At 43.2% G+C, this 72089-nt stretch overlaps 1 protein-coding gene, 3 long non-coding RNA genes, 2 other non-coding genes and 1 pseudogene across 10 annotated transcripts in view; 5 read left to right on the forward strand and 2 right to left on the reverse strand.

Annotated features, from left to right (window-relative positions):
- Positions 1 to 18232: 18232 nt before the first annotated feature.
- Positions 18233 to 22626, reverse strand: LOC124694526 (annotated as a pseudogene).
- A 9080-nt stretch (positions 22627 to 31706) lies between these two features.
- LOC124695161 lies at positions 31707 to 33632 on the forward strand. The gene is made up of 3 exons (XR_007000532.1): positions 31707 to 31818; positions 31920 to 31983; positions 33505 to 33632. It is a non-coding gene; the product is annotated as an uncharacterized LOC124695161 (long non-coding RNA).
- A 1361-nt stretch (positions 33633 to 34993) lies between these two features.
- On the forward strand, positions 34994 to 35089 carry LOC124704918. Its single transcript, XR_007003780.1, has one exon. It is a non-coding gene; the product is annotated as a small nucleolar RNA R64/Z200 family (small nucleolar RNA).
- Positions 35090 to 35559: 470 nt separating this feature from the next.
- LOC124704896 lies at positions 35560 to 35643 on the forward strand. Its single transcript, XR_007003763.1, has one exon. It is a non-coding gene; the product is annotated as a small nucleolar RNA Z199 (small nucleolar RNA).
- Positions 35644 to 36243: 600 nt separating this feature from the next.
- On the forward strand, positions 36244 to 38554 carry LOC124695165. Its single transcript, XR_007000534.1, has 5 exons — positions 36244 to 36414; positions 36596 to 36695; positions 36850 to 36916; positions 37391 to 37461; positions 38193 to 38554. It is a non-coding gene; the product is annotated as an uncharacterized LOC124695165 (long non-coding RNA).
- A 27748-nt stretch (positions 38555 to 66302) lies between these two features.
- Positions 66303 to 70350, reverse strand: LOC124694528 (transcription factor MYBS1-like). The gene is made up of 3 exons (XM_047227504.1): positions 70258 to 70350; positions 67296 to 67459; positions 66303 to 67065 (listed from the first exon to the last, which is right to left on the reverse strand). Exons 1-3 carry the CDS (start codon positions 70348 to 70350, stop codon positions 66672 to 66674), a joined length of 651 nt encoding a protein of 216 aa, XP_047083460.1. The 3' UTR covers positions 66303 to 66671.
- Positions 70351 to 70530: 180 nt separating this feature from the next.
- The window catches only part of LOC124701305, a 15058-nt gene continuing 13499 nt past the window's right edge, over positions 70531 to 72089 (forward strand). For all 5 annotated transcript variants that reach the window (XR_007001983.1, XR_007001986.1, XR_007001987.1 and 2 more), the window contains exons 1-2: positions 70531 to 70619; positions 70701 to 70803. This is a non-coding gene — a long non-coding RNA (uncharacterized LOC124701305). The remainder of the gene's footprint in view (positions 70620 to 70700; positions 70804 to 72089) is intronic.

A 72089-nucleotide genomic window follows, 5' to 3' on the forward strand; every position in this document is an offset into this window, starting at 1 on the left:
TAGGCCGATTCTTACGGTGATACTGCGTATGGAAGCGATACCCATTCACATCGTACTTCTCATACATTGAGATTCTACGGTTGCAACCACAGGAAACACATCTCAGCTCATCCGTCATCTCAACGTTGGGATCACCTCCCTACAAATTCAGTTCAAATTGTTTCTTTGCATTAGTTACGTGTAATAAGAGGGACAAGTCACGGATTGCAAAAGTATTGGCTAAAAGGGACTTGTTAGAAATTACTTTTTCGTAGAACCAATCCGAGGAATTTTTTCTTTCCGGGACGACTCTCTTTCAAAAGAATCTCCATCTCCGCATCAGAGGGATCCGTCGATCTCGTCCAATATTCATCCTTGTATTGGCTAAAAGGGAGAAAAAACGTATTAGACCAAAATCGAGTTACTAATTGCAAAGTAATTTGTTCACCATTTTACCTTATGAATTTGAGCACTTCTTGCATGTTCGTAACCACATAAAACATTATGCAATCTTTCTCTTCCTTTGTCAAGATGCCCTTTTTAGAGGCACCAGCCTTGCCACAGTGACATTTGAAGAGGAGGAGCTTGGGGTCATGCTTGGGCTCGTCGATATTGTACCGAGATATCGGGTTATGCATAGTGGGAACATCATCCGCATAGTACGTTGTCGTGGCGTCTGCCATCTCCCGGAGGATAGTTGCCTCAGCTATGCATGCTTCAATCTTATTTTTGTTGCCACATTTGTTTCGAATATACTTGAACTCTCTCTCAATACAAAAGCGCCAACGATACTTGCACCGGTCCACCCAAGAGTGCCTCGTTCGCAAGATGCACAATGAGATGTAACATCGGAGTAAAGAAACCTGGTGGAAAGATCATCTCTAACTTGCATAACAACTCCGGCACTTGATCATGCAACTTCGCAATCACCGACTCACATATACGCTTAGCACGGACCGTGCGGAAGAAATGGCTCAACTCCGCAAGCACTCGCCGGACATGCTCGGGGAGATACCCTCGAACCATCACCGGCATCGGTCGCTCAATCCATATATGATAGTCGTGACTCTTGAGCCCGTTTACTTTTCTGTTGTAAGATTGACTCCCTTACTCATATTCGAACAATAGCCATGCGGGAACATAACGGCGTATTTCAGCCACATCATTGCCTCCTTCTTCGGAGACTATCAAGCACGTAGTTGGCATGCGGCTTGACCCAATTTTTTCTATTGCCCTCGGGAGGATGCATGTGTAGTCTTTGCTGTCACACAGATTCTCAACATCGACTCTAGCCTTGACATTATCCTTTGTCTTGTCAGGAATGTTCAGGACGGTGTTAAAAACGGACTCCCCCACATTCTTTTCGGTGTGCATCATATCGATGTTATGGGGAAGTTCGAGATCCTTGTAATACTCGAGCTGCGTTAAGCCTGGCACGTGAGTCCGGTTGTGTGTCTCACCATATCCCACATATGTTTTGCGGGTTCTTTACTACGGCTGGAGAGCACGTAGCTCACCATCAACGGTTTCACCATTGAACTTTGGTATCGTTTCTTCTTCACGCACAACTTTGCCCTTTGTGAAGTTCTTTTTGTCTCCTACTGAACCGATGCCCTCTTTTGAGGTACTTTCGATGTTTGTCAAATGCGACATATTTGCGACCCGCATTCAGCCAAATGAACTCCAATCGGTGCACGCACCTTGGGCATGGAAACCTACCAGGCTGTACAATGCCCGCAAAATAGAGCGTACCCGGGTAGGTCGTGCATGGAATATTGGAACCAAACTTTCATGACAAAGTTTGTCTTCGTTGCTCGGTCGTATGTCAAGGTCCCATGGTGCCAAGAGTGGTGCAAATCATCCACAAGCGGTTGCATGAATACACTCAAATTCTTCCCCGGGTAATCGAGGCCACTGGAATGATCATCGACGGGAATATGGTCTTCCTTTGCATAAGGACTCCGGGAGGGAGATTGAGCGGAATAACAAACACGGGCCAACGGCTGTGCGCGGATGCTGACATACCATATGGATTGAATCCATCGGTTGCTATCGCAATTCGACATTCCGAGCATCATTTGCCTTATCGGGGTGTTTTGCATCGAAGTTACGCCATGCTTTACCATCGGATGGGTGCCCCATGTTTAGTCGTCCCTCCTCGTCCTTGAATCTCAACCCGTTCTTATGCCACGTCATCTGTTTGGCTGACTCCTCGGACATGTAAAGCCGTTGGATTCTTTTTATGAACGGGAGATAACGAAGAATCTTCACGGCGACTTTTGTCTGCACCTTCTCACCATTAGCTCTGGTTATCTCATGATACCTAGAGGACCCACACTTGCTACAATATTTGTCATCCGCAAACTCTTTCCAAAACAAAAGACAGTTTTTGGGACAACAATCATACTTCACATAATCCATGCTGAGCGCTTTCAACATTTTCTTTGCTTTGCATACATGGTTTTAGGCGAGACAATGGCCTTCGGGCAACATGTTACCAAGCTGTTACCAGATTTTTTTCAAAGCATGCACGGGTCTTTGTCGAGCTGGGCCTTGTCGGCTAGTACTTGCGCGATGGCATCGAGCTGAGAAATTTTGCACCCTCGTATAGAGGCCTCTTAGCCGCAGCCATCATATCATAGAAGGCCTTTGCGGTAGGCTCGGGTTCCTCCGGTTACGGCGGTTCCTCCGGTTACGGCGGTCCCTCCGGTTACGGCGGTTCCTCCTGTTACAGCGATTACGGCATGTAGGCATCGTGGAGATCATCTAGCAAGTATCTAATCCCATCGTCCTCATTGCCATCGATTCGCTGCCTCATCACCTCACCTCTGTCACGTTCGTGCTGAGCAAAGTCGACACACGTGACGTAATCGGGCATATACCCATTCAACCAAAGATGTTTAGTCATATCATCCTTTCCAGTGACGATGACGCCTCTTGCAACGAGCGCAAGGGCAACTTGGACGAACGCGACTTTGAACCACGCGCTAACTCCTTCACTAATAAATTGGTCTTCCATACCCACTCTTCTGTCATTTCGGTCGAACTAGCACGGCCCTTTGTACATCCACCCATTATCAGCCATCCTGCGCTTGATTGGGAGACAAACAACAAATAGTACCATGAAATTAAATGCATCATATTTTTATTTATTTTACGGGCGAAACGCATGTATCAACCTACATCTCTACTAGGTGGGCTCCTAGCAGCCGCCGGATCCGTAGTTGGCTACGTTCTCCATGCTCTACCCCGGTCCAAGTCAGAATTTCGGCAGCACCTCCCCGCTGCTCTCCCGATACACGTCTCGGCAAAAAACCGAGAGGATGTGCATCCGGAGAACAACGGGGAGCGCCACCGAAATCCGACTCGGACCGGAGTAGAACATGGAAAGCGTAGACAACTACGCATCCGCCCGACTTGTCCCGTAAATGCCGCAAGCGTTACGGTTGAAAATATGCCGACCACTAATGCATATTTATCCGCGTAACGCTCGCGGACGGGAAGTGACACCTAGGTTACGCAACTTTACTTGAAAAATGAATCTAGTGATGTAAAAAAAATGCGGAGAGGGGAGGCGAAGTTTTAGCTCACCCTCGGCGGTGGGAGAGAATCGCCGACGACACGGCGGTCACGACGACACGGCGGTCACGACGACACGGCGGTCACGACGGAGCGGTCGTGGTCACGGCGAGGCGATCACGACGGAGCGGTCACGACGGGGCAATCATGGCGGGGCCTAGTTAAAACAACAACAAAATTAGTTTCCATTTGCTCTATTTCTATTTGCTCTATTTACAACAAAATTATTTGCTCTATTTCTATTTGCTCTATTTACAACAAAATTATTTCTATTTGCTCTATTTACAACTAAATCATCTACAACAAATAGAAATAAAAAAAAGGAAAAAATGGGGGGGGGAAAGGCTTACGGGGGGGAGGGCGGCGGCGGGGACGGGCTCGGGAGGAGGGTGGCAGCGGCGCGGTGGTGGCGGCGGCCGGGGAGGAGGGCTGCCGGGGAGGGCGCCGGGGAGGGGGCTGCCGGGGAGGGGCTGCCGGGGACGAGGCGCCGGGGACGGAGGCGGCCGGGGACGGGGACGGAGGCGGCCGGGGAGGAGGGCTGCCGGGGAGGGCGCCGGGGACGGGGGAGCCGGGGACGAGGCGCGGGCAGGTGGGCGGCGGCGCGGCGCGTGGGCGAGAGGCGTGCGGCTGGCGGCGGCGCGGTGGTGGCGGCGCGCGCGGGCGGTGGCTGGCGGCGGCGAGGGCTGGTGGTGGCGCGGGCGGTGGCGCGCGGCGGCCGCGAGGAGTGGCGCGGGCGGTGGGCGGTGGGGGCGGGGAGTGGCGCGTGCGTATGAGCCGGACTCGGTCCGGCTCGGTCACATAGGGCAGCCCTAGGCGTGCAGGCGGCCTAGCCGTCGGCACGGGTTTTCATTTTTTTTTAATCTTTTCTGATTTTTTTCTCTGCGGGACTACAATCAAGTAAAATATAGAATGCGGAAGCGAAAATCTATAGGCATTTTTTTTATTTTCATTTTTTTCCTTTTAAGCGAAAATAAGGTGGTTTTGTGTTAAAAAATGACTTGCGCTAATTACCGTGCGAGAAAATCTATAGGCATTATATATTGAAACGGAGGGAGTATTATTATAGGGAGACACACACATTTTGGGGCCATTCCGAGCCTTTCAATGCTCGATTTACGACGAAAACCTAATTACTGTTGACCGCGCGATCTACCCCTTTGACTACATCCCACCGGGGCTCCCACAGTGGGCATATGCCTCTATTTGATCTTGGTTACGTCATAGGTACATGTGATAACAACTATCAGCCCATATGACTTCGTTTGCTTCGCCAAGCTGTGCAAAGCGGGGCCGCGGGACATGCGGTATGGTCGTGCCGGGCGCGCGGTTGCACCCGTCTGCCAACGCGCGAAACGGAAAACATTTAGCACATAAAATGACGCGTCATAGACCTAAAACCATTTTTCCCTCCATTTATTGAGCGAAGGAAAGTGTCGCCCCGGTTCAAATCCGGTCGGTTTCCGGCGGATTCGGCGGGGCACCGCGAGGAAGCGGGTGGGATTCCCGGATGGCTTCCGCGCGCATATGGCATGTGATAGGTGGTGCGTAGGAGGTATCCTACCGCTGCGCGGAGGTCCCGCGCGATGCTGAAATGCGCACCATGTAGGCTGCTTCACAAAAAAAGCCCTTCCGGCACCCCGAAAATGGAAAAACCGTCGCCGTGGTTCGGATTGGAAATCCGCGACCGGGGCCTTGCTTCCCATCCTAGGGCCCACGCACGTGCCAAATATGGCCTCGTTCCGAGCAAACTATGTGGTGAAACGGGCCGTTTCCTACTCATTTCCCCTAAAAGCCATAGAACTCCGGACGAGATAGCCACTGTTCGTGAAGGGTTCTCCAAGATAATTGCCGTATCCCGAGTTCCGTCTTTTGCGGTGGTTGCTAGGACACATAAAATGACGCCACGCGGCTCCGCTCGATTTTTGGCTCCGTTTGCTTCGCCAAGCTGCGCAAAACGGGGCCGCGGGACATGCGGTATGGCCGTGCCGGGCGCGCGGTTGCACCCGTCCGCCAACGCGCGAAACGGAAAACATTTAGCACATAAAATGACGCGTCATAGACCTAAAACCATTTTTCCCTCCATTTATTGAGCGAAGGAAAGTGTCGCCCCGGTTCAAATCCGGTCGGTTTCCGGCGGATTCGGCGGGGCACCGCGGAAGCGGGTGGGATTCTCGAGATGGCTTCCGCGCGCATATGGCATGTGATAGGTGGTGCGTAGGAGGTATCCTACCGCTGCGCGGAGGTCCCGCGCGATGCTGAAATGCGCACCATGTAGGCTGCTTCACAAAAAAAAGCCCTTCGGCACCCGAAAATGGAAAAACCGTCGCCGTGGTTCGGATTGGAAATCCGCGGCCGGGGCCTTGCTTCCCATCCTAGGGCCCACGCACGTGCCAAATATGGCCTCGTTCCGAGCAAACTATGTGGTGAAACGGGCCGTTTCCTACTCATTTCCCCTAAAAGCCATAGAACTCCGGACGAGATAGCCCTGTTCGTGAAGGGTTCTCCAAGATAATTGCCGTATCCCGGTTCCGTCTTTTGCGGTGGTTGCTAGGACACATAAAATGACGCCACGCGGCTCCGCTCGATTTTTGGCTCCGTTTGCTTCGCCAAGCTGCGCAAAACGGGGCCGCCGGGACATGCGGTATGGCCGTACGGGCGCGCGGTTGCACCCGTCCGCCAACGCGCGAAACGGAAAACATTTAGCACATAAAATGACGCGTCATAGACCTAAAACCATTTTTCCCTCCATTTATTGAGCGAAGGAAAGTGTCGCCCCGGTTCAAATCCGGTCGGTTTCCGGCGGATTCGGCGGGAGCACCGCGAGAAGCGGGTGGGATTCCCGGATGGCTTCCGCGCGCATATGGCATGTGATAGGTGGTGCGTAGGAGGTATCCTACCGCTGCGCGGAGGTCCCGCGCGATGCTGAAATGCGCACCATGTAGGCTGCTTCACAAAAAAAGCCCTTCGGCACCCCGAAAATGGAAAAACCGTCGCCGTGGTTCGGATTGGAAATCCGCGACCGGGGCCTTGCTTCCCATCCTAGGGCCCACGCACGTGCCAAATATGGCCTCGTTCCGACAAACTATGTGGTGAAACGGGCCGTCTCCTACTCATTTCCCCTAAAAGCCATAGAACTCCGGACGAGACACTTGTGCACATATGCTAGGGACATATGCAAGTTTTTAAGCGGTTCCGACGCTCCGCTGATCTGTATCTTCGGAAACCCTAGGGCGGGGACCCCGCAGATCTACCCCTATAGCTTTCTCCGGTGTGACGGTGTAACAATGGATTTTTTTATTTGCTTTGGTTTGTTTAGGACATATGTACATGGGAAACCATAGGTTGGGCTTACCAGGAGTTTCCACATACAGATCCTGGATTTTACCCCTATAGTCTATAATCTGCCTGAGTTTTGGGACCATTCCCACCCTTCGATGCTCGATTTCTGACGACACATAATAATGATACACTTAAGAACTTGAGACCCACACACGTAACTAGACCCACACACAAACCAAAACACTTAAAGAACTAGACCACACACAAACCAAAGCACTTAAAGAACTACACCCACACACGAAGCAAAGCACTTAAAAACTACACTACTAACACACAAACCAAAACACTTAAAAAACTAAACCCACACACGAACAAAGCACTTAACACTGGGTCGACACATGACCCGTTAGACACATGGAATCGACACACACACATACTAATCAGTTCTCGAAATCTTCGTCCTCGCTAGGGGTGTCCTCTGAAGCGGTACTTGAGAGGTACGAAAACCACCGTTCATCATTTCCCCCCATGTCGACGCCTCTCCTTTGGCGTACTCCGCGTCATATTCGGCCCTCCTCTGCCGCTTTCCCGCCCTCCTCTCTCTCCTGTACGCCTGCTTCTCCTTCCGGAATGCGCGCGTGGCCGCGACGTCTCCGGGATGGTCTCGCGCCCTTGTGCCATGAACTGCTCGTCCGCCTCGGTGGTATCAATCCGCCGCTGGCCATCTCGCGAACCGCTGCGCTTCACCCTCCGAGCGAAGTAGCGGCTCGGTAGAGAGACTCTCGGCTTCCGCCGGAGACCCGACCTCCGGGAAGTTCAATTCGTGGCGCGACCGGCCAAACCTCCAAGCCGCAACGTCGTATGCGCGGGCGGCAGCCTCCTTCGTGTAGAAGGTGCCGAGCCACACACGCACACCACCGGCGGAGATTTCGGACGCGAAATGGCCCGCAGCCCGGCGGCGAACGCCGATGAAGCCCGTGTTGCTACGGCGACGAGGAGCCATCTCGACGGCAGGCTGAGCTCAGAGGATTATGTGGTGTTTTTTGGATGAGAGAGTTGATGAGGAGAGAAATGTTGTTGCTGATGTTAGTGTTGAGAAGACATGGCTATATATAGGACGACGAGGGCTGAAACGGCGGGAATAATTGGCGGGAGAGAATGGGCGCGAGAAGAATGGCGGGAGGGAAGGAGGGGAAAAATGGCGGGAACCTGTGCCGACGGCTCGGCCGTCGGCCTACATAGGAAGTGGCGCGAAAAAATGGCGCGAATAAGGGCGGGAAGAAGGAAAATTTGGCGGGGAAGGCGTGCCGACGGCACGGCCGTCGGCCCACTTCACGCCGTTTGCCACCTGCCGACGCCGTTGTCGGTGGCTGTCTCGTGGCCCCACCATATGACCATGTGCCGACGGCTAGGCTACGTGCCGTCGGCACGGATAGTGTTTGTGCCGACGGCCAAAGTGTGCCGACGGCGGCCGTCGGTCCTCGGTGGTTCCGTGCCGACGGCCAGGCTGTGCCGACGGCTACTTTGCTGGGCTGACGGCGAGCGAGGCTGTGCCGACGGCGACCGTCGGCACAGATTCTGGCCGTCGGCACGTCGGCGGGTTCCCGTAGTGAGGCTCGCCGCTGGAAAACTGGGCCTCCTAGGACGAAATTTACATCTATCCGATGCTATTTAGCGCTAGATTTGGGCATGCGGAGCCCCAACAACTGGAGGTGCTCTAAGCCTAAGGAGAGGAGGCTACAACCGCCGCGTACATCCTCGCTGGCGTCGATTGTTGGCGGGCATCTCGTCATCTAAATCAATCCTGGTTTTCATGTATGCGAGTGGCGAGCTCGAGGAGGGAAACATAAGTAAAATTACAAAGAGACGGACATCGCCTAACAATGGCTGGTTAGGCGGTGCCTTACATTACTAGATTCATCATCACTTCCTACTTATTTTCTTGCTACTAGAAGAAATATTACGATTTTTTTTCCGCTATTTTCATTAGATGGCTAGCATGGGTCACTTGCATTAGACCCTTCACATAAATTCTGAATCATCCGATGATCTACCATTCTACCTAACCGAGTACATCACCCGAGCAGTAGAAAAGATGTGCTCTAAGGAAATCTGAAATGCATGGCGCAAGACGCCCGTGTCATTCTAGTTGCCGGAAGGTTTATAACACACTGTTTTCGTTCTGGTAGTTATTCCGCTCGTTTTTGGTGTTGGCACTTCTCCCACACACACTTTTGTTCTGGTAGTTTTCCCGTCCAATTCTGACACAACTATACTTTTATAGGGTTTCCCAGCTAATATTTTTATGTAGATCAATGGCTTTTTTCGAGAGCCGTGGCGATTCCGGTGGCGTCATATATAGGGGCTCTCAGAAAGTTAGGTTTTTCTAGACTTGTACTTCAATATATTTAGCATTTAGACTTTAGGGGTAGGCTTATGGCGACCTGTCATTTTATGTGTCATGAAATGATAGATACCGCACAAAATGTTAGGGTTTTGAGTTGTCCGAAGTTTTCGTAATTTCCCCGCCCGTTTCACAAGGCTGTAGCACATTGTTGAAACTGAGGCGGCTATCCTGCATGTTTTTTTGAGTCATTGATTTTATGGCCCATTTTTCATTTCAGCACTTTTTCTTCCTATTTATTTAGCACTTTCTAGGTTTTCCTTCCCATTTACATAGGGCATCATTTAGCTACCGTTAATTCCCATCGGAAGTTTATTCAAACAATTTGTTGTTTCTGAAAAGATATACATCCAAAAAATGACCTTAAGGCTGCACCGCCAATATTAAACCACAGGAAGAAACAATGTCAATTGCGGCATAGATTTTGGACTATCCACAACCAAGATGAAACATGTGGAATGATTAGTCATTCCGAAACATTGTGTTGTATTGTGCATGCAAGTACGACATTTGAGATCAAGGTAATTCCAAAGGCATTGGAAAGCTCTCGGGGATGAACATTGCAGCCCGAGCTCGTCTCTGCACTACGCCAACACGCAAGAATCTTCAGCCTGCCATGGATGAGACGCACAGTGCCGAAAGGAAACCGTTAAAGCTCCACCGCGGGCGGCAGCATTATCTGTGTCTACAGCCTCCCTTATTTCCGGGTGAGATGGCAGTTTTGCAACGGTGGTGTTGTAGCTAGTTAAGCTGAAGCCTGATCTTAGATCTTTTGGCTGTACGGACCTCAGGTCCTCTACATACTGTTCATCTTTGTGTGGCTGTTTATTGTTACAGCCTTAGCTTCCATATGATTGTAATAAGTACACTATTTTGAACTTCGTTGTTTTAATAAAAGACATGGCTGTGTGCATCTATTGATGCAGAGGCCGGAGCGATGCTCCCATATCGAGAAAAAAAGGTCCTCTACATACTAGTACTAGTCTATTGCTATACTCGTCGATGAATGGGCCCTCCTGTTAGTTTGCAAGACGCGTCACTTGCTCACCAGCTTGTAAATTAAGACAGAATATGGCAACATAGTTTTTCTACCAATATGTGGGTGTCCCTAACTTATCACTCTTTGTGGTACATTTTAGGCGGTGTAGGTGGTTCCAGTGACGGCGGTGCCCCCTTTTCCTTTCAGTTCTTCAGGGCTCAGAGCGGGGATGCCGGGGTGGCGGCCCTGGACGGTAGGTGCGTCGTCGACCGGAAGGCGGGTGGCGCTTGCTGGTGCTGGTTGGGCATCTTGGTCGTGAGGACGGCGAGGAATCAGCCGAAGTCTTGTCACGGCGGAGCTGGTTACTTTGGATTTCGTGGTGTCCCCATTGTTCTGCTTCTCTACGCCTGATCTGGCTCGGATGGTTCTTAGACTTCCCGAGTTGCGTCCGCGCGAGGCGGCTGGGTGTTTTCCGGGGGAAACCCTTGGCTGGTTCCAGTCACACAAGCAATGACGACGACGTTCGTCGCCGTTCTCCTTGTTGAAGGGCTGGTGAGGGAACTCTCCCACTCTCTTCCCCTGCATACCGGGTGAAAACCTAGGCTTTGGCCGAGCTACGATGGCGCTCCTGTGTCGTGCTCCTCCTTGGAAGCGCAACTTTGGGATTAGGGGACAGAGCGGCCGACGGGGTGGTGTCAACGACGGCGGTGCGGTTTGGGCAGGGAGAAGACGGAGTCTGGAGGCGTGCTTCAAAGGTCAAGTTTTTTGGTGCCCAACCTCTTCTTTCTGTTGCGTTTGCCGGTGGGACGACACCGTCGAGCCTAGGTGGGGAGGGAAGTGTCCCTCCTCCGGCAGCAACACGGCGTGGTGGTCATTGGGCCGGTGCTTCACCCCTCTGACCCTGGGATTCCTCCACTCCATTGGTTGCCCGCGTCTCCTTCCGTATGCGGCTTTTCTTCGTGGCTTGGCAAGATGGTTCTTTGGTGGCGTTGCCGGTTGGAGTTCGGCTCCTGTGCCTATCTGTAGCTTCCTTCACCACAGTCGTCTTGCAGGCGTGGGGAGCAGGTTAATTCCTGCCCATCGACCAAATCTACACTGGGTTTGCAGGGGCAACCCAGGACCTGCTGCTGCTGTTTGGCCCTGCGTGCGGCTCCCGGAGTTTGTAGTTCCACTAGGGCTTTGTCTTTCTTTTATCCTTGCTCAAGTTTGTGTTGTATGAACCATTGTATCTTTGCCGGTTGAGGGTTTTATTAATTTAAAGTCGGACTCTCGAAGCCTTTTATCTAAAAAAACATTTTACTTTCTACATCTCATGAACTATCTCTCTCCTCATCCACCACATCCTCCTCAACTACTCTCCCCCGCCTCTGTCCTCATCAACCTCTTCCTACGGAAACATTCCACTAGAAGCCTACCGTGCCGCACATGTTGAAGCCCATGGCGAAGAAGAGAAGCAATGCTGAGCGGGACGTGCACCATGGCGGTGAAGACCACGGTGAACATGCAACGATGAGAGCGGAGGAAGATGCACATCAGCTAGAGCATGACTACGTCGATGTGGTCGCCTAGCGCCCATGCATTGTATGCTTAGTGGAGGCGGGGATGGCTAGTTATAAAACAAATATGTTGAATGATGAATGCGCATGCGACAACAAAATTATGTCATGTAGAGTTGCGAAGTACTAGTTTTAGCATACCCGAATGTTGTAGATGCAAAAAAGGTGGCGACAGTATATATGTTATGTAAGCTGTCGATTGCATGGATGAACCGTTATTGTCCATGTCAATGGTATAGATTGCCATGTAGAGCCTTGCGGCACCACATACAATCGAGCTAGTCAGAAATACCGTGAGTGCCCATGGCGACAACATGAATCACCATGTAGAGCCACAAGACACCTCAAAATGGAGATCACATGGGGAGACCGTGAAAACCCACAACAACGGTGTAATTCTCCACGCAGAGCTAGGCGCCAACAAACATGTAGACCCTAGCATAAAATAGCCACGGCGAAGATGCAGTTTGCTTGTGCAACTGCTGGAAACTTATCGATTGAATAGTGGGACAATAACGACGGCGATGCAAATAAAGATGTGAAGAAGCCATTAATTTGAGTCCCGAAGAATACAACGTGATAGACAATAGTATGTGATGCTCCAGAGATCAAGTCGTATATATGTACACAACATGTATATGTGAAGATTGTGGTGGTGCACGGAAAGTGACTGTATGTGGGGCTATCATTGCTTTGCATGTCCAGACACAGAGGTTGATTAGGTGAATATGGCCACAAAAATCCAAAAATTGCAACGCCATGATAAAAGTTTAGTCTGGGATCGAGGGCTAAGCCAAGGAGATGAAGGCCAATTTATAAGAAGGATTTTGTGATCTTTTGGATATTACTATTATAATTTTATGATCGTTCAGAGTAGTACTACTAGTTAACAACATGTTACCATACATGGCATTTGGATACGTGGTGAGATGGCTGATTGGTACTGCATGGTGCATGGTTTCACCCTGGTTGCTGATGGTCGGAGTGACCTAATGGTGTAGTATGTCAGTGGCGGACCTAAGATTTTTATGAAGTCTGAACACACTGTAAGGCCGGTCAAAATTTTAACTAAATTTTCATCAAATTTTGATCAAAGTAAGTTGCGCTGCTTGCCAGAAACCTGGGCACGTGGCTGGGCTTAGGAACGATTGGGTCCGCCGATGGTGTATGTGTAGGCTCTGCATGAACATTACACTTGAGAGAATGAATCGGAACTGGGTTGACCACTGACTAGTAATGACATGTGCTTAATCCATCATAATCTAATTAGTGACGGATGGATATATCGATCAATAGATTTGCATTTTTGTTCACGCACGTAAATAGACTAGCTTTCTTGTTTAGAGGTTGTGCAAAGCACAAAGATAAAAGGAGGGACTCATTTCATTTTGATGGATGTTCGACGTGATTTTGTACTTAGAAAACAAAAATCGTGTGACATTTTCATGGCGTATGCAGGTATAAACACATGTCATTTATCAAAGATAAACATTATTTCTCAATGAGATGGGATTAAGGTGGCCGTGCTTTCCTTACTAATCTTCTTGATTAATTAAGCTTCCAGTGGCTCCGCATGCATACACGAAGCTTCACATGCGTCACCGTACATGTACATGTCACATGTATTACTCTAAAATATAAGCCTTTTTGTTTTATGTTTCGGAACAGCTACACAATACTTCGCCTATGAGACATTGGGCGAAGTTACCGTTGTGCGTGGTAACTTAATCCGCTGCCTCCGATGCCTTGTACTAACATGGGATAAATGGGATATCCATAGAGGGGATATCAATAACCACAGGGAGATCCTTAATCACTAGAGTCTTCGTCAACTTGCTTACATAGAAGGCCTAGTGGTGATTATGTGGGGTGTGTTGCATATACTATATGATCACACCCTTGTATGGACCCCTACCTGTTACATATTGTTACATATTGTTTACATTTTATGGATGCTAGTGGTGAATCTACAACTCCGCATGAGCGCCTTAAATCCCATTGCAGTTCTCTCCAACATTATTCGCATGCCTTATTTACTTTCATCATTTAATTTACTTTATTTTACTATTGTTGTTAGTTCAGTATTACTTAAAATCTCCGGTTGGATATAGTAAATCCATAGCCACTTATAGAATAGGCTATTTCCAAGATTTGGGTACAGACGTGGCTCCGTTGACAACGTACTTGCGGCTGTCTGTAGTTCCAAAACGCAGAACTGTTATGGATATACTTTAGGGATATATTTGTTGTTGTTTGTACAACAATTATCCTACTGTTGTGCAGAAAATCGAGTCATCAGGGGTTGCACCTATTTAAAGCTCCACCCGATATTTAGTAGTTGTAATTCATTTATGTTAAGTGCAGAAGAATGGTGAGTATGTCATGTGTTTGTTGTTGTAGTATTAGGAAAAGTAGCCAAGTGACATAAATGGCAACTCTAAGTGACATGAATAACACTCACGCATTTTGGTATACGTGTATCTAGGGATAAAGAGGGAACAAAATACTTGCGTCTAGTGACATAAGTGCACATTAAGGGTATTATCGCTCTCAACCTCATGTTTTGGGACATGTTTCCCATGAGTTTTTGGCATGACAGTTGTGTACGATTCATTTCTGACAAGTACGCCACTGCCAGTGATTGGAGAGATAGATAGAGATAGAGAGATCAGCTGAACTCATGAGCTCAAGAATAAACCTTCAACATATCATCTTGTAGTCTAGATGATTTGATCATCTCTCAGTTTCTTCACATTTACTACTTTGTTGCATTATACTTTCAAGTATCAAGTTAATAAATATCATTGTATCTTTAGTTTTATTTCATAGATAACTAGAATTATGATAAAGAGAGAGTCTATCTTGCTTGGTTAGGGAAGTGGATGCCACCTAGGTTCCATCCTCACAAACACAAATTTGGGTTCTTATTATTTCAAAAATAAATTGATATAGGAGCTTTCTATATCGCATTCCTTTAATGAAAACTAGAATTGTGACTATAGTTTGAGAGAATAAATAGCTTTAGCTTTTTGCTAGTGTGGTTTGATACCTTATACTTCCATATTGAGATATTCTAAAACTTCCATATTGTGATGAGCTCATGAGCAACATCGCTCCATACAACGCGCCCGCTATCCGTTCTCCCTTGACGTTCGCCTATAAATGGGATCGGGCAGCAACTGAGTGGGGAGGGGGAAGAGAGGAGCATGGTGCTGGGACATAGAGCGCGGCCCAAAACTTGTAGATGAAGGTCGCCAATCACTGGCGGTCGAGGATGACGGAGACACGTCGTGGCCGGCAGCTATACGACGCCACACTCTGATGCACATCTAGCTAGAAGGTAGCCGACAGAGCTCTCCGCGACGCCGATGATGTCCACCATGGCCGTCCTGAATGGAGGCCCTCTTTATTCATGGCCATCCGCATCAGAGCACGTGGTGAACAACGTCATCTCCGTCGGTCGATCGACGAGGACGGTGCTGCCCACTTGCGTGAGCCTTGTGATGTCGGTCACAGGTGAGATACAGGCCACTCCACGAAGTTCACACTCTAAATCCAAGAGTCAGGGTGTATGCATAGGTACTACAAATACGATGCTGGTCGCTGGTGTCTTACTGCCTTCGGCTTCAACTAACAATGGGATTCGGTTCCCAGTTTATCCATTTGGTTAACCAAAAAAAATAGCCCAATAGGTCGTGTGGTTAACCGGAGTACATTTTTAGTTATTTAAGTTCACTCCTCTTCTACCAATGGTTATTTAGGTTCGTACCTGCCAGCTACCGTAGACGGCTAGCTAGCTCACATCAGCCTTCTACAACGCAGACGAAGCGACGAGCCATCGCTCGCCTCGGCTGCATGCCGCCGCGTTCATCGCTAGGATCTCAACGCCTACAAGTCAGACATGCCAACAGAGTGACTACATCGACATAGCAGCCTCGACTAACTACTCTAGTCAGGTTACATGACCACCCCATATCAAGCCTCGAAGGGCCCATGCACACCGTACCCTGCATTGCCAAGTTCGTAGACCATCGTCGTCAAGCAATGCTGCCCGACGATGTTCAAGTCTACTTCTACACCTATATGAGCCCTCTTCCCCAACATCATCATAGCACTGATTAGGAGAAGCTGCTCCACCGACGTGTCTTTTCTGATGAATCGAATCATTTCTTGCCGAGCACCGACGAGGCACAGGCAAGCCATCAAATCCAACACCGACGAGGCGGACACCAGCACCGACGAGGCGAAGGCACTAACAAGGCCAAGGCCAGACACATCTTCATCATCAGACGTCGAAAAGCCGAAGAGCACGACTAAGCATTGCCGAGACGATCCCACCATCGTCTACACCAAGTGCAGGAGCTTAATCAGATGTAGTTCGTGACCTTAACTCGTGAACGTAATTGATCGGGAGCCTTCCAAGGCCCCGTGAACCGGAACACACAGCCTCCCAAGTCAAATTGGATTAACATAATTTTGTTTCTCGGTTGAGATATTAATAAAAATGCACGTTCCCTAAGTTTTATTTGTGCACTCTGGTACACTAGCACTCCCATGTATTTATTTTGAGATAAAAATGCACGTTCCCTAAGTTTTATTTTCCCTCGCATGTAGAGAGATAGTATTTCGCTCGTGTTTTTATTTTTTCTCATGTCAAACGATGGAATGTAATGGAAATAGTGCATTTCATGCTAACTCAAATAAAGAAATGGTAAAAAACGGAAATCAACAAAGGGATGACAAAATCCAAACGGGCAGCCCAGATGCATGCGTTGTGACAGCCCGGGAATTATTGCATCTACCCTGATGCATGCATTGTGCTAAACGGCCCAATAATCCGAACGGGTAGCCCATATGGTGTAGTGTGTAGGTTGAAAAGTCCCAAAGTGAAGGCAACTTTAGTCCCACACGGCTTAGCCATGGGGGTGAAGAGCTGCTTATAAGGTCACGTGTTTGTTGTCTTCTAGATAGTAGTACTAGATGAGTTAATACATTCATAGCGCGTGCGCTCGCGTGAATATTCGCGACTTAAGACGCTTGGCGATGGCGCGGCTAGCAAGCCTACCAACAAAATATTTCTTTTTTCATAGAATTTACTCAAAGTAGACCAAGTCCTGCACACTATCATTTTTGGTCAGGTTTAGTGTCTATTAAGGATACTTTCTATAGTTATTGCAAAAGAGTTATTGGCGATGGCAGGAAAACTCGTTTCTGGGAGGACAGTTGGATCGGTCACAAGCCTCCCTGTCAAAGTTTCCCCGCTTATATAATCTTTGTTATAGCCATAATGTCACAGTGAATACTGTGTTAACTAGAGGTCTTTCCTTCTTAAAATTTAGGAGGTTTATAAGGGAAGAAACCAAAGACATGTGGAACAATTTAGTGGCGATTTGCAGTCAAGTTAGTTTGACTGATGAACCAGACAGAGTTTCTTGGTTGTTAACTAAATCGGGTGTTTTCTTCGTAGAATCTATGTATTCCTTCCTAATAGCTAAAAACATGAATTTTCCTCATAAAGCTTTGTGAACCCACAAAATGCCTTTGAGGATCAAAGTTTTTTGCTGGCTGGTGATCAGAAATAGGATTCTGACCAAAGAAAATTTACTAAAAAAGAGGGTGGAAGAAATTAGAACTGTGCGAGTTTTGCGATGGACGTGAGACTCAAGAACATTTGTTCTTTTTGTGCCATCTGTAAATTATTTTTGGAATGTGGTTAGTGTGGCGTTGGGTATCAATTCCATGCCTTCTGGTTTCGGGGATCTTTACCGTGATTGGTTCAATGTTTATTCTGGTAGAGATGTTATGATAGGATCTGGGCTATTTGGAAAACGAGAACTAAATCTTGCTTTCAAAGAATACGGTCCGGGGATCCTAATAATGTTATTCTTTTTGCTTATAATCCTGTTAACAAATGGGCAAAACTGCAGAAAAATGGACTATGTAAGTGTCTACTACAGGGAGCTACGAGAATGGCACAAATAGCACGAGAGATTATCGGATAGCTGCGTGATGTCCTAGGTCCTCTCCCGATGAAAAGTTAAAAATTGCATCTCCTGGAAGTCTACTGTAGTAGATTGTAACCTGTGTATGTATTGTCATCCTGTGTCTTTATAGTGATTTGTATGAGCCTTAAGATTGTCTAGTTACCTGGTTCAGTTTTTCAGAATTTTAGTAAGGTTTCAAAGTCAGTTTATGGAAGTAGCAGAGGTTGTTCTGCTTCTTTGTAAAGGATGGTTCGTTTTTATTTTTGTATAATAACTGACACCCTAGTTTCTTCAATGAAAATGGGAGCCCGTTGGGGCTTCTCTTCTCTAAAAAAAATCCCAAATAACAGCCCGTGCTACTCCAAGACGGATCGACGTCTAATAGCACACCACTGTGAGAAGAAAGGCCAAAAGTGTGATTTACATCCGGCAAATGGAAATCAGTTCCAGTCCGAACTTCGCAAGGGTCAAAGGATCGATACACCGGGGGAGGCTGCTGCTAATTACATTCGCCTTCCTGAACCTTTACCCTGGTCTGTGATCATTCAGGCGCTTGCAACAGTCAGCAAATGCTTACTTACTTACTTACTTACTCGCGGACCTTCGTCCCTCCACTCAGAGTCATCTCTGTTACACAGAGGATCAGGGACGGATGGACGGGTAAACAAAACAAATCAAGAAGATTCGAGAAATAACAAGGGAGAAATGCTTCTATACATCGTTCATTTCAGGCGCTTGATCTGCTTCGTGTAAGTGTGGCATTTGGCGATGCATCTTGGGCTGCGGAGCAGAAGCAACACCAAGCAAGTGGAGTAAGTGTGGCATTGGAAGGTTACTGATGCATCTTCGCCTGGGGAGCCGGGTAGCCAACAGGCATGACGTAGGGCGAGTGCCCCGGCGGGAACATCACCGGCGTTCCCACGGCGGCGGCGGGGACCATGTGGTGACCAGCGACGGGGTGGCCCATGGGCGCCCCGCCGTACATTCCCATCCCGGCTGCGGGGTGCTTCGTGGCCTGGCCTTGCTGCGGGACGCCCTCGCCGGCGTTGATGCTGGTGATGTCGTGGATGCTCGGAGCGGCGCCTGTCCCGGTTCATGGAGTTGAGGCGGATGAAGTACTTCTGCGCGTGGCTCGCCACCTGCGTGGGCGTCCGGGAGATGACGAAGTTGCGCGAGATGCTCCGCCAGTCACCCTTGCCAAACTTGTCCAGCCCCAGCAAAAACAACCTGCACATAACATATATACGCCATGATTGTCCCCTTAAAAACCCACCATCAATGCGAGCGATCGACCACATGAAACTTCCCAATTACACCAAGAAGAATCTAATTAAAACTTGACATGGCAGATGCAATCCTTGGCATGGTCAGCCAATTCGTGGAAATTCGAGACATAGACCAAGAAGAATCTAAAACTTGACATGGTCGTGGAAATTGGAGACATGCAGCATGTGTACCTGTGCTCTTCCTCTGTCCATGGGATGCCCTTGCGCCTCTCCTGCTCCGCCTTGGAGCAGTTGTTCCCCGACTCGTAGCTCTTCCGATCGTCGCGCCGGTGCGCGCGGCGCCGGCACCGTCGGATTCCTCCCCGGCGTAGCGCGGGAGCGGGACGCGTCCTGCGTCGATGGCGACACGCGCGCGCTGATGGTGGCGACACGCGCGCGCTGATGGTGACCGCGTCAAATGAATGAGCCCATCGGCTCGCTGGACGACATGCGAGCGTTTCGCCTTTCCTCGCGTGACGCCAGGCTGGAGAGCCAATCAATTGTCGCTTTCTTCGGGTGCTCCATCAGCTCAGCCAAAACGATCCATCGGAAATTAAACATCGCCTCGCCTCGCCTCCCTTCCCTTTAATTTCCTTCCTTTCCGTACTCGCGCTCTCTTTTTTCCGTACTCGCGCGAGCCATCGCAATATTTTGACATACCACTGTCACGTGAACCAAAAGAAAGAAAGAATCCATCGAAAATTTAACATCACCGGCACAAATAAAATACAAGTCGACTTTTTTTTTTTTTTTTTTTGACCTGAATACAAGTCGACTGCATGAAGCGGTAGATCGGAAAGAGCCGTCCAAAAAAGAAACAAATCCCCATCCATTGCGAATTAGTGCGTACAAAACATTCATTTCCAAGTACCACTGTCGCGTAGCGCAAGTCAAGTAGTACTACTCTCCGTACGTACTAGGAATTTGTTCCGGCCGCTACCTCTTCTCTTTCTTTAATTTCCAAGTGATGATGCGTGCATTTTATGATAGTAGTAGTACAGCTGGATCCATGAACCGGAAAACAAGGGGAATTAATTCCTTTACCAACAAAAGCCGTAATTACGTAACAATTAATAACACCAAACCTCAATTTACCTACTACCGAGTGCTCCAAACTTCCGTCTCACCTTTTCCTCTTTTTTTTTCTTTTTTTTCACGTCACATAAATTAACCAACTAATGACTTCACAAAGCACCAACGGCTCCAAACCCTGTGCATTGGCTAAACCGGCCAGTGAGCCAACTTGGACCGCACCGCTTGCCGATTTTGCAAGGTACGTACCACAAGATGACCATCGTCCACCTCCCCGACATCCTTGACGAGATATCATATGTTGCTCTTCATGAAATTGGCAGTTGTGCTCCTCGCCAACGCCGGTTCACCACACTCCCTGTTGGGCAAGGGTTCTTCTCCCACCGCTAAACATCATCATGTGGACACATCCACCGCCGTCCACCACGTGGTCCTCGAAACACACAAGGCAGTGGCGGACCCAGAAAAATGTACGAGCGGGGGCAAATCAAGGGAGTATGGGCATTTCTGGTATAAATTTGCAAAATTTAATGAAATTTCGGTCAAATATGAACAAACACCAAAGGAATCGAAATATTGAGTGGGGGCGCATGCCCCCACTCAGCTACACTTGGGTTCTCCCTTGACGCAAGGGTCGTGGGTTCAATGAGACCAAAACCGACGTCGTGTTCCCGACCGACTCGTACAACTATGCAATTGGGCTCATCTACACTCCATGCTCTACATAACTGAATGCCATACATGTGGGTTGGGAAAACAGCGGAAGGTCGGTCAGGAACGGGTATTGCCGACCAACCATGTCGGTCACTGAAAAACCAGCCGGCAAAGATGATTCCCGACCGTCTGCATAGCGTTGTCGGCGCCTCCCCTCTAGACATCGGCATACGGTCAACGGCGACGACTACGTGTGGCCATCGGTATTGATCTATCCTTAGTTGACGCTAGTTCACGACTGTCAGAAACTATGCCGACGGCTGTCGGCATAGCCACGCCACTCGTCGGAGACTCTGAAGCTCCATAGAAACCCCACCACGCCACACATCGGACTCTGAAGCTCCAGAGAAACCCTGATCTATTGATCGCACGATCTACAGCTTTTACTCGGACACAATAGTGGACTGATGCCTTCATTTGAGCTTGGTTCGGTCATAGGATCATGTGGTAACAAGGATCGACCAATATGCTCCCAAGATTCCTTCCGTTTCCCGCCACGACGGAGTTCCCCATATACGTTCAAAATCTTCCTACTTGTCGTCATTCCGTATGCGTGAAGTCAATATGGAAAACCAACGCGCAACATCATTTTATGTGACCTAGTTGCGAGGAACATGGACTATGGCCGTATTTCCAAAAAAAAAACCTTCACAAAACTGAGCTAACACGAAGGAAGTTATATGGATTTCAAGCGAAATGAGCTAGGTCATGGCCTTAACCACCGCATAGTTTGTCGAACAGGCCCATATTTTATGCGGGCCGGGGTGGGGATACCGCTAATTGAGCATCACTCCATTTTATTTGTTTAAATAATATAACTATATTCAAATTATTTAGGGAAATAAATAAATAAGAACAGAAGTATGATTAGGTCGACAAAGAACAAAATCTATGCCGACAACATTGATGTCGACATGACGCCATCATGTACTCCCTCAAGATGGATGGTGGGAGAGGCCATTCTCAGCCAACACCGCCGGGCGGTTGTATGCCGATGGCCCGAGAAAAAGCCGTCGGCGTAGGATCCATGCCGTCAGCGTATGTCAATTTTCCTGTAGTGGGTGGTGCCAATGTAGAGTGCGGAGCTAAGGCCATCGAAGGTGCCGGAGGTTAAAGGAGCGAGCCTTTTGTCTACGACGGGACCGCACTCGTTGTGGTTAGGACGATTACACCTGGGCGCTTAGTTTCGAGGTTGGCAACGGCCGAACCAAGAGCGCCATGGTCAGCGCGGCATTCGGAAGCATCGGCGTCTTTTGTGCATCTTGTCATCCTCGCCCAAGTCCCTGCGTGATCTGGGCGCTGACAAGCAGTTTTTTGTATGGGCCGTCTAGGCAGAAGCACAACATGGCGAACCCGGGTTGGCGGCGCGCGGCGACAAACCTAGAACTGAATCGAGTCCAAACCCAAATGGGATATGTCCAATCCATTCTTTACATTTTGGAACATGAACTAGCTAGTTCAAGCAAGCATGATGTGTATTATTACTCGATGGAGTTGATACATACATACATATATAGTTCGTTGGATTGAAATTGCACTACACGAGACTGTTCGCGCATGTATCTAGTAGGAGTATCTCAATCAGTGTCGTAATTCGCGCGGGAAAAGAAAACATAAGTCCACCAAATCCAACAACAAGTGCAACTGGCCCAGCGGCCCAGCGTCGGCTGAAGAAAATATTGAGCGGAAACGGAATCCAAACCAAACCCTACGCATTCATTCATTTCTCCTCCTCCCAACTCGATCCCCTCTCCTACCCAACGAAATCCAGATCGAGCGCCGCCGCCGCCGCCGCCGCTGTTCCTCTTCCATCCCCTCCCTCCGCCTCCTGCACCAGAACGACCGCCGCCGCCATGGCCTCGCCAAGGACAGAGGCGGTGCCCCTAAGTACCACTGCGTCGCGGCGCGGCTCGTTCGCCGGCGCGCGCGTCACCGGTAGGACGGTCTGCGGCTCTCCGTCGAACCTGCTGCCCGCTTCGCGGGCACCGCGTCGCGCGCGCGACCGACCGGGGCTGCTTCGCTCCGGCGAAGTGGACGCCTCCGCCGTTCTGCCCTCCGTCTCTGCCGAGGCCCAGACCGTAGCATTCGCCGCCCCCCCCCCTGCTCCGGGACGCCGACATGCAGGTATGGTATCCACTACCCTGAACCTATTTCTTTGGTTCCCCTGATTCAGTTTTTTTGACTGAAAAAATTGTTTCTTGGCAGAGCAACAGGAGGAGGAGCGAGGATTCGTTGATGTAATGCCGCCGGTCCAGCAGATTCTCCCTCACATCGGTTGCCCCTACCTTGGAGGGGCTAGAGTTTCCAGGTATGGATTCATGGGGGCTGATGGGCTGAAAGTGCGATTTGGTTCAAAACTTGCATACTTTTGGTGGTAACGCTGCCAGTGTACATGTCGTTTTAGTGGATTAGATGACGAGTCTGCTGGATAAGGGAAGTGCAGTCTCTACCTCACGTAATCTCCAAATCTCCACCCCCACTCACGGTAGTATCCATATATATCAAATCGGGATTGCTGCTTTACCCTGGTGTCAATTCATATTGTTTCTTTGCCTGTCTTGAGGAAATCGCTTCAGAATCAACAAGCACTGAAATGGGATCGATCAGTAGTATTGATTTTCATCCCTGGTTTATCTTGAAATAAATAATACAAGTAGTCCTCCAAGTTTGATTCCTCTGTGTGATGTCAAGCAATTATCTTTGGTTTGACTGTATGTGTTGGTTAAAAACTAGAACTTGTAACTGCTCAACTAGTTTATACGTGGATGCATAGCTTTGCTACTGGAGCATCTACTCAGGTTAAGCCAATTAATGAACACTAATTCTTTTGGTTCAACAAGATCTTACTACAGTACTGTAAAAAGAAGGATAACCCTATAGCACACTTGCACAATGCGTTGTCAGGATTCCCGAGCCTTCTTATTTCTTCAGGCTGCATGTACGTCCTCATTTTTGTACCCTGTGGAGTGCTTGTACTTCAGAACGTATGTTAGTTCGTAGTGATTATTTGGACCAGCATGTTCCTCTACTACCGAAGATCAACCTTCGCTTCTTCCTTGTGAACTCTGGCTGGCGTCTGATTGACCCTGTGCTTACCGCGTCCTCATTTAGGTGAAAAGTTCAGATTTTTTGGAGTCCATTTCTGTGTGAGCTAGCTGTACATTCAGATACAATTTTAATTTAGGTTTGCTATAAACATTAACTCATGATATGCAAAATTAACTAGTCCGAGCTGTCAAGATGCATGCATACATGGTGCTATTGCTGCCTTCATTGCAGATTGATAAAACACATTCAAAATACTAAATGTTTATATGAATCTGCCGAATGAGATCAATCTTTGTTGATGGCTAATTCCTTTCTCGACTGATTTGTTTGCTAAAAATGTTTGTGGCATTTGTTATATTTTGGTGGACATGCTAGAATAGTTGGCAGGTGCGCAGGATTTGTTCTGGTGTATTAGAAAACCTGACGAGCTTGTTTGCAGCCTTTGAACATGGAAGAGAAGGTTTCGGAAATTTTCGTGTATTAGAAAACCTGATGCTCTCAAGTCTTTGCATTGATACAAAATCTGAATTTTATGATAAATGCATTTTTTTGCATGCATCAGGTTTCTGTGATATGCATCTCTGTTCATAATAGAGTTGGCTGGTTGTATGCATCAGGTTTTATGAACCATCTATTTGCAGGGTGCCAACAAAAAGATCTGTGTGTGCATCTAGAATTTATAAAAGAAGTTAACTCACCTGTTCACTCATGTATATATAAGTTAGTGCTTAGGTACTGATAGCGATAGGTAATCTAGCCTAGATCAAATGCATGGATAAGAATATGGATCACAAGGGAAAACAACTTTATTTCCAGCCTTGCTCTAAACAATGGCTCGTGCTGTGGAGACTTTGCTAGTCCAAGCTGGGCGAGATGCATCAATACACCGTGTTGCCATTGCTACCCATTTGCTCTTCAGTGCAGATTTATAAAAACAATTCTAAATACTACATTTTTATATGAATCTGCCGAATCAAGTTTGGAGATCAATTTCCACTTATGTCTATTTCATTCCAATTGTGAAAGTTTAGCGCTATTTTAGTGCATGAATTGGTTCAGAATTGTTTTACAGCAGTAACTTTTTTGTCCAAGGATTGTAAGTTCTCTTTATTTAATTCATTTTAGGATATGAATTTCTCTCTTAGTTCTTTTGTGTAGGATTTGATTTGGTTTTGGTTCTAGATTTCTCTCTTGCCTAGTTAAGATTCTGAAATTTTTAGGAAAGTTATGTGAATAGTCAAGTGAATTACATAGCTTCCATCTACTTAGTGAATGTTCATGTCTACTTCTGAATTTAAGGATCGTTCTGGTGCATACTTATATTATAGAGGAAGGACAGTTTTTATTTAAACATATTATAGTGCACTTCACCTAATCTCCACCCCCACTAACGGTAGTATCCATATATATCAAATCGGGATTGCTGCTTTACAACTCTGGTGTCAACTCATATTGTTTCTTTGCCTCTCTTAAGGAAATAGCTTCAGAATCAACAAGAACTAAAATGGGATCAGTAGTATTGATTTTTAACCCTGGTTTGTCTTGAAATAAATAATAGGTTTGGTCATCCAAGTTTGATTCCTCTCTAATTCTTTTGTTTTAGTGTACGCGTTGGTTAAAAACTAGAACGTGTAACCGCTCAACTAGTTTATACGTGGATGCATAACTAATGCTCCTGAGAATCTACTCAGGTTAAGCCAATTCATGAACACTAATTCTTTTGGTTCAGCAAGACCTTACTATAGTACTGTAAAAAGAAGGATAACCCTATAGCACACTTGCACAATGCGTTTTCAGGATTCCCGAGTCTTCTTATTTCTTCAGGCTGCATGTACGTCCTGATTTTTGTACCTTGTGGAGTGCTTGGACTTCAGATCATATGTTAGTTCGTAGTGACTATTCAGACCAGCACATTATGTTTGTGTACAGCCCTCTACTACCGAAGATCAATCTCCGCTTCTTCCTTGTGAACTCTGGCTGGCGTCTGATTGACCCTGTCCACCCCGTGTTAAACAACTAGCAGATAAGTAGAGAACTTTAGGTGAAAAGTTCAGATATTTTGGTGTCCATTTCCGTGTGAGCTAGCTGTACATTCAGATACGATTTTAGTTTAGGTTTGCCCTAAACATTAACTCGTGATGTGCAAGATTAACTAGTCCGAGCTGTTAAGATGCATGCATGCACGGTGCTATTGTTGCCCATTTGCTCTTCATTGTAGATTGATAAAACAAATTCGAAATACAACATGTTTGTATGAATCTGCTGAATGAGATCAATCTCCGCTGATGGCTAATTCTTTTCTCGACTGAATTGTGTGCTACAAATGTTTCTGGCATTTCTTATATTTCGGTGGACATGCTAGAATAGTTGGCAAGTCGGGATTTGTTCTGGTGTATTAGAAAACCTGACGACCTTGTTGCAGCCTGAAAACATGGAAGAGGAGGTTTCGGAAAGTTCTGTGCATTACCAAAACCTGATTCTCTCAAGTCTCAACTTAAATCTGAGTACATTGATATGAAAACTGTTGGTCTGATTTTTTATGATAAATGTATTTTTGCATGCATCAGGTTTGTGTGATATGCATCTCTATTCATAATAATGAGTTGGCTGGTTGTATGCATCAGGTTTTATGAACCATCTATTTGCAGAGTGCCAACAAAAAGATATATGTATGCATCCAGAATTTGTAAGAGAAATATCTTAATAAAAGAAGTTAACTCACCCGTTCACTCATGTATAGAAAAGTTAGTGCTTTGGTACTGATAGTGATAGGTAATCTAGATCAATTGCATGGATAAGAAGATGGATCACAAGGAAAAACAACTTTTCCAGCTTTGCTGTAAACATTGACTCGTGATGTGGAGAATTAGCTAGTCTGAGCTAGGCGAGATGCATGAATACACCATGCTGCTATTGCTGCTGCCCATTTGCTCTTGATTGCAGATTTATAAAACAAATTCAAAATACTATGCAGTACATGTTTTTATGAATCTGCTGAATCATGTTTTGAGATCGATTTCGACTTATGTCTATTTCATTCCAATTGTGAAAGTTTACCGCTATTTTAATGCATGAAGCGGTTCCGAATTGTTTGACAACAGCATTTTTTTTGCCCAAGGATTATAAGTTCTGTTTATTTAATTCAATGTAGGATATGGATTTCTCTGTTAGTTCTTTTTTTGTAGGATTTGAGTTGGTTTTGGTTCTGGACTTCTCTCTTGCTTAGTTAAGATTCTGAAATTTTTAGGAACGCGATGTGAATAGTCAAGTGAATTATTTAGCTTCCATCTACTCAGTGAATGTTCGTGTCTAATTCTGAATTTTAGGATTGTTATGGTGCATGCTTACATTAGTTTTAATTTAAATTGAATATTTAAGACTAGAAATTTAGGATATAATGTTCTCTGTTTAATGGTCATTGCTTTTATTTTAAGACAGAAAGATTGAGTGGCGGGAGGAGCTATGCTCCGTGCTGACGGTTGGCGAACATGTTCCACATGCCTTGCTGCTCAGGCATTCCTACTGCCTGGGACCAAGACGACGACCCAAGCCTGATGTTGTTGCATGTCTTTATTGAGTGCAGTTCTGCACTTTGATCTGCCATAGTGAGGTATGATTGCTGTGAATGAGCCTCCTACACCAAGATTCGTTTTTTACTTACTACTTTGCTGTGATGTGATGGTGTTCGGCATCATTGGTTATTTGTTGCGCTTGATTTCATATGCTGAAATCAATTGAAACATATGCTTTAACCTCTATTGTTGTATTCGTTTAAAATGCGGCATAGCATTGCCCAGTTTGTAAAATGATTATTTTTAAGAGGCATAAAGAAGCTGTTTTTTTACGCGGTTCCTACTGAATATGTTTTGCATCTTAAAATATCAGTGGCCTTTGCTATTATACACCAGTGCACCACCACATACTTTGTATTTAATTGTAGTCCTTTGTATAGTTTTGAAAATAGTTTAGCACAGTAACTGCTACCTATGTCAGAAGTTAACATGTGTCGTCTTAACTCCAAAGTTGTGTGAGTAAGCACTGAACTATTTGTAGACTATGATGTCGTTCTCCAAAGTATGGACTTATTTTTATATTGCTGTTTTGCGAATCTGGTGACAGGCTCATGTCTATGCCAATTTCCAAGTTGTGCAGCACTTTGTGTTTTTTTTGTTTCTAGCCGGTTCTATTCACTTGATGTATATAGACTGGGTTGATTTTCCCAATAATGCAATATCTGTGCCAATTTGGTTATGGTGTAGGTGCTGCGTGTTGTGAAATATTCTACTTCGATTGATTCAACATTTAATCCTGGCATTTCTCTTGTGTTTTGGTTATTTTCTTTTCTTCAAAGCCATGATGTTCAAAATAACTCCACATAGGTGAACATGTAGATGCATGAGTGCTGCTGATTTGCGTGGGTTAAGTCGACCATTCTCTTTTTTACTTTGCCAATTTTACTGTACTAGCTGGTACTACTTTTTTGTTGATATCATTAGTTGCCAATGGTAAGCTTCAGCTGGCTAATGAAAGCCGATTTGGACCTCTGAGACATGTTTATCTGCATGAAATCGCTTGTTGGATGCTACCATATTAACTCTGGAAAATACGCTTACAGGATGATCCTAACTAGTGCCTCGTTTATGCTTGTTAGTAGTGTTAGACCCTCTGGTATCTCGACCTTTTACTATTTCCAGAAAAGAAACATTGATGTTTACAGTTATAATTTTATATATTTGACATGGTGTGAAATATTCGTAACATGTAGATGTCCAAGTGCTGCCATGTTTACAGTAAAAGTTCTGTACGAGTTTCTTGCCCCTTTTCAAATAGGTAGTTGAAATGGTTACATTGGAAAGTTCTACTCCCTCCGTCCATAAAAAGATGCCAAAGATTTGTCCAAATTTAAATGTATCTACACACTAAAGAGTGTCTATATACATCCAAATTTAGTCAAACTTCCGACATCTATTTATGGTCGGAGGTAGTACATTTACGTGCACGAAGGATTATCTATTTTTGCCAGACATCTACGACGGATTCTTTATAGAAGTGTCCTGATAGTAGGATATATTTATCATAGTGCAGGGACTGAGCACACTCGGATAAAGCTTCCCTGTTTACATTTTTGAAATTATTAGCACTTTCGGAAAAGCATAAACTGGTTTCTCTTTGAAAGCAAGATAATAATGTGTGGGCAGCTTTAGCGGCCAGAATTGCAGAAGGTTAAATTTACGACCTGCTCTATTTTTGCGATTCATTTCTCCAGTTATTTATGAGCGTTAATTTCCCTCTTTATTTGGTAACTGATTACGAGCTGCAAAATCTGAATTGTGGTATATAAAAGGAAATATAAAGTTGGATTTGACCAGTGGCACTCCGACTAGGCAAAATATAAAGCTGGTCTATTGCCTAGTAGGTGTCAGCAGCAGTTATGTTTTAATTAATGAAAATCTTCATTGTGTACTGTAGTGTTTCTCACACAGTTATACTAGTATTGCGAAGCTGGCTTGAGAGCTTGAGAGGGTGTGCAGCAGGGGACAGTAAAGATACACCTTCATAGTTTGTAGATTTGTTTTTAAAGCTTAATGTTATTTCTATGTGAAATTAGAAAATCATATATATGTTTGAACCCAATAGAATTTATTTATTTTGCACAAGAAGCAGTAGCATCTAAAACAAGGGACATCACGAGCCAATCAAGCTACCTACCATTTGTTAGAACATAATGTTTTTTTATGAGGACCGAATTATTGGGAGTATGGATTTGATCAGTTTGCGAGGTATGAAAAAGACTTAGTTGTTCTAGAATTGGTGCTTCCTGTGTAGTCCAGGAGAACAATCAGCACAAGTCCAAGTACTACATGACAGGATTGAGTGTCTGGTTTATTTCCAAAAGCATCAAAGTTTGTCTTTTTTTTCTATTTGCCTTGTGTGCATCTGTAAATGGATTGTTTCTTAACACTATAAGCTATGTGAAAGATCACAATTATGGTGTCAGGTCGTCATTTTTGTTTACCCAGCTTGTATCTAGTTTGCTGTTGTGATGCCATTAAGGTAACGCTCTGTTTGGATGTAATGAATTGGAGGGCTGGAATTGAATTGTTCCCAATTCTAAATCAACCTTAGCTCGGCCTCAATGTTGCCTCCCACAGCTGTTCCGCCTCTGGCCGCCATTCCGCCTCCCGCTTCGGGATTTACAGTTAGGTCTGCTGAATAGGAGGGATGAGATTGGGAGGACGAGGGTGTAGACTTCCACCGGAGTACCAAGGAAGTCAGCCGGAGAGCTGAGCTAGGGAGGGAGGGAGGGAGGGAGGGAGGGAGGGAGAGAGGCCTACCTGCACCATGGCACCTCCTCTGAGCTAGCAGTTGAGCTTGTTTCTATTTTCTAGGGACAAAGAGGTGCGTACTGTTTCGGGAGATGGCCAAATTCTGAGCGATACCGAGCAGGAGGCATCCGTATTGCAGGAGGGCACAAACTCACGCATCAGTTTCCAGCTTGGTATTTGCATCAGTTTCCGGCTTTCAATATCGAGTACATCCAAACGGTGGAATTGGACCCCTGAATTCCGAAAGTCCAATTCCTGGCCCGAATGCATACATCCAAACAGGGCATAAGTGATTTGCTTTAGCCCTGAAATCTTTATATTGTATCTGTATGAACAATATTTAACCGTCCTTCAGGAGATCAATCCATTCATAATTCTAATGAAGAAACCAAAGATATGCACGATAAATCATTGTGCCTACTATATCAGTATTTCAGTTTCTCTTACCTTTTCTCGTCACATGAAAAGAATGTTGATGTGTCTCACAAATGCTATTACAGCTCAGGGTGTCTTTGAAGGCGAGGATGGGGTGCAGGAACAACGACGTGCTCCACCTGAACAACGCTACTGATGCTACTGATGACCGGCCACCACTCCGAGCTGCTGCTGGTGAGGTCTCTTTCTACCCCTTTCATGTATTGTTCGCTTCTTTTTTATCTCTGTTGAATATATAGGCAGTACATCAAAGCATATGCATATGTGGATATCAGTTTGTTTCAATCAGTAAAAAAAGTTGTGGTGTGCATATGCAGGGACAAAGACGGCGGGAGGAGCTGAGCCTCTTGCCGGTGGGCTGCGCCCACGGCCATGCTGTTGCTCGCGGTGGCCCCGGACCAAGACCACCGCCGCCGATACACTGTGAAGACCCCTGCCCTGGCCTAGCGGCAGGATGGCCAAAGACTGCTGCTCCTTTTCCTTGGCGAGTTGGTATAAATCCTTCAATCTTAGGTCTTTTTCTAGTGTTGTTCTCTGTGATGATCAATCCAAAATTCAGGGGTCTTCCTGTTAGTGAGATGCATACCATTTTTTTTTGCAAAGCGTCAAGTGAATCAGATCTTGGTTTGTACTGGATGATCATGTCCTGATTCTACCTGGTCACCGTTTAATTGTGTTACCATGTGCAAACACTAGTACAATAGCCATAGCTGGAAGTTTTTGGTTCCTTATTTGGTATGGCACCTAATGGATCCAGTTCTGGACCCAATTCCCTTAAATTTGTATTACATAGGAACAATATTTTTACTCTGAATTATTTTGAAAATTTTGGTTTTAAATCCCAATGCTTCCCTTTCATTGCATTTGTAATTTAGGATCACTTGTCTTTTCTTATGTTTTCATGTGAGCTCACGTGTTCCCTATCTCCTTTTCCTAAAAAATGTTGCTTGTAGCCATTTTGTTTTGGTATCTCTAAAAATACCTTTTTTCACTATTTACCAGAAAAATGAGTTATGCGGGTACTTCAATGCATGTGCTGTTCCACATTATTCACCATGGCTTGACAGGATATTTCTATCTTTTTAATCCTCAACTGAAAACAGAAAGAAATTGCCCTGCTGTGAGTAAGCAGCAGACTCCCCAAGGATTGGGAAATGAGCATGGAACGAGGTGTTGGAACAGATAGGTGATGGAGCATTTGACTCTGGTCTATTAGTGAGGCACGAGGTGGGGAAGAAGTGAGTCTGAAACTCTGAATATTACCGCCCCTTTCACTTACCTACTGAGATCAGTTTTATTTCAGTCTTTTTGGTGGTAAGGACCTCCGTGTCTCGTGCAGGTATTTGCTGAAGAAGATCCAGCTAGCTCCACGAACTGACCGCAGTCACCGGTCTGCCTAGGAGGTAAATCCTCTTCCGCTTCATCTTGACATGCTTCACTTTGTCTTTGGGGCCTAGTTATGGTTATAGCAGGAACCTTTTGTTCGTCGAAACCAGGTTATTTATTTCATTTTGCATACAAAATATGGCATGCTGGTTGTGGCGCTGGTGGCTCCCCTTTGGTGAGCACTTGCCCATGAGCCATGGTGTTGATATGTTGAGGTTTCTTTGTAGCTGGGATTTGGTCACCTAGTTACTTGGTTAGTGCTGTGTAATGTTTTTGCTGGTTTCAGGCAATTTTATTTAGCTTATATAAGCCCAAGTAATTTTTTTATATTGATCCCTTTTTTAAGGATTAGTAATTGAGCGGTTTAATTTCAATTGTAAGTACATGAGGTATAGTTAGTTAAAGGGGTATTGGTTCAAATATGTTAGTTTTGTATGGCGCCTTAGTATTTTTAGCTATAGGTTCAAAGCTGGGTTCATATTTTCTCCAAATTTGAAACTTGCTAAGGCTTTTTTTTAAAAAAAGTGGACATTTGTAATGTGCAATATTATGAGTGAGTTACCTTGCAAAATAAATGGTCAAGTGTTCTAAAGCGCATCTTTTTAGCTAATGTACTCATGTGTTGTTTGTGGTTGCTCAACAAGACTTACTCCATTTTTCTTCTGGATATTCATGTGTTGTTTGTGTTATTGGTGGTTACTCATGTACTTTCTGAATGGATTCTTATACCATCCATACTTGCAGATAGTGTGCATATCAGGAAGCTGTCCAGTAAAATTGGAATAGCATATAATGCCTGGATCTAGCTTAGAGGCAATTGGTTTCAGTTCTAAACGATTTGAAATGTTCCTACAATGAAAACACCTTTGCATAGTCAAGTGAATACCCTACTCCGCCGTCCCAAAATAAGTGAGTCAATTTTTTATAGATACGAATGTATCTAGCTGTAGATACATTCGTATCTATAAAAAATTGACTCACTTATTTTGGGACAGAGGGAAAAGGTTGATATTCAGCAGGCTGGGTAATACTCACGGAGTGTTATATACTCAGAGTGTTTAAATAAATCACTTGGATCTGTTTGAGATAGAAGCAGCAGCAGAGGGAAAATATCCCTCTTTGTTTTAAATGCACACTTTATTGCCGCCTTCAAGTTTAGATTCAGTTGATTTCTACTGTTCACATTCCTGTAGCATTTAACTGGTAGAACATGTTCAGTTGCTTCTTTACTTTTGATCAATTCGCATGCCTGCTGCAATCTTTTACTTCTACAGTTTGTAGAAAAATCTGATTTTTTAGTCCATGGTGTTTTGACATGCTGTTTATTTTGTGAATGTACTTCGATACAATGAGATGCACTTCCTATTCATGTTTTACAAGTTCAAGTCACAATAAAGCTCTAGGCTCCTACTATGTGAAATATAAATTTTCGAAGAACTACCTTCACTCTTTAGGATTTGGTCAGTCCATGGCATCATGTTTTTTTATGTATGCTTGCAGTAAAAAAGTTGTGTAATCTCGCAATCTTGTTATTGCAGGCAGGAGGAGATGGTGGTGGCATCCTTAATCGCCACAAAGTTCCTGTCGGCGGCTGGTGCATCCTCCTTGAGGCCGCTTCGCCACTTGCCGGCGCAACATCTGGTCTCCATCCTTGTGGTCTCCGCTGACGTCCTCGACGGAACCACGCCAGTCGCTGCCGAGCAGCCGGTGAGACATCTCATCCTTCGTATTCAGCGCTTGTTACATGACGCTCCAGGGTGTAGAAAATAAGTTTTCGACGCTGTTTTTACCAATTCATGATTTGATTCTGCTAGTTGTCGTTTGTAGAACCATGTATGTCTACGTGGCTTGGTTCAGATTCTTCTGTGTAGAGGCTTACACAAAATTTGTGTACAAGGTTGGATAGTAGTTCGGATGTGGATGCTTACGTGATGCTAGCGGCTAGATAGTAGCCTGTAGCTTCCTAACATTCCATGGGAAGATTCACAGTAGGTGCATTTATTAGCCTTCTTAAAATAATTAGGCTAGCATTTGGCAAGCAAGTTCTCGCACTTATACGGATTGTAAAATAGTTTGATTTCTCATCCCATGGTGATTTGATGTGATGTTTATTTTGTGAGTGTACTCCGATCCACTGAAATGCACTTCACTTTCATATTTTAACAAGTATCAGTCACAAGAAAGCTCCAGGCTAGCTCCTAGTATCTGAAAATAACTTATACAAGAACTAATTTTGCTGTGTAGGATTTCATGTGCTTATTATGCTGCACTAAGAAAAGTTTTGTAATATTGTAATCTTGCAATTGCAGGCAGGAGAAGATGGTGTCGGTATCCTTCACCGCCACCAAGTTCCTGGCGACGTCAGCCGTGTCATATGTTAGTCTTCTCTGCCGCGGGCCAGCTCCATCCTCGTGGTCTCCGCCGGAAACAAGGCTTCATCCTCCGCCTCCCTGCAGCTGGTGAGACTTCTCATCCCTTATCTTCGGAGCATGTTGCAGGACGGATACACAGGTGTAAGAAAAAAGCGTCTTGGGGCTCCTTTTACTGCTCCACGATTGGATTCTGGTAGTTGTCGTCAGTAGATTCAGGACTGGATGATTTGTTTCAGAATTTGTTTGAGTGAAGGCTTACACAAAATTTGTATGCAAGGTTGGATAGTAGTTCAAAAGTAGATGCTTACCATAAGGTAGCTAGTAGCATTTAGCTTCCTAACGTGCTTTGCTCTGGACAAAGACAGAAGTACTATACTACTGGTTATGCAAATAATCAGGGTTAGCATTTGGCAATAAGGGTTGACATAGTGATAAGGCTGAGTTTTTTTGAAGTCATTACCACTAATAAGTAAATATGGCTAAAAACAGTAGTTTTTTTAGTTCTATTTTTTCTGTTGTAGTGTCCTTGGTGGTTCATTGTTTGTATAGCTTGATCTCGCAAGAGGAATAATGGTTGACTACACATTGGTGTATGTTCTCAAATATATCCCACTCTCCCATTCTACCATTGGTCAGCTTTGTGCCCACAATTGCAAAAATGCTATGATGAGTCATGAAATGTACAACGCATGTCAGACTTCAGAGATGCCACATCATGCATGAGAAGATATTTCATATTCTGAGATATTTTTTTTGGTTTCATTCCTCAGTTTCTACATGCCTGATTCTGTTCATAAACAAAAAGTTATGTTCCTTAGGTGCTAGTGGGAGAATTGCGTAGTTGTTGTCTCAGTTTGTTCAATTGCTATCTACATTTTTGTAATCACTTTTTTTTCTCGAACACATGCCAAAGCATGCGTCATAATATATTAGAAGAAAACCGTTGAGAAGACGGGAGCATACAGGGAGTAGCAGAGCTACAAAAGAAATTCAGAGAAAAGAAAAGATCTGTACAGGGCTAACTTTGTTAGTCCTAAGGATTTGTTTAATCATTGTCTACATGATTTGTTTACTTTGGTGAAGAGTGGAGTCTCCTTATCGTAAGATGAACATTAGCTGAGCTTATAATTACACAAACTTTTTTAATCTTCTTGTGTATTTATATCCCCGTTATCTATATGAAATACATCTTTTGTTATTCAGGCATGATTAAATCTGTGAGGGTCAAATGATGAGGAATAAACTGCAACAATATGATGGAGCAATGCTCCTGTGACTCTTAGTATTTAAGTCTGTAATAATACCTCAACACACTTTCTGTTTGCTCATTTTATGTTCAAGTCATTTTATCTTCCCACCAGATATATGATTTAATATTCCACTTGGCGAACCACGAGCAACATGCCATCTTGATTAATTGGCATGACTTATATTTTCATGTCTGCATGATTATGAATTTGATTGGTCTTTATTTCGTTTTGGAAGTAATTGTTCACTACTCCTAAATTGTTAGCATTGAAGACACATGTGCGACAACCGGCTCGGCCGTTCCCTCAGCCTTGGCACGCAAAAGGAAGGGTGGACAAAGACCGACGCTGGATGTCAACGAGGACGTGCAGCCTACCCCAAATTGCTTGTGAAAAAGGCTTTGATAATGTTGTTGTGGGCAGTGCGGGTTCAGGAGGGACGACTTGCTCCACATGGACAACGCTGGGGACAATAGCGGCCACGACAACTTGTAGTAAGGTGCATCCTTCTGCGTTTTCATCATAACTTTGTGCCTTTTGGGTGTTGCCCGTGCAACACAACAATCAGGCTTGATTCATGTAGTTTTGTAGTTCCTTCCATACTCTGTTCCAGGTTCACTGTCATGTATCTGAAGTTCTGTTCATTTCTGCAGCATTAGGCCATGGAGCACCTCCACTGCCCCCATGCTCGCATCGAGAGCAGCTCGTGGTGCGCTGGCTGCCATGATGGAAACGGCAAGGTGCCCACGCAGCCGCAGCTGCTGAGGCACTGGAGACGGAGGCCCTCCTCAATGGCTTCAATATGCCCGTGTCGACCTCGCACGCCATGGTAAGCTACCCATCTGTGATCCTCTCCGCACCCAGATCTAAAAAAGCAAGCTTTTTTCTTGCTTATGCTCGTGGAGAGAAGAAGAGCCTCAATTCATTGTGCTCGTGCGAATTTTATTGATCTATCCAACAAGATCAATCAATTGGTTGCACTAATCTGGAAATGGTGGCATTGTCTACAGGTGGTGCGCCCCTGATTGTTTGATATGGTGCCACTGCTGGTGGACGAGGTGCTGGAGAATGTTCATCATGACTTGTATGCCTCCAGGGATGAGAAGATATGTAAGCTTTGCATTTGCACTTGTTTTGCTCCATGAAAGAGGTCACAGTTCTTACCAATAATTTATTTCACATGTTATTTGTGAACATTAGCAGTAAGCTTTCTAGCATGCAATGTTTTATTAGTTCATATCTCCTAATTTTCTCTTCAATGCAGGAGCTATGCACGCATGCATTTGAGGAATGTCAACTGCTGTAATAACAAGTGTGCCCACAACAATCAGGTGAGCAGTCATGTACCAGGAACTAGCTATACTTGTATAAATTGAGGTTCAGGCCTGGGAGCTAGCTAAGCTAGCGTTTCCTGCTCCATTTGATTTTTTTTCTTCACCTGGGCATAATCTCTAGTTATCTATCTATCTACATAGATTGATTGAACCATCAACCTGTTGCTGCTGCATGTACCTTTATATCGTTCTAAAATCCAGATTATTATTTAATTTGGGATAAACCAGGAGATTGAGTTCTTACTTAATATGAGTGTTTTGGTATTTGCTATCTTTTGGCTAGTTGCACTTGTCAGAGATCATCTGGACTACTAGATCAACTTGTATTCAGGGTTTTGGTATTTCCTACTCATGTGATTCAACACAATTAATGCTGCCTTGTAAAGATTAATTATGTTACTGCTGATTTGATGTTATAGAAAGAAGAATTTATATTTCCAAATTGTTTGGCTGAAATGGAAATTTATCCAGGGCTTGGAGCAAGTATGTATACTGAAGGAAGTTGTGGTCTAGGGTTGCAGCGACAAGGCACCGTTTTGCAGGTAGGTACTTGATGTCATGAGTTAGACTTAGTATAGGAATCCAGTAATTCATTTGTGCAGTGCTTTGCTATACAAGTGGAATATTTGTTAGAGAAGATGCATCTACTTCAAAATGATGTTGCAAATAGGAAAACATCTAGAATGTAACATGTCCGTGAATGTTTCTTCTCAATTCATGAACCAGTACCCTACACTGTCGGGCCACCTCGAATGCATGTACTTAGCTCCCCTGTTCTTTGCATTCGACTCTGGGTTTTTGGTAAGTTTTATGGTTCTACTTCTATCTCCTCTCTATGCTCTGGGATACATCGGCAATAAAGCCGATGAATGTGTATGTTGCCAGGTTCATAGCTTCAAACTTGGCTATCATGTTCCCTCTCTTACTTGCCACTTTAAATACATATTAGCAAACTTATGCTGAAACTACACACCTATCGATGGTCTGATAAGTAGACAACATTCATATTTCTTTGATGTGGTAGTCAACATGATTTGTGATAGATTGTATTTGTTGTGAAGCAGCGGAGACTGTTCATGTACTATATATTTGAGCTTGTTTGCCAGAGTAGTACTCCGGTTAGATATTTGCAACAATAAGGTGTAGTTGAGAGTTGTTCATATGTAGGATCATGTTGTATTATCTAGTTCACATCCCAATTCAAAGGAGTTGCTTATTGTATCCTCTGTTTAAACATCCGATAATTATTATCTTCTTGTTTTGTGATTTTCAGGTAAAGAAGAAAAGGCTAAGACGATCTGAAGCAAGTAGTTTAGATCCTTGTAATGTTTCTGGCCGCTTTGGAGTTTGGCATGTCATGGAAAGCTGGTCTTGGCGCCGCTGCTGGTGATGTGCTGGTTGTGGCATCGCGTGTGTGATACTGCCAGCTTTGGTACTTGTAGTGTCGTCTTTGTAATGCTCCTGGCCAGGGAGTGGTGGTGATACTGAGTAGCTGATCATATTTTCGAGTCTTGTGGGTTTTTTGTATTTAAAATGATATGATTTGTGCTGTGTGCACATTATTGTTTGTTGTGTGTTGTGAATGATAAAAAAGATGCAAAATTTTGAGTGCCGAATACTAATGTTTGTTACTAATTTGTCGTCCATAATCCAGTTTTGCTCGTAGCCAGAGGAAAACGATTGAGTTATGTGCTGGCCGGATACTAGCAAATATATGCAACAGGGTGGTGCATGTCAAATGTCTGGTGCTAGCAGTAAATTAAGCTGAAGTAGCCTGGTAAATCTGTTATGAGCGCCGCATGATTTGCTTGATTAGCTGACCAAGCAATAGAGCATCATTGTCTCAGTTGCCGGCACAAGTCACGAAGAGGTAGGTCGAGCTGATAGTGTGCTGATTCTAAAAGGATATTGCGTTTGTTTTAGGCCATTCTACATGTGTAGTTAAATGAAAACAAGTCACCAAAAGGTACAGATATCGACCGATAAGCAACAAGCTAGCATGGTTAAGCACCTATGGAGCTGACTAATTCCTAATTACCTAGCTAGCTATCCGCAAAAAGAAATTACCCAGTTGGCTAATTGATATAGCAAGCAATTTAGAGACGAGAAAAGATAATGTTATGAGTTGATCAAATTGCTAAGTGCCCAACGCATGTAACGAGCTCAACATGCATTACAGCCTGGGCGTCTCCTCGGGCAGAGCGTTGGACAACCCATATTAAATACCTCTTTCTCTATAGAACGAGTTGTCCAGCCTGCATGCATCCTACTGTATTAATTATCTTCATAGAGCTGAGTCTTACCCACGAACTTGATTGATTTGGTTCCATGCATGTGATGTCCACGTCACCAATCCGTGGCGGGGTAAATCTCATCCACTCATCTAGCTCCCCACAGTCAACGAGGGGAGAAGAGAGAAACAAAATTAGCACAGACCCATCGTCTCCTTCTTCCCGCTCGGGCCCTCCTTCTCAAAATTGAAACTTCTACAAATCGACTCTATAAGTAAGAAGCTCTCGTCACACACCGCGTGTGGATTGCGCGTGTGACTATGACCGGCAGCCGACCAGATCGCGCGGTCGGCCGGAGAGGAAAAGTAGAGCCATGGCCGGCAGCCGAACGAGGATTCGTGATGGCAAGCGACCTGCAGCAGGTAATCATCCATCCTCCTCCTTCGTCTTCCCTGGATCCTCCTTCTGATTTACATTTTTCCAGACGAAGCAGTCGTGGATCCTACTCCTTCGTATTCCCTAGATAGCACACATAGGCCTCGCTGTTAGGTGTGGCAAGATTTGAAAAGTAGGGGAGTTCCACAAATGAATAGCAACATCTCTTGTACCTGTAATTAAAACTGGAAGACAGGGGATGGGAAATGGTAGAAATAATTGGATACACCGCGGCCGCTCCGTGTCCGCTCCGTGTCCACCGCCGTACTGCTGACGGGCGGGCGCCTGCTGCATCTGCTGGTCGGCGAGCAGCGCCTGCAGCGCGGCGTCGTCGAGCGGGCCGCCCTTCTTCCCGCCGGCGCCCTGATCCTTGCAGGCGGCCGGCAGCAGCAGGTCGACCTTCTTGCCGGTGGCCTTGCGGAGGCGGCGCCGGAGCCGCTCGGGGTCGGCCGTGGCGAGCAGGCGCACCTCGCCGCTGCTCTCGGCCGCCGAAGTGTCCGATGCCTCCACGCCGGACGCCAGCGTCAGGTCGCGCACCGCGGAGCGGACCTTGTCCCTGCAGCCGCGGCAGAGGCAGTGCATGGCGACCTTCAGAACCAACTCCCTCGCCACAACCGCCTCCTCGTCTCCTCGTCTCCGCGGCTCCCGGAGTTTGTAGTTCCACTAGGGCTTTGTCTTTCTTTTATCCTTGCTCAAGTTTGTGTTGTATGAACCATTGTATCTTTGCCGGTTGAGGATTTTATTAATTTAAAGTCGGACTCTCGAAGCCTTTTATCTAAAAAAACATTTTACTTTCTACATCTCATGAACTATCTCTCTCCTCATCCACCACATCCTCCTCAACTACTCTCCCCCGCCTCTGTCCTCATCAACCTCTTCCTACGGAAACATTCCACTAGAAGCCTACCGTGCCGCACATGTTGAAGCCCATGGCGAAGAAGAGAAGCAATGCTGAGCGGGACGTGCACCATGGCGGTGAAGACCACGGTGAACATGCAACGATGAGAGCGGAGGAAGATGCACATCAGCTAGAGCATGACTACGTCGATGTGGTCGCCTAGCGCCCATGCATTGTATGCTTAGTGGAGGCGGGGATGGCTAGTTATAAAACAAATATGTTGAATGATGAATGCGCATGCGACAACAAAATTATGTCATGTAGAGTTGCGAAGTACTAGTTTTAGCATACCCGAATGTTGTAGATGCAAAAAAGGTGGCGACAGTATATATGTTATGTAAACTGTCGATTGCATGGATGAACCGTTATTGTCCATGTCAATGGTATAGATTGCCATGTAGAGCCTTGCGGCACCACATACAATCGAGCTAGTCAGAAATACCGTGAGTGCCCATGGCGACAACATGAATCACCATGTAGAGCCACAAGACACCTCAAAATGGAGATCACATGGGGAGACCGTGAAAACCCACAACGACGGTGTAATTCTCCACGCAGAGCTAGGCGCCAACAAACATGTAGACCCTAGCATAAATCGCCTTTCAGATAAATGAAGAAAATAAAAAATAAGATCCCAAATAATAATAATCATCCATAGGTGCATCTGGTGGGCTCCTTATGGGGGTTATGAAGGATATATTCGAAGTTAATGTTTGTATTTTTTGTATTTTTTCACATGAATGATTTAGTGGGAAGGAAACAAAGTTTAAGTGGTAACTTGTTAATGTGTATGGTGCATCTTGTTCTAAAGATAAACCGGAATTCTAGAAGATGTTTTAGGTGGTCAATTAATCGAAGAGATTCTATTTTTATCCAGTTAGACAGAGTTATGATACCTTTGAGTGGGAGTTGCAATATTCTCTTATCACGGCCAGAACACTAGTTAGAAGTGTCTCCGATCACGTGGCTCTTTTATTAGACACGAGAGTATGTTTGGTTACATAATCATAAGGGCAAAAGTAATTTAGATAGATTTCATAACGGTTTTGCTAAACTTCTTACGTACTTAAAAGATGAAATCTAAATATTGAGGGGGAATTTATAAGAGAGAGAGATGCGATTTCCATGCAACTTGATTATCTTGATGAGCAAAGTGAGTTAGCAGGTTTATCTATTGCTGACTTTCACTGTAGATGCTATTTATAGAATAAATTAAATCATATTCTCCGAGAAGAAGAAACTAAGTGGTTACAAAGAGCAAAAGAAAGAGATTTATGTGAAGGGGATATAAATACTAGATACTTTATGATCAAAGTGTGGTGACCCGGCATACCACTGCATGGTGTAGTATGCAAGTCTGATATAACACCAATGAAACACCGTTCCACTAGTATTATATCGCTCAGAGTGGTACAACAGAAACATTTGCGGGTCCAAGGCATGTCTATAGAATTACAACATTGACTCTGTTACATAAGATCATCACAGACCTCCTACTTTACAATGAGGTAAAACCGCAAATAAACTCCGAAGAACGACTCGTAGTCTAATCTTATCACGGACTCTATTTGTAGAGTATTTAACTAACTATAGAGGCTATGAATAGATTCTAGCTAAGTAGGAGCTAGGTTCACGGAGCTAATCCCCTTCTACTGCTAATCTAGGTTTTCTCCTTGTCGGATGTGGTATCGGACTCCTCTGACATGGTCCTGGTCTCTTGAAGTAGTTGTTGACTCCTCGGCCTTTGAGTTGCCATCGAAGATCCTCCTTCTATGCCTCCATATCTAAGCGGGGATTTAAGAGTGGGATGAGTACGAGCGTACTCAACAAGTTCATTATAGGAAAGAGGTGTTTAATGCACTAGCTATGGCATTAGACCGGAAAGTCTAATACCAATGCAAGTTTTCATAACCATTTCTTCAAAAGGTTGCTTTTATTCGGAAGAACTATGTCCGTCAGCCTTCACCGGTTTACTAGAACTTCATGGAGCTCCTTTCCGGCCGCGTTCGCAGTTCCATATCCCGGAACAGGGAGTGACAGGTCACGATTCATTACACTCTGCAGAGGTGTGTTGCTTTACCCATAAGAGATCTTAACCTTGGTGCCAACCAGGTGATCTTCCCGTCCACACTTCCTTTGGTGTGAGGCCCGGTATAAGGTCATAGCCAATCATATTCCTCCGCTACCTCGCACACCCACCCGTTGTTGCAAACCCCGACCCTGGGTCCTCGCCGGTCCTCTTACTCCAGTTAAGGATGGACCCCGACCACGACAACAGTTCAGGTCTCTACCATGAACTCCTTCGCCGGCAGCTGCAACCCATCATAGACCGCAATTACCGTGGGGACTTTATCGGGACCCCCACCCTACCACTTGTCCTCTCTTGGATCAAGGGTACCACTTGTCCTCTCTTGGATCAAGGGTCTACGGTAAAGCGCATCCGTTGATGTACAAGAGGTGGAAATACAATTGACTATTCTGTCCCACCCGCGATCTTATGGTTAACACGGGTATTACGGCACAAGAATCACTGGCGACATTTGTTGTTTAATCCTAGATGGATATAAACCCTTGCAATGGAACCTCCACCATATCAACACAATCCATGGTTCCATTGCCCACCACATAGTCATATTCATAGTTATGAAAATAGTGGTTTTGGTTTTTATGCAATAGTGATAAACATAGTACTTTGCAAGTAATTTGATAAAAATACTCAAATGGCATGAGCAAGTGATGAACTTGCCTTTCTTGACTCGCAAGATTATGCGAGCAAGGTCTTCGATACGCAATAACTCCAAATTCTGAAATAGCATCATCGTCCGGTAAGGACGATGTTTAAAAGATTGGCAAGGATGCAATAATGCATAAGTATGAGATGCAATCGCTATAAGCGTGACCTAACCCCGATGATTTAGGATTAGTGAGTGGTAATGATTAGTTCGGGGTGTGTTGCACTTTTAGAGTGATTCACAAACAAGGTTCTTATTCGAGTGTGATTACTTGGTATCATAATCATGTGCTGCAATATATCATAACAATAGCATTAATAGCACACAACAATAACATTTTGTATAATCCTAACATGTAATGAATAGTGGTTGGTGTTAGCACTATATGACATGGTTAATGATTAATTATCATATACTTCAAAAAGAATAACTTTTGAAGAACATGTTCTTTAATAAAGAACAAGTATGATAATTAGGCTTGTGGAGTTCTATGGTTGACTATGGTTTCATCTAGTTTCTGGAGTAAGTATTAGATGGATTCTAACAAGTTTGGAAGCACATCTTAGGCAATTCATTAAACATGGGTGCTATCAAGGTTGGTATACCTTGATGGTGATAGCTGGCTAGGGTTTATAGGTCCTATAAAGCTGGTTGGATGGCTACTCCTTATTTACTTCAAAAGAATAACTTTTGAAGAACATACTATTCAATCAATAAGAAGTATTTAAATTAAGGCTTATAGTTTGTAGGGTTTGCTCTTGGATTCATTGAGTAATTATTAGATGGGTCTTTAAACAAGATGGGTTCAAAATCTTCTAGCAATGGCAAGTCCTAGGTTTCATATATTGTGGTTAAGGATATGTAATCAACAACTCTCAAGGTAAGTGGTTGATGTGATAAGGTTGACTTGCAAGTCAATGTGTTTAACTAGGTATATGATTTGGAAATGAATACTATTCAATCAAGGATAAACACTTAAAATCTACTCATAAGCCAAGGCTATGGCTTAGATATAAGGTATATGAAACTTATCCAATAAGAAGACACTATTAGTAAGTGGTAACAACTTAGTTGAGTTGGACTAGGGATGATTACTAATGGTTAATAGGTTTAGTATCAAGCTTCGAATGGTACGGTATTGGATGATACAACTAACAAGGTATGACCCATTTACGGTATAAGATCAAATTGGTAATTTAGGACGAATGTTTACCTATGATCAAACATGGGTCTAATATCAACCTCATACTTAAGGTCCAATCATAAAGGTCCTAACATGGTCACGCAAAGTAAGTAAAACAATTTCATTTGGCTCAAAGGTATAAGAGTATGACTTAAAGTGTTGTATAGTTTGTGTGTCTTCATATATAAGTGCAAACTCATATTATTGATTTTAGAAAATAGAGTTATAGCAACTCATATTATATTTAGGTTTAAAGGACAATTATTAAGGTTAGGTTTTACTATATTATTAAAAATCACATATTGAGTTTATTACATGAATTACATGATTAAAGTTGAAATAATATTTCCTACATTTAGAAATTCAACTAGAGATTCTTAATGGTTATTGAATATTAATTTAGGAATTTCAAAGTAATTAGAATTGCATTTAGAACTTTATGGCTTTAATATTATAGTGAAACTTGGTATTAAAATGTTAATATTTATTTGCTAACTAAATAAGTTTCATGACATATTTAGATTAGAAAAGAATTTATATTTATTCTTAAGTATTTTTATTTAATCTGTAAAAAGATAGGTACCATAGATGCGGTAATGTAAGTATGCTACACATTCTAATTTTATTAACTTAGATAGGGACACATGGCATACATTTGGTAGGTTCGTTATTAGGCTTAGATTTAATTTGGGACCAATTAGCACATATATGTACGAACTAAAGGATTTGAGGTTGGGCTAAATCTATTGCTTCCAGGGTAGTACTAACGTACACGCCTGATCATGTACGTACACGTACACGTATGAGACTAGCATAGCTCACTTCCCTCGTCTCTCATCTCTATCGTTTTTATTTTCTCTCTCGCTGGAAATTCCCCACCTGCACTCGACCTTCTCCTCACGCCCGCGATGTGCCGCCGTCACCTGCCCTTCCGGCCGCCGCCGGGCATATCCGTCGCCACCTCCTGTCGGAGAGGCTCCGCCCCGGGTTTCCTCCACCAGTTCCCCTTCACCGTGACGTATCCTCGTTCCCGCGCCTAACCCTAGACTTGGGTTTGGTTCGGGCTGCCGGCGTTGGTGCCCCACGCCAGCGCCTCCGGCTGCTCGTGCTGCTCCACGTCGACTTCCTGAATCTCAATTTCGAGCCCAGCTCCACTACCCAGACGCCGACGTCCACCTCCCGGTTCCCCGGGTCGACCTCGCCTCCTCTTCTGCGTGATCTGCCGCCTGCGACTACAGCGTAGCCTACCTCTCGGTGAGCTATTTCTCCTCCTCTCTATCTCTCTGTAATGTGTCATGCGATCTGGTGATTGGGCAGTGATGGTTCTGTCCTGGTTCGCGGCATGGATCCGTAATGATGTGTGTAAATCGGGTGGTGCTATTGATCTCCTAGAGATTTGTTTCTACTACTATATAATTGGATTTGTATGTACAACGACAAGTTATGATTCATCTAGGTCCTGGTGGTGGTCTTGATGTCTATCTAACTCTAAATATTGGTTACATGTTCAGGTCATTCTAGCACATTAGGATTTGGATAGAAACTAGGGATTTGATCTTGTTACATCATTCAAATGGTTATAAGATTTTGAATTTAGATGGTTGAATTGCTAGATAGGTTCCTGGAGTATAAGATGATGTTGTTGACAAATGCTATCAATGTAGCCCTGTGAGTAGTACGTACATGTTCTAGTAGATTTTATGGTTAGGAAGGAATATAAAAGGAACTACTACAAATAATATGATTATATGCATCCTATGATGCATATGATCCAAACGAACAGATCTCGACAATCTGTATACGAGAAATAGGTGATGCAATATATGTGTGAGTTATATAGGTTTGGTTTGTTGTGTAATCAAAGATATGACAGTAAATCTTTTCATGCAAGTAAGAGTGTACGGATAATATGCTTGAGCTAATTTTACTTTCCTAGTTCATACATAGACATGATATAAGTAGCTATTTGATATTTTCTTGTTGTGTTTCTTCCTGGTGAAGTTTTCTTTAGTGTTCCTAGAGTATTTACTTGCTGTAATTAATTGTGTGGATTTGTTTTGATGTTCACAAGATAACAATAGCTTATGTAAACTATTTCTTGGTCAATTAAATAATTAGTTAGATGGGTTCTAATGTTCTTGGTTAATTATGCGTTAATTACTGGTTGTTGCTTGGTGGTCATCGAATCATGCATATATACGATCTGATCATGTGATACTGTTTGTGAGTGCCACGTATGTCCAATATTTGGACAACTCTATGCCTAGGTAGTTAAAGTGATAAGAATAGATATTTGTCTTGATTTCTTAGCCCGACCTGTGATGTGAAAACTGAAGCACAGATTCCTCTACGGGCAGATACTAAGATTTGGCTTTCCAAATTATCTGTGATGAGCTTGCATGAGTATTATTGTGCAGACTAGGAGAAATCTTCATCCCCAGTTTACTTTGTATTTTCTTGTGCTTAAAGATCATAGGATCGTCAGATAGATATTGTCCTATATGTTGTTGTCTCACTATTTCCCTCTTCCCCTTATATGCTGCTATGAACAAATGCTATTCTTAACTTGTTGTTGAACAACCTGCTGTTGTAGAGTAGCTTGGTCTTGTGGATTCTGAATAACCTGCTTCTTGTGGATAGCCTGCTCCTCCTCGCTGCTTGTATATTTCCAAAGATCTAACAATATATTTTTGTGGCAGGTTTGGCTATTCTTGTTGTTCCTCTAATGGATCTTGGTGTGTTTTACTGGGTGGATGATGGATGGATGGATGAGTCGCTAAGAATGTGCTGATCTACTCTTGATAGCTTTCTCCTGTTCTAAGGCTGGTTCTTCTAGTACTCGGATAGGGTTCTTGTCTCGTGAGCTGAGCTGATAATCCTTGTATATGCTCAAGGATAGGTTGGTACTGATTTGGTTGTTGCGAGAGGCAAATGCTTCGGCTGGTTGTTGTAGCCGTGATTTTATACTACCGAGTGGCTCGTTGTGGTGGTGACAACACATAGGTTGCATGTGGTGATAGAGCTGCTTGGTAGTTAGCACCGAATGGATAAGTTACATGTTGGTTCCTTCACCTCTAGTACAAGCTACGGCTTCCTCTCTTTCTTGTCCAAGTGCACTCCCCTAGCTAGTTGCCAATTTGTCTTTCTCCTTCTTATGCAAGCTACGGTTGAGTTGTTGCTTATCCTTGTTTAGCCTTTATTTTGTTCACTGCCAAGTGTATTAATTCTTTTTGGGTGTGACTTTAGTTTTTGTTGTTCTTTCTTTTACAGGAGATGAAGAATAAGGAGATCAAGATTAGATTTAGGAATTCAATCTTTATTATCTTTGTAATCCTCTATTTCTTTTCCAACATGTAATATTCAATAAATGTTGTAAAGGAAATACTTATGTGAAATATTATTTGTAATATTTGATTCTTATTTATATTTGTTGTTACTTTGTATGTTATATAATTGTTTAGAATTCAAATTCTTATTTGAATTCATAGTATCCATATTTAATTTGAATTCAAATTTGTTCTCCCGAAAACACATGAATTCACAAAGGTCATGTAGAAATTTGTCTCACTCACATCGATGACTAACTCAATTCCACCGATGCAAGAGAAATCTCGATCACTTTGATATTTTTAAACAAAAGCGCGAAAATTCCCCGGATTTTCTATGCATGAATGCAATGCACACATCTGTTTCCTCTATTTTTGTAACCCCAAATACTGGGATATTACAGTCTCTACCCCTTAAACTAAACTTCGTCCTCGAAGTTTGATCTCTCTCACGTTTCCAGAGTGTGGATCTGACTTGTGCAGACTATATCTTTTCTCGAACTCCGTGGTGATCTTACTGGATATAATTGTATATACCCCTTGTCCAGATTCTTCCTGGAATCCATTAATATCTGTCTCGGAACCATGGTTCTTACTTTGATTCTTTGATTTCTTCCAACTTTATAAGCTTGTTTCCTTTCTCATTGAAGATTCAATGATTGAGACTTCTTCTGGTGCTGCTGGTCTTATTTGGAGGCTAATTTGATAATAAACTCCTAATGCTAAATAGGTCTTTGTTTTCCCTTACTACCAAAAGTGCAATAATGGTACTTAGTAAGGTACTAACTATGGAATTGGTCGTGATGGTTTATTTTTCTAATAATGGATTAGACTTATATAGTCCATCCAATCATGGTTTATAATTGATACCTATAACTCTTTTGGTTATTTAAGTTCCATGAAAGGAATCATTCTATTAGTCTGTGATTCTGGTATGGTCTATTTCCTTCGGTCTTTGGCCTTATTTGAGCTTTATTAGGTATCTGATATCACCTTAATTCAACTTCTTTATCCATGACTTACTTGAGCTTCCGTACTTTTGAGTAGATATTACTCACTTTCTCAAGTTATAGTCCGATTCTTACTTCCTCGAGGTATAAACCTCGGCTTCTGGTCTGACATCCATCTGAAAGTAATGTTCGATAATCTTATGAAAATAAGATCGAACTTCCTCTCAGTTCAGACCTTCTGCTTCTATCAAGCTTAAAGTATTGAGTTATTATACAGCCAACTCAATCTTTACTCTACCCCTTAGAGTTTTCTTATGGTCTTCAACTCCTTTTCTTCCAAGCATTGGACTGATGGTTAGAATATTGGTCTAGGTGTAGCTTATTGTTTATATTCTTCTAAGGTCTTGTGAAGAATCCTTGTGGTGTATCCACCCAATTGTGGACATCCAATGTGAATCCTTTGACCAAATGTTTATAGATCTAGCTATTTGGCTGACAAGATTTTATTTGTTCACAACTTCTTGATACAAATAATTAAATCGTGGACTATTTGTAACACCAACTGATACCAGCTGTGGTTATTATACTAACTGTGACTATTTGATATCTAAAAATGGATTCTATTATAGGTTCTGATCAACTGGACGAGACATCTTCTACTTTATCTCGTAGTATTGATATTATACCAATCGTGGTCTTCTGATATCAACTATAGTCTTCTTATATCTGCTATGGTTTCATATATCATCTTCCTTCATTCAGGGTTTATTTTGCAAGAAAACCACTAGCTGACACTATGAATATAGTATCCTAAGTGATTTCCCATGCATTCCCTCTTCCATAATGACTATGGTTCTATTTCTACTACTCCACAGTCATCATATTTCACACCTTCATGCTTCTTATGTACTAAAGTACTCCTCTGTTGAGGTAAAGCATGAGTTTTGGTTGGTACTTCCTTCTGAATATTGTGGTTGCTTCCCACAAATTTACTCCTTTCTTCTGATGGAGCTTCATCTTGTCTATAGAATCTCCAGAATGCGTCACTTCCTCACACGAATACTATTACCCTCTAGATCTATAGCATCAAGTAAGAACTTGATATAGCAACATGCATTTGCATATCAAAGTCGAACTTCATGTATGGATCTAGTCAATCAATGAAAATCCAATAAAATCCAAGAAAATCCAGCTTTGTGCTTTTATAATACACATCATCGTAAGCCCGAATAAAATAGTTGAGTAAGACATCTCTAACATCAGGCTCCGATGTGTAGTATATAACACCACATAAGATAGGTTTATTTCGTGATACTTAGCACGAATATATGGGATTCTACTATTTGTCTCAACCTTTACCTTAATTGCACATTTGCAATGAGATAAACTTGAAACAAAATGGTTTGGGATGGTTAAGGTTAACCTAGTTTTCTTTGGAAGTACTACTTAACTTAGTATTATTCCATATATAAGTGCTATTGAGGACTATTTTGTATGATACCTCTAGTTCTAATATGGTTACTCTGAATACATATTTATTAGGATATAGTTCCTATACTTCTAAGTGTTTCTACCATAAGCATATGGTCATGATGTGCTTGGCACACTTCCCATATTTTTGGAACACAATTCTTGCACTATTGTTTTGCACTTGGCTTCTTATTGTACTCCTCCTAAGTATTTATAATGTTCTATTCCATCACATAATGATTCTCAGGTGAATCATATATGATTACTATCACTATTGTGTAAATAGACATGTTTTATTTCTATCTCTCTTACTTACCTCCCATGATTGACTCATCATGGTCTATACAACCTCATATGACTCATACTTGCTTACTATCAATTATTTCACATGTCTAGATAATTTTTACTTACTCATTACTTATCTGGGTCTACATCTTCTATTTGGATATCTTAATTATCTTCATCACTTGACATAACTCCTATTACAGTTCTGGATAACTTTTACTTAATCATAACATATGTTGGTACACATCTTCCAATAGGATAGCTTCCTTATGGTTGTATCCTCTCTTTGGACTACCATGTATTGTATACCAACTGTGATCTACTCATCTATTGTTATAAGGACTTAATGGTGTTCTACATATTTAAGATTAGCTAACTAGCTTCACTTAGGAAAGATAGGTAAGAAATGTTGACTTAAGTGTGTCAGGATTATTCTCAAGTGAATATCCATCTCAAGTCATAAGAAAATTTGGGTTTAGCATAGTTGAATTAGCTAATACAACTTCCTATAGACACTACCAATCCTATAGGTCTCCTTTAAAGGTTTTAATCCTAGGGTCAAAGCATTTGCTCTGATACCAACTGTGGTGACCCGGCATACCACTGCATGGTGTAGTATGCAAGTCTGATATAACACCAATGAAACACCGTTCCACTAGTATTATATCGCTCGAGTGGTACAACGAAACATTTGCGGGTCCAAGGCATGTCTATAGAATTACAACATTGACTCTCTTACATAAGATCATCACAGCCTCCTACTTTACAATGAGGTAAAACTGCAAATAAACTCCAGAAGAACGACTCGTAGTCTAATCTTATCACGGACTCTATTTGTAGAGTATTTAACTAACTATAGAGGCTATGAATAGATTCTAGCTAAGTAGGAGCTAGGTTCACGGAGCTAATCCCCTTCTACTGCTAATCTAGGTTTTCTCCTTGTCGGATGTGGTATCGGACTCCTCTGACATGGTCCTGTCTCTTGAAGTAGTTGTTGACTCCTCGGCCTTTGAGTTGCACTGAAGATCCTCCTTCTATGCCTCCATATCTAAGCAGGGGATTTAAGAGTGGGATGAGTACGAGCGTACTCAACAAGTTCATTATAGGAAAGAGGTGTTTAATGCACTAGCTATGGCATTAGACCAGAAAGTCTAATACCAATGCAAGTTTTCATAACCATTTCTTCAAAAGGTTGCTTTTATTCAGAAGAACTATGTCCGTCAGCCTTCACCGGTTTACTAGAACTTCATGGAGCTCCTTTCCGGCCGCGTTCGCAGTTCCATATCCCGGAACAGGGAGTGACAGGTCACGATTCATTACACTCTGCAGAGGTGTGTTGCTTTACCCATAAGAGATCTTAACCTTGGTGCCAACCGGGTGATCTTCCCGTCCACACTTCCTATGGTGTGAGGCCCGGTATAAGGTCATAGCCAATCATATTCCTCCGCTACCTCGCACACCCACCCGTTGTTGCAAACCCCGACCCTGGGTCCTCGCCGGTCCTCTTACTCCAGTTAAGGATGGACCCCGACCACGACAACAGTTCAGGTCTCTACCATGAACTCCTTCGCCGGCAGCTGCAACCCATCATAGACCGCAATTACCGTGGGGACTTTATCGGGACCCCCACCCTACCACTTGTCCTCTCTTGGATCAAGGGTACCACTTGTCCTCTCTTGGATCAAGGGTCTACGGTAAAGCGCATCCGTTGATGTACAAGAGGTGGAAATACAATTGACTATTCTGTCCCACTCCAGATCTTATGGTTAACACGGGTATTACGGCACAAGAATCACTGGCGACATTTGTTGTTTAATCCTAGATGGATATAAACCCTTGCAATGGAACCTCCACCATATCAACACAATCCATGGTTCCATTGCCCACCACATAGTCATATTCATAGTTATGAAAATAGTGGTTTTGGTTTTTATGCAATAGTGATAAACATAGTACTTTGCAAGTAATTTGATAAAAATACTCAAATGGCATGAGCAAGTGATGAACTTGCCTTTCTTGACTGCAAGATTATGCAGGCAAGGTCTTCGATACGCAATAACTCCAAATTCTGAAATAGCATCATCGTCCGGTAAGGACGATGTTTAAAAGATTGGCAAGGATGCAATAATGCATAAGTATGAGATGCAATCGCTATAAGCGTGACCTAACCCCGATGATTTAGGATTAGTGAGTGGTAATGATTAGTTCAGGGTGTGTTGCACTTTTAGAGTGATTCACAAACAAGGTTCTTATTCAGGTGTGATTACTTGGTATCATAATCATGTGCTGCAATATATCATAACAATAGCATTAATAGCACACAACAATAACATTTTGTATAATCCTAACATGTAATGAATAGTGGTTGGTGTTAGCACTATATGACATGGTTAATGATTAATTATCATATACTTCAAAAAGAATAACTTTTGAAGAACATGTTCTTTAATAAAGAACAAGTATGATAATTAGGCTTGTGGAGTTCTATGGTTGACTATGGTTTCATCTAGTTTCTGGAGTAAGTATTAGATGGATTCTAACAAGTTTGGAAGCACATCTTAGGCAATTCATTAAACATGGGTGCTATCAAGGTTGGTATACCTTGATGGTGATAGCTAGCTAGGGTTTATAGGTCCTATAAAGCTGGTTGGATGGCTACTCCTTATTTACTTCAAAAGAATAACTTTTGAAGAACATACTATTCAATCAATAAGAAGTATTTAAATTAAGGCTTATAGTTTGTAGGGTTTGCTCTTGGATTCATTGAGTAATTATTAGATGGGTCTTTAAACAAGATGGGTTCAAAATCTTCTAGCAATGGCAAGTCCTAGGTTTCATATATTGTGGTTAAGGATATGTAATCAACAACTCTCAAGGTAAGTGGTTGATGTGATAAGGTTGACTTGCAAGTCAATGTGTTTAACTAGGTATATGATTTGGAAATGAATACTATTCAATCAAGGATAAACACTTAAAATCTACTCATAAGCCAAGGCTATGGCTTAGATATAAGGTATATGAAACTTATCCAATAAGAAGACACTATTAGTAAGTGGTAACAACTTAGTTGAGTTGGACTAGGGATGATTACTAATGGTTAATAGGTTTAGTATCAAGCTTCGAATGGTACGGTATTGGATGATACAACTAACAAGGTATGACCCATTTACGGTATAAGATCAAATTGGTAATTTAGGACGAATGTTTACCTATGATCAAACATGGGTCTAATATCAACCTCATACTTAAGGTCCAATCATAAAGGTCCTAACATGGTCACGCAAAGTAAGTAAAACAATTTCATTTGGCTCAAAGGTATAAGAGTATGACTTAAAGTGTTGTATAGTTTGTGTGTCTTCATATATAAGTGCAAACTCATATTATTGATTTTAGAAAATAGAGTTATAGCAACTCATATTATATTTAGGTTTAAAGGACAATTATTAAGGTTAGGTTTTACTATATTATTAAAAATCACATATTGAGTTTATTACATGAATTACATGATTAAAGTTGAAATAATATTTCCTACATTTAGAAATTCAACTAGAGATTCTTAATGGTTATTGAATATTAATTTAGGAATTTCAAAGTAATTAGAATTGCATTTAGAACTTTATGGCTTTAATATTATAGTGAAACTTGGTATTAAAATGTTAATATTTATTTGCTAACTAAATAAGTTTCATGACATATTTAGATTAGAAAAGAATTTATATTTATTCTTAAGTATTTTTATTTAATCTGTAAAAAGATAGGTACCATAGATGCGGTAATGTAAGTATGCTACACATTCTAATTTTATTAACTTAGATAGGGACACATGGCATACATTTGGTAGGTTCGTTATTAGGCTTAGATTTAATTTGGGACCAATTAGCACATATATGTACGAACTAAAGGATTTGAGGTTGGGCTAAATCTATTGCTTCCAGGGTAGTACTAACGTACACGCCTGATCATGTACGTACACGTACACGTATGAGACTAGCATAGCTCACTTCCCTCGTCTCTCATCTCTATCGTTTTTATTTTCTCTCTCGCTGGAAATTCCCCACCTGCACTCGACCTTCTCCTCACGCCCGCGATGTGCCGCCGTCACCTGCCCTTCCGGCCGCCGCCGGGCATATCCGTCGCCACCTCCTGTCGGAGAGGCTCCGCCCCGGGTTTCCTCCACCAGTTCCCCTTCACCGTGACGTATCCTCGTTCCCGCGCCTAACCCTAGACTTGGGTTTGGTTCGGGCTGCCGGCGTTGGTGCCCCACGCCAGCGCCTCCGGCTGCTCGTGCTGCTCCACGTCGACTTCCTCGAATCTCAATTTCGAGCCCAGCTCCACTACCCGAACGCCGACGTCCACCTCCCGGTTCCCGGGTCGACCTCGCCTCCTCTTCGCGTGATCCGCCGCCTGCGACTACAGCGTAGCCTACCTCTCGGTGAGCTATTTCTCCTCCTCTCTATCTCTCCGTAATGTGTCATGCGATCCGGTGATTGGGCAGTGATGGTTCTGTCCCGGTTCGCGGCATGGATCCGTAATGATGTGTGTAAATCGGGTGGTGCTATTGATCTCCTAGAGATTTGTTTCTACTACTATATAATTGGATTTGTATGTACAACGACAAGTTATGATTCATCTAGGTCCTGGTGGTGGTCTTGATGTCTATCTAACTCTAAATATTGGTTACATGTTCAGGTCATTCTAGCACATTAGGATTTGGATAGAAACTAGGGATTTGATCTTGTTACATCATTCAAATGGTTATAAGATTTTGAATTTAGATGGTTGAATTGCTAGATAGGTTCCTGGAGTATAAGATGATGTTGTTGACAAATGCTATCAATGTAGCCCTGTGAGTAGTACGTACATGTTCTAGTAGATTTTATGGTTAGGAAGGAATATAAAAGGAACTACTACAAATAATATGATTATATGCATCCTATGATGCATATGATCCAAACGAACAGATCTCGACAATCCGTATACGAGAAATAGGTGATGCAATATATGTGTGAGTTATATAGGTTTGGTTTGTTGTGTAATCAAAGATATGACAAGTAAATCTTTTCATGCAAGTAAGAGTGTACTGGATAATATGCTTGAGCTAATTTTACTTTCCTAGTTCATACATAGACATGATATAAGTAGCTATTTGATATTTTCTTGTTGTGTTTCTTCCTGGTGAAGTTTTCTTTAGTGTTCCTAGAGTATTTACTTGCTGTAATTAATTGTGTGGATTTGTTTTGATGTTCACAAGATAACAATAGCTTATGTAAACTATTTCTTGGTCAATTAAATAATTAGTTAGATGGGTTCTAATGTTCTTGGTTAATTATGCGTTAATTACTGGTTGTTGCTGGTGGTCATCGAATCATGCATATATACGATCTGATCATGTGATACTGTTTGTGAGTGCCACGTATGTCCAATATTTGGACAACTCTATGCCTAGGTAGTTAAAGTGATAAGAATAGATATTTGTCTTGATTTCTTAGCCCGACTCGTGATGTGAAAACTGAAGCTACGGATTCCTCTACGGGCGGATACTAAGATTTGGCTTTCCAAATTATCCGTGATGAGCTTGCATGAGTATTATTGTGCGGACTAGGAGAAATCTTCATCCCAGTTTACTTTGTATTTTCTTGTGCTTAAAGATCATAGGATCGTCAGATAGATATTGTCCTATATGTTGTTGTCTCACTATTTCCCTCTTCCCCTTATATGCTGCTATGAACAAATGCTATTCTTAACTTGTTGTTGAACAACCTGCTGTTGTAGAGTAGCTTGGTCTTGTGGATTCCGAATAACCTGCTTCTTGTGGATAGCCTGCTCCTCCTCGCTGCTTGTATATTTCCAAAGATCTAACAATATATTTTTGTGGCAGGTTTGGCTATTCTTGTTGTTCCTCTAATGGATCTTGGTGTGTTTTACTGGTGGATGATGGATGGATGGATGACTGCTAAGAATGTGCTGATCTACTCTTGATAGCTTTCTCCTGTTCTAAGGCTGGTTCTTCTAGTACTGGATAGGGTTCTTGTCTGTGAGCTGAGCTGATAATCCTTGTATATGCTCAAGGATAGGTTGGTACTGATTTGGTTGTTGCGAGAGGCAAATGCTTCGGCTGGTTGTTGTAGCCGTGATTTTATACTACTGAGTGGCTGCTGTGGTGGTGACAACACATAGGTTGCATGTGGTGATAGAGCTGCTTGGTAGTTAGCACTGAATGGATAAGTTACATGTTGGTTCCTTCACCTCTAGTACAAGCTACGGCTTCCTCTCTTTCTTGTCCAAGTGCACTCCCCTAGCTAGTTGCCAATTTGTCTTTCTCCTTCTTATGCAAGCTACGGTTGAGTTGTTGCTTATCCTTGTTTAGCCTTTATTTTGTTCACTGCCAAGTGTATTAATTCTTTTTGGGTGTGACTTTAGTTTTTGTTGTTCTTTCTTTTACAGGAGATGAAGAATAAGGAGATCAAGATTAGATTTAGGAATTCAATCTTTATTATCTTTGTAATCCTCTATTTCTTTTCCAACATGTAATATTCAATAAATGTTGTAAAGGAAATACTTATGTGAAATATTATTTGTAATATTTGATTCTTATTTATATTTGTTGTTACTTTGTATGTTATATAATTGTTTAGAATTCAAATTCTTATTTGAATTCATAGTATCCATATTTAATTTGAATTCAAATTTGTTCTCCCGAAAACACATGAATTCACAAAGGTCATGTAGAAATTTGTCTCACTCACATCGATGACTAACTCAATTCCACCGATGCAAGAGAAATCTCGATCACTTTGATATTTTTAAACAAAAGCGCGAAAATTCCCCGGATTTTCTATGCATGAATGCAATGCACACATCTGTTTCCTCTATTTTTGTAACCCCAAATACTGGGATATTACACAAAGCTAGTGGTCTTAAATCGTAAGTGTATTTTTTTAGATTATGCCAGGAGGATGGTACGACCGAAGGTGATCGAAATATACTAGCTTATGCAACATAGTTTGCAAAAATCTTTTTGGTCCGGTGGATTTACTACCTGTATAGTTGGATATCCCTCGAGAGTGGACAAATGAAGACCGAGCTACATGTAGCACTTTATTTTTAAAAATTTAGAAATCATAGTTATAAATTTCAAAAAATTCTGAAAAAATCCTGGATGTAGCCAATGATGAACTCATGAGCTCAAGAATAAACCTTCAACATATCATCTTGTAGTCTAGATGATTTGATCATCTCTCAGTTTCTTCACATTTACTACTTTGTTGCATTATACTTTCAAGTATCAAGTTAATAAATATCATTGTATCTTTAGTTTTATTTCATAGATAACTAGAATTATGATAAAGAGAGAGTCTATCTTGCTTGGTTAGGGAAGTGGATGCCACATAGGTTCCATCCTCACAAACACAAATTTGGGTTCTTATTATTTCAAAAATAAATTGATATAGGAGCTCAGAGGGCTATGGGTGGCACGGAGCCGATGACCACCACGGCTACACCAGAAGTATTGCAAGCATACCAATATAAACTCGCTCGCGCCGGACGAGAGTTAGAGAAATAGAGAAGAGTACTCGAAGCAAGGAAAGCCGCAGCTTCTGCGTCAAGTGCGCGTAGGGCAGAACTGAGCCGACAATCAGGAACGTCGGGAGACAACCATAGAGACGACCGTGCAAGAGGAAGATCTCGGCTAGCAAACGTGCCTAAGCATGAAAGTGAGAACCTGATTCAGAACCTCGACATGTCCTTTATGTCAATAGACACGAGAGGGCACATCATCCCAAAAACGCCGGAAGCAGGATATCTGGCGACACATGCTTTCATGCTAGCATCCAAACCACCCGTGGGAGATCCCAGGGAAGCATTGTATAATATGGCCATGGCAAGAGTAGGAATCATGGGGACAACACTACAAGGATCAAGTATGCCGCAACCCGAGAGCGCTCCAAGACAAAATAGTCCTCGACCAACTACGGCGGCGCGAGACCCTCCGCGAGATGGTGACGCCAGAAATACAGTGAAGTAAGCACGAGTCGACAAAGCACAACAGGAAAGGGACCGTGAAAACAGTACATGGGGTTGTTGCGGCAGATCCACGAGCAGCCACCAAAGTTGCTTGAACCAATCCGAGTACACCTTCTACTGCAGCAAATGTATTTTTCCTTGTCTTTGATGTGTCAATAGGTATTCTACACATTTATAAATAAAGCATGGTGAAAGGAGGTAGGAGGAGGTTTATTCATATGGAGGGTGGAAAAGTGATATTTTGCAGCATCATATAATGAAGATCCAAGACGATTGTTTTGTATCCCTCGTTCGTATGAATCTAAAGAGCTGAAGAACATCCCAATTGGAGTTCATTTGAAAATGAAGTTGAAAATCCGGAAGGCATCTCCGCACTTAACGGACAACCGTATGACGGGGAGGGTCGTAATGCACTCCCGTACCATCCTCCATTGACTCCATAGCGTCAAGCCGAAGCTCCTTTGTGAAGGGGTGCGGGCGGATCTAGCCGGAACTCCCAGTGTCCGTCGAATCAACTTCTAGGAGGCGGGTATTTAAGAAGAGAGCCCTAGCTGCATCCACCGTGGAGCCTGGGCGCCACACCACTTTCATCACCACCATCTTCAACAACACGGAGGCCACGCCATCAATACCATCAAAATCTACGCGCTCGTCATCAATCCATACATTCAACTTGTTATAATCGAAAGCCAATTGTAGTATTCATTCCATCATTATCTCAACCCTTTATATTGTTGCTATCATGATGTCTTGTACTTCCAGATATGACTAGTATCTTTAGTTCTTGGGTAGATAGAGAAACCCTAGCATGCATATGAATTGAATGATGATTATGATTTCTTTTCTCTTATATGAGTGTTTAGTAACTTTATCCAATGGGATTGTGTGAAGTCGACCACACAATACTTCGCCCTATGAGACATTGGGCGAAGTTACCGTTGTGCGCGGTCAGTGAAAAAAGGGCGCGGTGACAACATCCGCTGCCTCCGATGCCTTGTACTAACATGGGATAAATGGGATATCCACAGAGGGGATATCCATAACCACAGGGAGATCCTTAATCACTAGAGTCTTCATCAACTTGCTTAGATAGAAGGTCTAGTGGTGATTATGTGGGGTGTGTTGCATATACTATATGATCACACCCTTGTAGGGACCCCTACCTGTATACACAACTAACCAAGGCATGTTACATATTATTTACATTTTACGAATGCTAGCTAGTGGTGAATCTACAACTCCGCATGAGCGCCTTAAATCCCATTGCAGTTCTCTCTAACATTATTCGCATGCATTATTTACTTTCATCATTTAATTTACTTTATTTTACTATCGTTGTTAGTTCAGTATTACTTAAAATCTCCGGTTGGATATAGTAAATCCATAGCCACTGATAGAATAGGTTATTTCCAAGATTTGGGTACGAACGTGGCTCCGTTGACAACGTACTTGCGGCTGTCTGTAGTTCCAAAACACATAACTCTTATGGACGATACTTTAGGGATATATTTGTTGTTGTTTGTACAACAATTATCCTATTGTTGTGCAGGAAATCCAGTCATCAAGGGTTGCACCTATTTAAAGCTCCACCCGATATTTAATAGTTGTAATTCATTATGTTAAGTGCAGAAGAATGGCGAGCATGTCATGTGTTTGTTGTTGTGGTATTAGGAAAAGTAGCCAAGTGACATAAATGGCAACTCTAAGTGACATGAATAACACTCAGGCATTTTGGTATACGTGTATCTAGGGATAAAGAGGGAACAAAATACTTGTGTCTAGTGACATAAGTGCGCATTAAGGGTATTATAGTTCTCAACCTCATGTTTTGGGACATATTTCCCATGAGTTTATGGCATGACAGTTGTGTACGATTCATTTCTGACAAGTACGCCACTACGATTGATTGGAGAGATAGATAGAGATAGAGAGATCAGGTGAACTCATGAGCTCAAGTACACTTTATAAATAAGAATAAACCTTCAACATATCCTCTTGTAGTCTAGATGATTTGATCATCTCTCAGTTTCTTCACATTTACTACTTTGTTGCATTATACTTTCAAGTATCAAGTTAATAAATATCCATTGTATCTTTAGTTTTATTTCATAGATAACTAGAATTATGATAAAGAGAGAGTCTATCTTGCTTGGTTAGGGAAGTGGATGCCACCTAGGTTCCATCCTCACAAACACAAATTTGGGTTCTTATTACTTCAAAAAATAAATTGATATAGGAGCTTTCCATATCGCATTCCTTTAATGAAAACTAGAATTGTGACTATAGTTTGAGAGAATAAATAGCTTTAGCTTTTTGCTAGTGTGGTTTGATACCTTATACTTCCATATTGAGATGTTCTAAAACTATCCCCTTCACTTGGGGTTATCACAATATCCATGTCAAAGCAGTGTGCACAATGACTATGAGCCTGGTGATCGATCTTTCAGTAGTGTTCTTAGCAAGTGGGGGTGGCAACACACGGTGGCGTTGTTTCCTAGTGGTGCTCTTCGAGTAGCGAGTCTTGATTTATGGGGTGAATACCCTACGTTCGACCATCGTGGGTTGTATCCAACAGTAACGGGCTTGTAGTCGCTACTTGTGCAAAGCATTGTCTACAGAATGCTTGGACTCTCTTCAGGGTAAAAGTCATGACCTGAATAAAGCTTGTACATCTTTCCCATCCTAGAGGCATGTTATTGGATATACTCTTTTAGTGTCGCGTTCTTAGTTGTTTCAGTTGCTTCATGCCACGGCGAATTGCAAGCCACTTTGGTTGAGGTTTTTCTCTGCTTGCCCTTTGTTTTTATCCTTTTGGTTCTGTGTCATTGATGGCTCGACTAGTTTGTGATATTATTTTGCTGCAAAGGTAAGATATAATTGATATCTTATTAATATTAATGTATCTTTTTTTCAAAAAAATGGGGATCTCTTCTATTTGCACAAAAATGTGCCACATTGGAGACGACATTGATATAATTGTTTTCCCATTTTAGAGTTCATAATATTAGTTGTTTGTTGGTTAACACGTTGATAGTGAGGTGCAATATACATTCATATCCTATGCTAGATTTTAATTAGATGGATGTCGTAAATTAATTCTTCAAAATTGAGAATAGACATACTTCCGTCTTTCATTTGAGGAATTATGTACTCCGTCCGATCTATAATAAATCTCATGGGTTTAGTTTAAATTTGAAATTAAACCCCAACACTTCTTATGGATATTAGTGGAAGTATAAAAAAATACCGTGAATTGAAAATGTTTAAGATGTGTACTCTTTGTAGCCAAACCATTGCATATTTTACATATTTGATATTGGACTTCTATTTGCAATCACACCAATGTATCTTTAGTAACTGGGAATTGTTTAATTTCGCAAAATAAAAAATGTAGGGCGTGGTGAAACACCAAACCGGCTTATGTATAAACAGACTCATCGCATGCGTAAATAATGGGTACTACGGTGAAACCACATGACAACATTTCAGTACTTGTGCACCACAATCATTATACCAGCTAGATGACTGCACATAACTGAACATCCGTCTCATGCAAATCTCCTTTCAGATAATTGAAGAAAATAAAAAGTAAGATCCCAAATAATAATAATCATCCATAGATGCATCTGGTGGGCTCCTTATGGGGGTTATGAAGGATATATTCGAAGTTAATGTTTGTATTTTTTGTATTTTTTTTCGCAAGAATGGTTTTAGTGGGAAGGAAACACATTTTAAGTGGAACCTTGTTAATGTGTATGGTGCATCTTGTTCGAAAGATAAACCGGAATTTCTAGTAGAACTCGTAAATGTTCTTAACTGTAATAATTTTCCTTTTATGCCTGTGGGTGATTTTAGCATTATTAGAAGAGATTCTCAGGGAAACAAAGTTAAAAGAGTCTCGTTGGACTAATCTTTTTGATTCGATTAGTAAGCACCGGAGTCTGAAAGAAATAGAACTTTCTGGAAGATGTTTTAGGTGGTCAATTAATCGAAGAGATTCTATTTTTGTCCAGTTAGACAGAGTTATGATACCTTTGAGTGGGAGTTGCAATATTCTCTTATCACGGCCAGAACACTAGTTAGAAGTGTCTCTGATCACGTGGCTCTTTTATTAGACACGAGAGTGCATCAAGATGTACCTCACAAGATGTTTAAGTTCGAGCTCTGTTGGTTTATGCGACCTGATCTGGTAGAAATTCTTTCTAATGTTTGGTTACATAATCATAAGGGCAAAAGTAATTTAGATAGATTTCATAACGGTTTTGCTAAACTTCTTACGTACTTAAAAGATGAAATCTAAATATTGAGGGGGAATTTATAAAAGAGAGAGAGAGAGAGATGCGATTTCCATGCAACTTGATTATCTTGATGAGCAAAGTGAGTTAGCAGGTTTATCTATTGCTGACTATGACCGTAGATGCTATTTATAGAATAAATTAAATCATATTCTCCGAGAAGAAGAAACTAAGTGGTTACAAAAAGCAAAAGAAAGAGATTTATGTGAATGGGATATAAATACTAGATACTTTATGATCAAAGCTAGTGGTCTTAAACGTAAGTGTTTTTTTTTTTGATTATGCCAGGAGGATGCATGGTACGACCGAAGGTGATCAAAATATACTAGCTTATGCATCATAGTTTGCAAAAATCTTTTTGGTCCGGTGGATTTACTACCTGTATAGTTGGATATCCCTCGAGAGTGGACAAATGAAAGCCAAGCTATATGTAGCACTTTATTTTTAAAAATTCAGAAATCATAGTTTTAAATTTCAAAAAATTCTGAAAAAAATCCTGGATGTAGCCAATGATGGTATCTACGAACATGTAAAATCTCAATGTGAAATTATTATAATTTTAGGCTACACAAAAATGATAAATGTGTTGATATGAGAATAATGAATAGTGCACATTTCAAAACTATAAAACCTGTCATACTTTGTCATTTTTGTATAGTCTACAATACAAAGAATTTCACATTGAGATTTTGCATGTTTGTAGATTTCATCATTGTCTACATCCAGGATTTATTTTCAGATTTTTTTAAAACTTGAAAGTATGATTTTCGAATTTTTGAAAATAAAGGGCTACATGTAGCTCGGCCTCTGTTTGCAGTTTTCGGATATTCCTCTTCCTACTGATCTTGATGATGTAGATAAAGAGATTTGTAATAAACCTTTTAACTTGGAGGACATAAAAATAGTAGTGTTTTATATGAAGCACAACATGGCTCCTGATCGGGTTTCCCATAGAGTTTTTCCAAAAGTTTTGGGATCTAATTAAGTTGGATCTTTTATCTTTGTTCATGGATTTCTACAAGGGTAATTTGGATATCCAACGCTTGAACTATGTCATTGTTATTTGGCTAGCTAAAGGTCTTACTTAATGTAATCTTTAATTTTTTTTACTAAAGTAATAAACAATAGAGCTATTTGTATGCTCATCTCTACTATCCAATCTACTTTTATGAAAGGCCGTTTTATTTTGGATAGTGTAACCATTTTACATGAAACTTTACATTATATGCATAGGAAAAAGAAATCTAGAGTGTTTTAAGGTAGATTTCAAGAAAGCTTATGATAAAATAAATTGGGACTTTATGTTCTCGATTCTAGATATGAAAGGTTTCCAGATACAGTTTGTAAACTTGACCAAAGCAGTAATTAACAATGGCATGGTTTGTATCATGGTTAATGATATTTTAGGACCTTACTTTCAAATTAGAAAGGGTCTAAGGCAAGGGGACCCTTTCTCTCCTCTCTTGTTTAATATTGTCGTTGAAGTCTTGACTGTGTTAACGAAAAGATCTCAATAAAGTTATTTAATTACTGGGCAAGCAACTGAGTTGATGGATGATGGAGTAGCTATTATACCGTATGCGGACGACACAATTTTCATGTTTGAGGATAATTTAGAGAGTGCTAGGAATTTTAAATTTATTGTGTGTATCTTTGAGCAGCTTACTAGTCTAAAAATTATTTTTTTTCATAAAAGCGATGTCTCGTTTTTTTTTGCTAATGCAATAGATACACAAAATATGTATTAACATATCTTTACTTGTAAGAAAGGAGATTTCTCATTTAGATATTTTGGGGTCCCGAAGATAAAGTAGAGAAGAAAAGTTCTAGCTGGAAAGGTAATCTTACTTCGATAGGGACTAGGCTTATTCTGATTGACACTTCGCTTAGTAATGTTCTAGTTACATGATCTCATTTTTCTCTTATGCGAAAAGTGGTCTTGAAAAGATGTGACTTATTTAAGGCCCATATGCCTTGGCAAGAAAAGAAAAATGTGCACATTAACCATTTAGTGAAATGGGTTGATGTTTACCGACCAAAGTTCGCGCGGGGGGGGGGGGGGGGGGGGGGGGTGGGGCTTGGGGTGACAAATTTACACCTCAAGAATGTTAGCCTTCTTTGTAAATGGATTTGTAGGTTAGACAATGAAGAGGGTCCCCGGCAAGATTTGGTTAGAGCAAAATACCTAAAAATGATACTTTTACTCAAAGTAGACCAAGTCCTGCACACTATCATTTTTGGTCTGGTTTAGTGTCTATTAAGGATACTTTCTATAGTTATTGCAAAAGAGTTATTGGCGATGGCAGGAAAACTCGTTTCTGGGAGGACAGTTGGATCGGTCACAAGCCTCCCTGTCAAAGTTTCCCCCGCTTATATAATCTTTGTTATAGCCATAATGTCATAGTGAATACTGTGTTAACTAGAGGTCTTTCCTTCTTAAAATTTAGGAGGTTTCTAAGGGAAGAAACCAAAGACATGTGGACCAATTTAGTGGCGATTTGCAGTCAAGTTAGTTTGACTGATGAACCAGACATAGTTTCTTGGTTGTTAACTAAATCGGGTGCTTTCTTCGTAGAATGTATGTATTCCTTCCTAATAGCTAAAAACACGAACTTTCCTCATAAAGCTTTGTGGACCCACAAAATGCCTTTGAGGATCTAAGTTTTTTGCTGGCTGGTGATCAGAAATAGGATTCTGACCAAAGAAAATTTACTAAAAAAGAGGGTGGAAGAAATTAGAACTATGCGAGTTTTGCGATGGACGTGAGACTCAAGAACATTTGTTCTTTTTGTGCCATCTGTAAATTATATTTGGAATGTGGTTAGTGTGGCGTTGGGTATCAATTCCATGCCTTCTGGTTTCGGGGATCTTTACCGTGATTGGTTCAATGTTTATTCTGGTAGAGATGTTATGATAGGATCTGGGCTATTTGGAAAACGAGAACTAAATCTTGCTTTCAAAGAATACGGTCTGGGGATCCTAATAATGTTATTCTTTTTGCTTATAATCTTGTTAACAAATGGGCAAAACTGCAGAAAAATGGACTATGTAAGTGTCTACTACAGGGAGCTACGAGAATGGCACAAATAGCACGAGCGATTGTCGGATAGCTGCGTGATGTCCTAGGTCCTCTCCCGATGAAAAGTTAAAAATTGCATCTCCTGGAAGTCTACTGTAGTAGATTGTAACCTGTGTATGTATTGTCATCCTGTATCTTTATAGTGATTTGTATGAGCCTTAAGATTGTCTAGTTACCTGGTTCAGTTTTTTCAGAATTTTAGTAAGGTTTCAAAGTCAGTTTATGGAAGTGGCAGAGGTTGTTCTGCTTCTTTGTAAAGGATGGTTCGTTTTTATTTTTGTATAATAACTGACACCCTAGTTTCTTCAATGAAACTGGGAGCCCGTTGGGGCTTCTCTTCTCTAAAAAAAAATCCCAAATAACAGCCCGTGCTACTCCAAGACGGATCGACGTCTAATAGCACACCACTGTGAGAAGAAAGGCCAAAAGTGTGATTTACATCCGGCAAATGGAAATCAGTTCCAGTCCGAACTCGCAAGGGTCAAAGGATCGATACACCGGGGGAGGCTGCTGCTAATTACATTCGCCTTCCTGAACCTTTACCCTGGTCTGTGATCATTCAGGCGCTTGCAACAGTCAGCAAATGCTTACTTACTTACTTACTCGCGGACCTTCGTCCCTCCACTCAGAGTCATCTCTGTTACACAGAGGATCAGGGACGGATGGACGGCTAAACAAAACAAATCAAGGAGATTCGAGAAATAACAAGGGAGAAATGCTTCTATACATCGTTCATTTCAGGCGCTTGATCTGCTTCGTGTAAGTGTGGCATTTGGCGATGCATGTTGGGCTGGGGAGCAGAAGCAACACCAAGCAAGTGGAGTAAGTGTGGCATTGGCATGGTTACTGATGCATCTTCGCCTGGGGAGCCGGGTAGCCGACAGGCATGACGTAGGGCGAGTGCCCCGGCGGGAACATCACCGGCGTTCCCACGGCGGCGGCGGGGACCATGTGGTGACCAGCGACGGGGTGGCCCATGGGCGCCCCGCCGTACATGCCCATCCCGGCAGCGGGGTGCTTCGTGGCCTGGCCTTGCTGCGGGACGCCGTCACCGGCGTTGATGCTGGTGATGTCGTGGATGCTGGAGCGGCGCCTGTCCCGGTTCATGGAGTTGAGGCGGATGAAGTACTTCTGCGCGTGGCTCGCCACCTGCGTGGGCGTCCGGGAGATGACGAAGTTGCGCGAGATGCTGCGCCAGTCACCCTTGCCAAACTTGTCCAGCCCCAGCAAAAACAATCTGCACATAGTAACATAAATACGCCATGATTGTCCCCTTAAAAAACCCACCATCAGTGCGAGCGATCGACCACATGAAACTTCCCAATTACACCAAGAAGAATCTAAAACTTGACATGGCAGATGCAATCCTTGGCATGGTCAGCCAATTCGTGGAAATACGAGACATACACCAAGAAGAATCTAAAAATTGACATGGTCGTGGAAATTGGAGACATGCAGCATGTGTACCTGTGCTCTTCCTCTGTCCATGGGATGCCCTTGCGCCTCTCCTTCCCCGACTCGTAGCTCTTCCGATCGTCGCGCCGGTGCCCGCTACCGTCATCCTCGGATTCCTCCCCGGCGTAGCGCGGGAGCGGGACGCGTCCTGCGTCGATGGCGGCGACACGCGCGCGCTGATGGTGACCGCGTCAAATGAATGAGCCCATCGGCTCGCTGGACGACATGGAGTCCAACCACATGGAGCCAGGCTTAGTTGGGCTTTGCGCGATTACTCCACGCGTCCGATTACTCCACGCGTAGGATCCGGAGGAAGAGGCGGTCGCGTAGGCCCATACGTTTTACTTGTTTAGTTGGGCTTTGCGCGATTACTCCACGCGTCCGATTCGAGGGCGCAATATGTCGCTCCTGCAGAGAGAGAATGACCCGCGCGCGTCAACACTGGTAGCAACGCGAGCCAGCCCGTGCGTGCGAGCGACACACATCGTCGCTTGGTCAACGCGAGCGTTCCTCGCGTGACGCCAGGCTGGAGAGCCAATCAATTGTCGCTTAATTGCTTCGCGTGCTCCATCAGCTCAGCCAAAACGATCCATCGGCCTCCCTTCCCTTTAATTTCCTTCCTTTCCGTACTCGCGCGAGCCATCGCAATATTTTGACATACCACTGTCACGTGAACCAAAAGAAAGAAAGAAAGAATCCATCGAAAATTTAACATCACCGGCACAAATAAATAAAATACAAGTCGCCTGACTGCATGAAGCGGTAGATCGGAAAGAGCTAGCCGTCCAAAAAAGAAACAAATCCCCATCCATTGCGAAATTGGCAGTTGTGCTCCTCGCCAACGCCGCTTCACCACACTCCCTGTTGGGCAAGGGTTCTTCTCCCACCGCTAAACATCATCATGTGGACACATCCACCGCCGTCCACCACGTGGTCCTCAAAACACGCAAAGCAGTGGCGGACCCAGAAAAATGTACGAGCGGGGGCAAATCAAGGGAGTATGGGCATTTCTGGTATAAATTTGCAAAATTTAATGAAATTTCGGTCAAATATGAACAAACACCAAAGGAATCGAAATATTGAGTAGGGGGCGGCTACACTTGGGTTCTCCCTTGACGCAAGGGTCGTGGGTTCAATGAGACCAAAACCGACGTCGTGTTCCCGACCGACTCGTACAACTATGCAATTGGGCTCATCTACACTCCATGCTCTGCATAACTGAATGCCATACGTGTGGGTTGGGAAAACAGCGGAAGGTCGGTCAGGAACGGGTATTGCCGACCAACCATGTCGGTCACTGAAAAACCAGCCGGCAAAGATGATTCCCGACCGTCTGCATAGCGTTGTCGGCGCCTCCCCTCTAGACATCGGCATACGGTCAACGGCGACGACTACGTGTGGCCATCGGTATTGATCTATCCTTAGTTGACGCTAGTTCACGACTGTCAGAAACTATGCCGACGGCTGTCGGCATAGCCACGCCACTCGTCGGAGACTCTGAAGCTCCATAGAAACCCCACCACGCCACACATCGGACTCTGAAGCTCCAGAGAAACCCTGATCTATTGATCGCACGATCTACAGCTTTTACTCGGACACAATAGTGGACTGATGCCTTCATTTGAGCTTGGTTCGGTCATAGGATCATGTGGTAACAAGGATCAGCCAATATGCTCCCAAGATTCCTTCCGTTTCCCGCCACGACGGAGTTCCCCATATACGTTCAAAATCTTCCTACTTGTCTTCATTCCGTATGCGTGAAGTCAATATGGAAAACCAACGCGCAACATCATTTTATGTGACCTAGTTGCGAGGAACATGGACTATGGCCGTATTTCCAAAAAAAAAACCTTCACAAAACTGAGCTTACACGAAGGAAGTTATATGGATTTCAAGCGAAATGAGCTAGGTCATGGCCTTAACCACCGCATAGTTTGTCGAACAGGACCATATTTTATGCGGGCCGGGGTGGGGATACCGCTAATTGAGCATCACTCCATTTTATTTGTTTAAATAATATAACTATATTCAAATTATTTAGGGAAATAAATAAATAAGAACAGAAGTATGATTAGGTCGACAAAGAACAAAATCTATGCCGACAACATTGATGTCGACATGACGCCATCATGTACTCCCTCAAGATGGATGGTGGGAGAGGCCATTCTCAGCCAACACCGCCGGGCGGTTGTATGCCGATGGCCCCGAGAAAAAGCCGTCGGCGTAGGATCCATGCCGTCAGCGTATGTCAATTTTCCTGTAGTGGGTGGTGCCAATGTAGAGTGCGGAGCTAAGGCCATCGAAGGTGCCGGAGGTTAAAGGAACGAGCCTTTTGTCTACGACGGGGACCGCACTCGTTGTGGTTAGGACGATTACACCTGGGCGCTTAGTTTCGAGGTTGGCAACGGCCGAACCAAGAGCGCCATGGTCAGCGCGGCATTCGGAAGCATCGGCGTCTTTTGTGCATCTTATCATCCTCGCCCAAGTCCCTGCGTGATCTGGGCGCTGACAAGCAGTTTTTTGTATGGGCCGTCTAGGCAGAAGCACAACATGGCGAACCCGGGTTGGCGGCCGCGCGGCGACAAACCTAGAACTGAATCAGAGTCCAAACCCAAATGGGATATGTCCAATCCATTCTTTACATTTTGGAACATGAACTAGCTAGTTCAAGCAAGCATGATGTGTATTATTACTCGATGGAGTTGATACATACATACATACATATATAGTTCGTTGGATTGAAATTGCACTACACGAGACTGTTCGCGCATGTATCTAGTAGGAGTATCTCAATCAGTGTCGTAATTCGCGCGGGAAAAGAAAACATAAGTCCACCAAATCCAACAACAAGTGCAACTGGCCCAGCGGCCCAGCGTCGGCTGAAGAAAATATTGAGCGGAAACGGAATCCAAACCAAACCCTACGCATTCATTCATTTCTCCTCCTCCCAACTCGATCCCCTCTCCTACCCAACGAAATCCAGATCGAGCGCCGCCGCCGCCGCCGCCGCTGTTCCTCTTCCATCCCCTCCCTCCGCCTCCTGCACCAGAACGACCGCCGCCGCCATGGCCTCGCCAAGGACAGAGGCGGTGCCCCCAAGTACCACTGCGTCGCGGCGCGGCTCGTTCGCCGGCGCGCGCGTCACCGGTAGGACGGTCTGCGGCTCTCCGTCGAACCTGCTGCCCGCTTCGCGGGCACCGCGTCGCGCGCGCGACCGACCGGGGCTGCTTCGCTCCGGCGAAGTGGACGCCTCCGCCGTTCTGCCCTCCGTCTCTGCCGAGGCCCAGACCGTAGCATTCGCCGCCCCCCCCCCTGCTCCGGGACGCCGACATGCAGGTATGGTATCCACTACCCTGAACCTATTTCTTTGGTTCCCCTGATTCAGTTTTTTTGACTGAAAAAATTGTTTCTTGGCAGAGCAACATGAGGAGGAGCGAGGATTCGTTGATGTAATGCCGCCGGTCCAGCAGATTCTCCCTCACATCGGTTGCCCCTACCTTGGAGGGGCTACAGTTTCCAGGTATGGATTCATGGGGGCTGATGGGCTGAAAGTGCAATTTGGTTCAAAACTTGCATACTTTTGGTGGTAACGCTGCCAGTGTACATGTCGTTTTAGTGGATTAGATGACGAGTCTGCTGGATAAGGGAAGTGCAGTCTCTACCTCACGTAATCTCCAAATCTCCACCCCCACTCACGGTAGTATCCATATATATCAAATCGGGATTGCTGCTTTACCCTGGTGTCAATTCATATTGTTTCTTTGCCTGTCTTGAGGAAATCGCTTCAGAATCAACAAGCACTGAAATGGGATCGATCAGTAGTATTGATTTTCATCCCTGGTTTATCTTGAAATAAATAATACAAGTAGTCCTCCAAGTTTGATTCCTCTGTGTGATGTCAAGCAATTATCTTTGGTTTGACTATATGTGTTGGTTAAAAACTAGAACTTGTAACTGCTCAACTAGTTTATACGTGGATGCATAGCTTTGCTACTGGAGCATCTACTCAGGTTAAGCCAATTAATGAACACTAATTCTTTTGGTTCAACAAGATCTTACTACAGTACTGTAAAAAGAAGGATAACCCTATAGCACACTTGCACAATGCGTTGTCAGGATTCCCGAGCCTTCTTATTTCTTCAGGCTGCATGTACGTCCTCATTTTTGTACCCTGTGGAGTGCTTGTACTTCAGAACGTATGTTAGTTCGTAGTGATTATTTGGACCAGCATGTTCCTCTACTACCGAAGATCAACCTTCGCTTCTTCCTTGTGAACTCTGGCTGGCGTCTGATTGACCCTGTGCTTACCGCGTCCTCATTTAGGTGAAAAGTTCAGATTTTTTGGAGTCCATTTCTGTGTGAGCTAGCTGTACATTCAGATACAATTTTAATTTAGGTTTGCTATAAACATTAACTCATGATATGCAAAATTAACTAGTCCGAGCTGTCAAGATGCATGCATACATGGTGCTATTGCTGCCTTCATTGCAGATTGATAAAACACATTCAAAATACTAAATGTTTATATGAATCTGCCGAATGAGATCAATCTTTGTTGATGGCTAATTCCTTTCTCGACTGATTTGTTTGCTAAAAATGTTTGTGGCATTTGTTATATTTTGGTGGACATGCTAGAATAGTTGGCAGGTGCGCAGGATTTGTTCTGGTGTATTAGAAAACCTGACGAGCTTGTTTGCAGCCTTTGAACATGGAAGAGAAGGTTTCGGAAATTTTCGTGTATTAGAAAACCTGATGCTCTCAAGTCTTTGCATTGATACAAAATCTGAATTTTATGATAAATGCATT

Source organism: Lolium rigidum, chromosome 3 (genome assembly GCF_022539505.1).
Source record: "Lolium rigidum isolate FL_2022 chromosome 3, APGP_CSIRO_Lrig_0.1, whole genome shotgun sequence".
In the NCBI taxonomy this organism is placed as follows: domain Eukaryota; kingdom Viridiplantae; phylum Streptophyta; class Magnoliopsida; order Poales; family Poaceae; genus Lolium; species Lolium rigidum.

Excerpts from the sequence above, each read along its gene's own strand:
- LOC124694528 (XM_047227504.1), bottom strand. The coding sequence starts at position 70,350 with ATGGCGGCGGCGGTCGTTCTGGTGCAGGAGGCGGAGGGAGGGGATGGA. Across the intron at positions 67,460-70,257 it reads CGGCGCTCGATCTGGATTTC|CGCGCGCGTGTCGCCGCCAT; the intron begins GTTGGGTAGGAG and ends GGTCACCATCAG. Across the intron at positions 67,066-67,295 it reads TGGACAGAGGAAGAGCACAG|ATTGTTTTTGCTGGGGCTGG; the intron begins GTACACATGCTG and ends TACTATGTGCAG.